The sequence below is a fragment of the Ranitomeya imitator genome, chromosome 4, assembly GCF_032444005.1.
Source record: "Ranitomeya imitator isolate aRanImi1 chromosome 4, aRanImi1.pri, whole genome shotgun sequence".
NCBI classification, from domain to species: Eukaryota; Metazoa; Chordata; class Amphibia; order Anura; family Dendrobatidae; genus Ranitomeya; species Ranitomeya imitator.
In genome coordinates this window covers 706,454,183-706,526,271 of record NC_091285.1, presented here as the reverse complement: position 1 = coordinate 706,526,271, position 72,089 = coordinate 706,454,183, and the positions used below count along the sequence as shown (strand labels likewise).

The 72,089-nt window shown below is 45.0% G+C and overlaps 2 protein-coding genes across 2 annotated transcripts in view; one reads left to right on the top strand and one right to left on the bottom strand.

Moving 5' to 3' along the window:
• LOC138674836 (olfactory receptor 5G26-like) overlaps window positions 1-526 on the bottom strand; it is a 918-nt gene extending 392 nt beyond the window's left edge. The window contains exon 1 of the mRNA XM_069762652.1: window positions 1-526. This exon is cut by the window's left edge and continues 392 nt beyond it. Within this exon, the coding sequence (XP_069618753.1) occupies window positions 1-526 (526 nt within the window).
• Window positions 527-31,913: 31,387 nt separating this feature from the next.
• Window positions 31,914-62,191, top strand: LOC138674835 (olfactory receptor 1496-like). Its single transcript, XM_069762651.1, has 3 exons — window positions 31,914-31,963; window positions 60,833-60,872; window positions 61,218-62,191. The coding sequence occupies exons 1-3, from the start codon at window positions 31,914-31,916 to the stop codon at window positions 62,139-62,141; spliced, it is 1,014 nt and encodes a 337-aa protein (XP_069618752.1). The 3' UTR covers window positions 62,142-62,191.
• The last annotated feature ends 9,898 nt before the right edge of the window (window positions 62,192-72,089 follow it).

Sequence of the window (72,089 nt, the reverse complement as noted above, 5' to 3'; positions counted from 1 at the left end):
GGTCACAAAATAAATGGTCAATGATGTTTGGTCCACAAAAATTTAGTTTTGCTGTTGTTATGGTGTAAATCAACATAATAGAAAATCCAAACACCCAGCAGTTGGCGATTAACATCACGCATCGTCCATTTGTCATGATAGAGGTATAGTGAAGAGGATTACAGATGGCCACATATCGGTCATAAGACATCACAGCAAGAAGAAAACATTCAGCTGCTTCTGAGGTGCAAAATAAATAAAACTGTGTGATACAACCAAGAAAAGTAATGTTTCCTCTGTTATAGAGTAGAACATTTAGCATGTTGGGGACAATATCTGTGGTCAACACGATGTCACTGATGGACAATTGTGAGATGAAGAAGTACATTGGAGTGTGGAGCTTCTTGTTGGTGGACACCAGGGTGATGATCAGGAGGTTACCAAATAATATCAGACAATAAACCACGAGGAACAAGCAGAACAGTAAAAGTCTTAAATGTTTGCTGACTTGAAATCCTAAGATGTAAAACTCTGTAACCAGGGTCATGTTGAACTGCAAATAGACAGAGAAAGTTCTCATTATAAGTCACAGGATTCCAAGTGTCCTCAATATATCAAGGCAGAAAACTTTAAAACACAATTTTTGCAGTATACTGTCATTTTGTTTCCTATCAAAATATATACTGTGAAGATACATAAACACAGTATACTGCATGATTTGTTAGGAAGACTTACGAATTTCGACAAATGAGCTCTAAAGATTGTGTGTCTCTACACAAGCTGACTTGTGTTAGGAGTCGAGTTTCCTCTGCTGCACAGGGGGAATCTCGATCCGTGTCTGCTGCAGTCTACCATTCGGTATCGGCCGCAGTGGGCTCTGCTCAGCGGAGACGTCGCTCCCAGCGTCTCGCTGAGGCTGATTCTGTGCATAGGGTCACTACTGCCTTTTCTGGCTTTCCTATGGTACCCTGCACTGATCTGCGGCGAGCGGGCTTCTCTGGGACAAAGTCCTTATTTACACACACTGAGCATGCCCAGGGCAAGATCTCCCGTTGGAGGTCGAGGGTCACATGCTCAGGTACTGCAGCGCATCCCATTGGTCCTCCAGGAAGGTCCTGAAAGGGCAAAACTTCTGTAGCAGCTTCCTGTGCTGCAACTATATAAGCTGCGCATGACCGCACGGCCATGCGCTAGTATTGTCTTGAAATTATGTGTGTGTGTAGATGGATGTATGTCGAAGGATGAAAGCTCCTAAATATCCCTCCCTAGTGTTGTTGACTGTTTGCGGATGATGGTAGCTATCTAGCGCCCGACTAGCCATCAGCACGTAACACACATCACAGCGTCCAGTTGCTGTGTCCGCCAGTACGGCGCCGTGCGCTTTCTCTGCGCTTTCCTTACCCAAGCCTGGGTGGTTGGTGGCGTCCGTCAGTGCGGCACCGCACGCACTCTTGTGCCTTTATATATTATTATTTATGCTTCTCTGACACCCCAGTTGCGGTGTCGAGCGCATGAGATCTTCTGAACTCAAATCCTCAGTCTCGGGTTTGAGATTAGAGACTCCTTGCTTGCGCTCTATGTGCGGTACCGCGGTCCTGTGACGCAACAGGGTCGCTTCCTTCACACAGGGTGGAGTTAACCCATGAGTGTGTATTCTTATAGTACCGCCATATAGTCCGTCTTACTAGCTGCAGGGTTTTTACCTGCACGGTGGACCTCGGACTGCGAACGCACCTAGTTCCATATCATCTTATACTTGGTGCGTTCCGCCAGTCCTTAACAACTTGTTCTAGTTAGTGCTAAAAGTGAAGGTCTATTTTGAGACACACCTCTGTGACAACAGTAATGATATCTCACCATTTTAAATTATCCATTTGCTTCTAAGAGAAATCACAGAGGAATGGAACAAGACGGAACTGTAAGAAAAGATGATCTCCAATTGCTATATTATTAAAAATGCAAGGCTTTACTAAAATGAAGACTTAGTAGAGGTGACAAATTCTATTTATCAGCAAATCCACCTTTATAGGAAAGTACTATTTATAATGCTCATGCATACAATGGCATAGATTTACTAAAAGTGGATAATTTTTGGACAGTAGAAACTTAAACTTGTTCTAAAATGTGTCCATTTTATCACAGTGGTTCATGTCGCTTTGTAAACTTGTGACATCTTTAGATTGTCTACTTTACTTGTACACCACCTACTTGAAATGTGTACACACAAAATAACTTAGTGCCTCCTTTACCACAAGACCATTGTTTGGAAGAAACACCACAGAAAGTGTTTCAAAGTCATAAGTGTAGTGCAAGACGTGTATAACATTTCTTATTGCAATTTGAGCTAGAATGTTAATTTAATGAGCTTTGTTAATTTCCCCAAAAGGATGCGTAAACTTGGAAGAACGGTTTACATGTGACTGACTGCTTTCCTTCACATGAAGAAGAATATGAAGATTTGTTAAATGGAGTAATGCATAAAAGTGAAATCAGTGAAATAAATAACATTGCACAACCAGGAGGGAGGGAATAACCCCGAAAATAAATATATCATAAAAATATAGTCATATTAAAAGATAAATATAACAATAGCGGGGGGGGAAGGGGGGCAATACACAAAAGGAAGTTCAAGGCAAATGCATCACAAAAAGGGTTACAAACAAGTAATGATATTTGATTCTCTACAAAATTAGTCTATAAATATATGAGACATAGCCGACAAATGTAAGGTAATTTTAAATAATTAGTAAGGATGAATATTATAATAAATAAATACTAAATGTACTTAATATATCAGTTGGAAGACATGCCGTAACAACGGGATCAGGACTCCAGGACTCCGACATGTTTGGTCCCTGGCCTTCTCAAGGAGGGAAGTAGCAATTTGACAGTTATTGTCTTAGAAGTTTCACCATAATGCCCTGTAGCCATCACATCCCATCCAGTACAATTAGAGATGATTATTCTAACCAACATAAAGTCTCATAAAGTCTGGGGGGCAGCCAAGGAGAGATGTTTTATGCTCGCACGATGTAGGGATAGGAGTTCCGAGAACACAGCTTAATCACATGGTAAAAAAAAAGGCACAATCTGATTGTGGGGAATTAGCAGTGTTCAAGCACATTGAAAATGGGAGGGACAGGTTCAGTCTGTGAATAATAACCCAAAACGTTCATGTGATAGATAGGGAGGTGCAGTAGCTGTATAGTCACTCAGTGTGAATATAAATTGCAGCATAGCATGTTATGGTTACAAAACGTAGGAGGGAATAGATGAAATAGAATTAAAAAACATTATAAAAGAAAAAAAAGGAAAATAAAATTGAAAAAATAAAAAAAAGCAAAAAAGATTTGCAACTGATTTACCAGTCGCATTTAATGATTGTAGTAACTACAACAATACTTCTGGCTGTTGCCCTAAAATCATTTTAATAGTTTTTTTTTAGAGTTAAGCAATATTTCTTAAATGGCGGAGAATTAAAAAAAATCTATTAAAAAAATAATAATTAAAAAAAAAAAATGATACAGTCACACGAGTTTTATTTTTTATAACGACTCCAGAGCACATATTTAAACAAAGAAAAAAAGGGGCAATTTTACACTAAATAGTAGAAAAAAGCCACAACGCCTACACAAGAGGCAACCCACTCCATATTAACACTATAAACAGGAGAACCAGGAGTATAATAGGTATATAAGTTTATTACAAATACAGGGTATAAATATACATACAGTAAGTCACGTAAGATGATAGTATATAAGCAGAGAACACAATATAAAGTGCAAGAAAGGATGAAAACACGGGAAACCAGTATCCACCCAGTGTGCGGGAGCACAAAAAAAAACAAAAAAACTCCAAAACAGTCTGATACAACAGACTGAAAATACACAGCGCTGCAGGAAGCCAGTAGTACATATAATAAAGTGACAAATCGTCACTAATAGTGAAATATTGGGGCTTACCGCAGACAAGAAGGGCTACACCGCACACCAGACCGGAACCAGGATAAAAGGACCTTCGATGATGTCGCGGCTTGTGATTGGTCGCGTGACCGCTCACGCGACCAATCACAAGCCGCGACGTCATCGCAGGTCCTTCACTCGCTCATTCTTAGGAACGGAGGCTGCCGGTTGCAGCGGTTACAACCAGGGCGCGTCCGAGGGTGAGTATATCCATATTTTTTATTTTTATTCTTTATTTTTTAAATTAATATGGATCCCAGGGCCTGAAGGAGTCTCCTCTCCTCCAGACCCATGGAACCATACACTGGGAACTTCCGTTTCCGATTTCCGATATCACAAAAATATCGGAACTCGGTATCGGAATTCCGATACCGCAAATATCGGCCGATACCCAATACTTGCGGTATCGGAATGCTCAACACTACTCACAATCTACTGTGCAAAGATGCCAAAAGTATGTCTCTCATATTTATGGAACCTACACCTGTCACTGAAAATCCAATATTCATATGTTGTAAAGTGGTTCCAAAGTGTCTTGACACATTGGATTGTGTTGCTTTGAAGTCAATGATTACATTGATTATATTGAAAGAAAAGAATTACCACCCCTATTGGTTGCTGTTCGTACTGACCACTTCAAATGAGGTTGCTGCATCTCATTGGGTTTGTGTAGCAAATGAGAGGGACTGAGTGTCAGCTGTTCTTTTCAATGGCCCTGATTTACAATTCATAGCAAAGCTATACTCCTATACTTGATATTAAGGTGACATTACCCCATTCTAATTCTCTTTTGCCACTGCAGAGCTATGCCAGTGAGGTATCTCCTGACTATCCTCTGTGTTTTATAGTGCTAACCTGTACTGTGTTTTTCATAGTTCCCGTTGCTGGCCCTAAATTAATAAAACAGCTCACTATTTGCCCCTTCCTTATTATCTACTATGCCGCTTCTGCCACTGCCACAGCTAAATTACACCAGTCATACATCTCCGGGCTGCCTTTTATGTTTTATAGTGTCAGACAGTGCTATTGCTGAAAAATATACTCTCTTAGGGTATACAAACTTGAAATAGCTATCAAAATAGGGCTAATATTTTTAAAAGGCTTGATAGCAAGCCATTGCTTCCTCACTTTGAAAATATTTAGCTCATTCATGTTTTCCAAAAAAAAGGATCAACTTTGGATGGCTTAATAAAAAAAACTTTTGCATTTGCATCATTATTTTATCAATAGCATAACTGTGGAGGAACTTAAAATGAATAATTATTTCATTCCTTGTTGAGAAGCCATTGCTTCTCAATGGTCAAAACAGTACCTACCTACACGCAACCTCCGATCCTCTCAAGACCTCCTTCTCTACTCCCCTCTCATTTCTTCTTCCCACAACCGCATCCAAGACTTCTCCCGTGCTTCCCTCATATTCTGGAACTCTCTACCCCAACACATCAGATTCTCGCCTACCATGGAAACCTTCAAAAAGAACCTCTTCCGACAACCTACAACCTGCAATGATCCTCAACCTACTGAACCGCCACAAAACCTGCTCTACCCTCTCCTAGTGAATCCTCACCCATCCTCTGCAGACTGTGAGCCCTCGTGGGCAGGGTCCTCCCTCCTTATGTACTCGTGTGCCTTGTTTTTTGCTCATGTTAAATGTATTTGTCTATATTTGCCCCGTATTCACATGTAAAGCGCCTTGGAATAAATGGCGCTATAAAAATATCTAATAATAATAATAATACCTCTGTTTTATCTCTCTTAATAAAGGGATATTTTTTGGACGGTTTATGAAAAAAATACATTTTGCTTCTTCATTTACTAAACAATAAAGCTCTTGATACACATTGAAAACAAGGAACAATTTTGCACTTTCCATGTAAAAATGCAGTTGCTTCTTCAATTTGGAACACCAGTGTATAAACACCAACATGGCAGGTATCTACACCTAAAAAAGATAAATTATATAAAATGCTGAAAAAATTGAGTAGTCTAAAAAAATATGCAACTGCAGTGTGTGCTTAGGTAGGTTTATGATTATCATCGATTTCCATCTGTTTACACTAACCCAGATCAGTTGAGGTTACTTGAACATTAAAAAGTATGCTTTGCATCAAAACGCTTAAAATAAGTTTAATACACACCTAGGAGATCTCAGAATGTTGCGCATTATGTTTGGGAGACTTTGCAGCATGGAGATTCATATCAAGTTTATACGCCATAAATAACATTTATTTGGGGAATTCCGCTAAGTTGGCAGAATCAAATTTCAAACAATCTGATTATCTCTATTTTATAGTTTTTTTTAAGAAGATTGGCCTGTGCGTTGTTATACTATTGATACTCACATTAGATATTTCTTTGTTCCTGAAATTCATTTTCACATCATTCTTTTTTCCTCTTCAGTTTTTTGGGATAATTGATGATAATGCCAGAAAGGAGCATGGTTTTCTTCCATAGCCTTTTAATCTGAGGTATAACCTGTGTATATTTATGTATAAAATAAAGACGTGGTGCCGGGTAGATTAACTCCTGGGAGATATCTGATTTTGTTTTATGAGTCTCCAGTGTCTCAGCCAATAGAGGAATATAAATGTAAAATCTCCAGAAATTTTTGAAAATAAATGAGAAATTTCTTTTATTTACAAGAATGTTTATTAATATAGTTAATGCAGTAAAGATATACAATGTAACATTTTTAACCAAGTAATAAAGCAAGTTTAACCCCTTTCCAACATCAGACAACCTCCGTCTTTTCTGGCATATGTCAGCTGTTTTGAACAGCTGACATGTGCCTCTAAAAGCTGCGGGTGGAATTGCAATCCACCTGCAGCTGTTAACATGATAAATGCTGTTGTCAAACTCTGATAGTGGAATTTAGCACTCGCTTTTGGCAAGCGCGCCAGAAATCCCGCCATCAGCACCCATGTCACATGACTGTGGGTCGCCGGTGAGTTGGCATGACAACCAGAGATCCCCAGAAGACCTCTACGGTTGTCAATGCCGGATTGCTGTGCACACTGCCTGGTGGTCAGCGTTCATAGCAAGTCAGCAATTCTGCAATATACAGGCGATCTGATCATCGCCTGTATGCAGAAGAGCTGATTGGGTTATGGCTGCTTCTAGTCACCGATTGAGACTGTTGAAGCATGCCAAAAGTAAAAAAAAAGTTTTAAAAAACAATTAAAACAATAAACAAATATAAAAGTTTGCCCCATTTGAAGTAAAACAATAAAAAAATCACAAATTTGATATCACCACATCAGAATCGCCCAATCTATTAATATAAAAAAAATAATTAAACAGATCGGTAAATGGCGTAACGAGAAAAAAAGTAAAAACACCAGAATTGTCTTTTTGGTCGCTGCAACATTGCATTAAAATGCAATAATGGGAAATCAAAAGAATGTATCTACACCAAAATGGTATCCTTAAAAACGGCAGCTCGTCACGCAAAAAATAAGCCCTAACCCGACCCGATATCAGGAAAAATGGAGACGCTAAGGGTATTTTTTTAACAAACTTTGGAATTTTTTTCACCACTTAGATGAAAATGAGCCTAGACCTGTTTGGTGCCTGTGAAGTAATGACCTGGAGAATCATAATGGCAGGTCAGTTTAAGCATTTAGTGAGCTTAGTAAAAAGCAAAACAAAAAAAAGGTTTTCAGCGCAAGATATGGTAAAACCAATGGTGTCATTCAAAGTAGAACTCATCCCGCAAATAACAAGCCCTCACATGGCCATTTTGATCAAAAAGTCAAAAGTTATGACTCTGGTAAGAAGGGAAGCAAAAAATTAAAATGTAAAACTAAAAACACCTCTGGTCATTAAGGCGATAAAGGACATTTCTAATTAATGCAATCCCTTTTTGATTTTACATTTTCCTATTGATCACAATGAGCCCTGCTGCAGAAGTCCATGTAAAAATCTTTTGCTGGTGCACGAGAAATTTGCATAAAGTGTAAATTAAGGAAATGTATTGTAAGACCCTGTTAACTGAGCAGATTTTACTTCCTTTCTTCACTTTAAAACATAGTGGACAGACAGGAGATGTGTTGTGGTTTAGTGGCAGAGATACCAGCAAAAGTCACATAGTAAAGAATTGTTATGGAGCAGGGAAAGAGATGTGTGGCAGTTAGTGTTGAGCAATACCGGGAAATATCGGATCGGACAGATACCCCAAAAATATCACATATCGCCGATACTGATACCCGATACCAATGCAAGTCAATGGGACACAAATATCGGAATGAAAATAAACCCTTTATTTCCATGTAGGTTAATTCTACATGTAGTAAAACAACTAGGAATAATATTGGATGTATTGGGGGAGGTGGAGAAGACATTAAAGGCATAGAGGTTTAGCCCAATCAAATGGAATAGCAGGAATTATTTTTTTTAAGACGTTCGGAGTTACAAAGATATTGACTATGTTAAGATTTTTTATATTTTGTCAGATATTTATATTTCACTACTTCCATGCTCTTCACCTTCTTTTTCACTTCTCCCACACTTTCTCCTTCATCATCCTCAGCAGCAGCATCTTTTTCATCAACTTCTTCTTCACCTTATTCATCTTCTTCTTCTTTACCTTCTTCCTATTATTCATTTTTTTTACATTCTTCATATTCTTCTTATTCAACTATTATTCTTCTTCATATTCTACTTCTTCATCTTCTTCATATTCTTCTTCTTCATCATATTCTCATTTGTGACAGGCATTCCTGTAGTTGTTATCTATAAAAGTTTGAAGATTACACCTTCCGTTCTGCCTGTCACAAAAGATTTACATCAGGATTTGTCCGCGTTCAGTTTTGCCTGCAGCAGCAGGTATTTTCCAGGGGCACCACGAGGAGGAACGGACTCACCCCCATACACTGTTTAGTCTTCTTCTGCTTATAATTTAGATAATATCTTTTGCTCTGATTTTTAGTTTTATGCTTAATGTTCTGTTTTTTGTTCTGCAGCTTCTTGTTCTTCTGCATCTTGATCTTCTGTTTCTTGTTCTTCTGTATCTTGGTGGTTGTCTTCTTGTTCTTTGTCCTTTTGGTCATCTTCTTCATGGTCATCTTCTTGGTTTTCTTCGGGGTGGTCTTCAGGGTTGTCGTCTTCGGGGTCATCGTCTGCTTTGGGGTGGTCTATGGGATCGTCATCACCAGGGTCGTCGTTTTCGGGGTCGTTGTCTTCTTCGGTGTGGTCTTCAGGGTCGTCGTCTTTAGGGTCATTGTCAGGGAGATCCAGAGTGATTACCAAAAATCATTTCAAAAAGCTTGAACTTGGAAATGTAACAGAAGGTATAAGAAGGCTGAGGAACTGCCGAGAACCAGCTGATGGTACTGGGACCCGGATGGGTAGCCGAAGGTACAAGAGCCAATGGAACTATCGAGGACCAGCTGATGGTACTTGAACACAGTTACTAAGCAGGAGATACCCATGCCAGAAAGCACTACCAAGGACTACCAGATGTTGGTGGAACTCGGATATCGAGAAGGAGACACCTAAGCCAAAAGCTCTGCCTGGAACCAGCTGACGTTACTGGAACCAAGGGGGACATATTCAAGATTGACTTCCAAAGAACCAGCTATTGGCAGTGGAACTCAGATAGGCAGCCGAAGGTACACATGAAAAAAAAAGTTGCAAGGCCATGAGCCGGCTGGAGTTACCAAAACCCACAGTCCTACAGGGGGTGCTTGACCTATTGGCACTACGGAGCCAGCCTTCATTGCCAGATCCCACAGCCCAGATAGGAAGCACCTAAACTGCAGGCACCATAGAGTCGGCTAACCCGACCGCAACCCAACAGGACAACGTATTGGAGGCAAAGTGACATTGACACTGTCAGGAAACAGCTGGCATGCTGGAACCAGGCTGGCCAGGAGGGAATCCCCGTGCCAAAGACACTTCTGAGCAGCAACTGGTGGTGTTGGAGCCCAGGGTAAATACTAGAAACAGAGTGGAAGCAGAGGCATAATTGGAGCAAATTTAAAATCTATAGTATTGTGAATGTGGACAGAGCAGGAGAAATTGCTGGACACACAGCAGGGGATCACCTGACGTTACTGAACCCCAATAACACAGGAGCAAGTGTTGACAGTGCAGACGGCACTTCTGAGCAGCAACTGGCGGTGTTGGAGCCCAGGGTAAATACTAGAATCAGAGTGGAGGCAGAGGCTTAGTTAGAGCAAGTTTAAAATCTGTAGTAGTGTGAATGTGGATGGAGCAGGCGAAATTGCTGGATACACAGCAGGGGATCAACTGATGTTACTGAACCCCAATAACACTGTAGCATGTGTTGACTGTGCAGATGGCACTTCTGAGCAGCAACAGGCGGTGTTGGAGCCCAGGGATTACAGTAGAAACAGAGTGTAGCTAGAGGCCTAATTCGAGCAGGTTTAATACCTGTAGCAGTGTGAATGTGGACGGAGCAGGAGAAATTGCTGGACACACAGCAGGGGATCATCTGACGTTACTGAAACCCAATAACACGGGAGCATGTGTTGACTGTGCAGACGGCACTTCTGAGCAGCAACTGGTGGTGATGGAGCCCAGGGATTACAGTTCAGGTGGTAGAAACATGAGTACAAAAGGAGACCTGGATACTGTTGCCAAACAATTATTTAATCTGGAAGAGGACTGACAAATTCCTGCAAGATCTAGGCCTTGCTCATTTTCAGAAAAGTAAGCCATTCAATGTCATCGGAGGATAGTCACATGCGACGGTCTGTTAGTACACCACCTACTGCACTAAAGATGCGTTCCGATAATATACTAGCAGCAGGGCAAGCCAGCACCTCCAATGCATACTGGCTAAGCTCTGGCCATGTATCCAGCTTAGAGACCCAAAACTTGAAGTGGAAGAGCCGTGTGGGAGAACACTGAGAGGGCAAGACATGTAGTCTGTCACCATCTGACGGAAACGTTGCCTCATGCTGACTGGAGCCGTCTGTGATAGTGTAATAGACATTTGTGGCAGGGACAAAAATCTTTGCCACATTTGGGCCATACTGATCTTGCCTTGTGCTGAGGTGCTGCTTCTGCTCCCTCTTTGTGCAGAGCCTCCTCCACTGCCTTGAGGCACTGAGCTGCTTTGTAAAGCACTAGCAGCACTGCTCTCAGTTGGAATGATGGAATGCACCAGTGTGTCTTGCTATGCTCACGGTTCAATGGTGTTATGAGGCTTTGTAAGTTGTCTCAGTAGCGAGGATCTAGGAGGGTGTACACCCAATAATCAGCCGTGTTGAGAATGTGGGTGATGCAGTGGTTTTTTCTCAGGCACTGCAGCATGAAATCAACCATGTGCTGCAGAATGCCAACTGGCCAAGAAACACTGTCCCCTGCTTTAGGCGTCATCTCTGCCTGCTCTGCATCACCCCACCCTCGCTCTACATACTGACTACTAGAGCATTGTGTACCTCCCTCATCTGGGCAGATGTCTTCCTCCTCCATTGACTCCTCCTCATTCTCCTCACAAAGTGTCCCCTGCCTGGGCCCTTGTGAGGAACCACGTTGGGCAGACTGTCCAGAAGCAGATAGCATTTGTGACTCCTCATCCTCCACCTCTTCCACAACCTCCTCCCTTAGTGCTTGCAGTGTTTTTTCAAGCAGGCAGATAAAGGGGATAGTCATGCTGACTAGTGCATCATTTGCACTCGCCATCCACGTGGAATCATCGAAGGCACGCAAAATGTGGCAGATGTCCCTCATAGAGGCCCACTCAGTGGTGGTGAAGTGTGAATGGCGCGCAGTGCGACTTGTTTGCGCCTGATGCAGCTGGTACTCCATTACTGCTGCCTGCTGCTCACACAACCTCTCCAACATATGTAACGTTGAATTCCACCTGGTGGGTAGGTCACATATGATGGGATGTTCCGGAAGGCGGAATCGGCGCTGCAGAGCTGCAATGCGTGACCTTGCCATGCTGGAATGCCGCAAGTGAGCGCATTCTATGCGGACCTTGTGCAGCAGTGCATCAAGTTCCGGATAGTCCCTCAAAAAACTCTGCACAACCAAGTTGAGCACATGTGCCAGACATGGGATGTGAGTGAGGTTGCCTAGGCTCAGAGTTGCCATCAGATTTTGGCCATTGTCGCACACTACCGTGCCTGGCTGGAGATTCGCTGGTACAAACCACACGTCGCTGTGCTGCTTGATGGCATTCCAGAGCTCCTGCACTGTGTGGCTTCGATTCCCCAAAGAAATTAATTTCAATGCGGCCTGTTGATGTTTGGCCACGGCTGTGCTCATATCGGTTGTAACAGTTAAGTGTTCATGGGTCCATGTGGAGGTAGACTGTGACGGCTACTGCAGCACTGATTCAGAGGAACTGGAGTATGAGGAGGAGTCAATGTGTACAGACGGGATTCCTGCAATCCTTGGAGTTGTCAGAACACGTACAGCGTCACTCTCAAGATCTGTACCCAGCTCCACAACATTTACCCAATGGGCAGTGAGGGAAAGATATCGTCCCTGTCCATAATTACTGGTCCACGCATCGGTGGTCAGGTGGACCTTGCTACTGACGGCGTGTAGTAGTGCATGTTTAATTTTTCCTTGCACATGCTTTTGCAGGGCAGGGACGGCTTGCCTGCTGACATAAAAGCGGCTGGGTACGTTGTATTGTGGGACTCCCAATGCCATGAAATTAAGGAAGGTGTCAGTCTCCACCAGCCTGAATGAGAGCATTTCAAGGGACAGTAGTTTTGCAATGCCAGCATTCAGAGTCTGTGCTCGGAGGTGGTTTGCCGAGTATGGGCACCTTTTCTCCCATGGCTGTGCTACCGATGGCTGTAGACTGGCCTGGGATTATGAGGATGACTGGGAACGTGGTGCTGTGGGTGGAATTACACTCTGTGTCTGTAACACAGTGCCAGAGGTTCTTCCATGGCGATCATGTGATGAAGCCGAACCAGCTGTGTGTGAGCTGGAGGAAGAGGCTGAAGAGTTGGTAGGTGGTAGCTGTAGGTTGGCCTAAGTCTTCAGTGTGTCTTTGTAACTCCATCACGTGCTTGGTCCGCACATGTTTCCACATATTTGTGGTATTGAGGTTGCTGACACTTTTCCCTCTTTTCACTTTCTGATTACACAGCTTGCATTTGACAAAGCAAATGTCATCTGCAATTGTGTCAAAAAAGGACCAGGCACTGCAAGTCTTGGGAGCACCCGTTTTGGGTTTTGGAAGAGGCATGCTCCTAATGGGTCCAAAAATGAAGGCTACAGGCAACAGATTCTGCCCCCTCCCTCTCCCTCCTTTTTTAGCCATTCGGGGAATCTCTTCCTCAGAGCTGCTTCCACTACCTTCCTGTACCTCACGCCATGATGGGTCAAGGACCTCATCATCTACACTACCCTGTTCAAACGACTGCTTCTCCTGGGTAGCACAGCACAGTACACACCAGAAAGTGCCACCTGAGTCTCATCATCAGATACGTACTGAGGTGTGCTGACCAAAGGCACTGGCCCACCTGCCTCTTCAGATTCAGAGAGACAAAGCTGTTGCGCATCACTGCATACTACCTGTTCTTCAAATTCTCGAATGCTGCTTGGCTGGGCCCCCCTCTTTCCAAGCCAACAGATTCAGAGAACAGAAGTAGAGATGACTCCTGTCCAGGGCTCTCTAACTGCCTGGGCAATTTGGCAGGTGGTGAAGAGACAGATGGGTGCTCTTCAGTGTTCTAGACCGGAGAGGCATTAGCTGCCATCCATCCGACAATGGCTTCAATTTTTTCATCCCGCAGCAGTGGGGTACGGCAAGCTCCTACAAAACTGCACATAAAGGACTGTTCCCTGGTAAAACTGGGGAATGCTGAGTCACTGGTGCCCGCAGCAGGCACAGAATCCCCACGTTCTCTCCCTGCAGAAACTTCACACTCACGACCACGTGCCTTACTCCCTGCCTTCTTCATCTTGGTAGACTGATAAAGATAGGCAGAAAAGTACTAAGGGCTTAGTGTGCTTATTCGTGAACAGCTGCTAACAGGTATAAGAAACACTAATTTTATAAAGTGTGGACTAGACTTTAATATGAGTTAATGTGGTCTACACAACTTCAACTATTATGGCCAGTTCATTCCTCATTTCTCAACTCTGGTACCTCCCTTGGTAGTCCTCACCAAGAAGGGAGCAAATCCCAAATTGTGGTCTGAGGAGGTCTCCAAGGCCTTAATTTCTATTAAGTCCCATTTTGCTAGCGCTCCCAACCTACATTGCCCCAATGTAGATAAGCCGTTTATAATGGAGGTGGATGCCTGCTCCGTTGGTGCTGGAGCAGTCCTCTTTCAAAAGGATGCTCTAGGTTTGAAGCATCCTTGTTTCTTCTTTTCCAAGACCTTCACACCAGCGGAGAGGAATTATTCCATCGGGGACAGGGAGTTGCTAGCAATGAAGTTGGCCTTCCCTGAGTGGAGACATCTTTTGGAGGGGGCTCGCTATCCTTTCCAAGTATTCACAGACCACAAGAATTTGGTTTACCTACAAACAGCCCAGCAGTTAAATTCTCACCAGGCCAGAGGGTCCTTGTTCTTCTCCCGGTTCCATTTCACCCTCCATTTCCTTTCCGGGTAGAAGAACATTTGTGCCGATGCTCTGTCTTGCTCCGTTGTATCATCATCTGAGGAGGAAGAGGAGCCTTGGCTTATTGTCCCTTCCCGGAGTCTAAGAACAGTGGTCCCGGTTTCGCTAGAGTCTGTGTTTCCAGGCAAGACTTTTGTACCATCCAGTCTGCATCTGGAGGTTCTCTCTTGGGCTCACTCGTCCAGGGTGGGTGGACATTTTGGGTCCAAAAGGACATTTGAGCTACTGGCAAGGACATACTAGTGGCCGCATATGGACCATGACATCGCAGACTATGTTGGGGTGTGTGTCTCCTGCGCCAAGAACAAGTATCCTCGTCAACGGCCAGCTGGGTTGCTTTATCCACTGCCGGTGGCGGACAGGCCCTGGGAGATGGTCGGGATGGATTTTGTGGTGGGCTTACCTAAGTCTCGTAGCTGCACCAATATATTGGGGCTATCCAGGTCAGCGTGCCACTGGGCAGAGAACTTTCCAGGAAGCGGTGGTGACACAGGTATTATATACAAGGCGCAGGGCACTTGCGAGTTTACTTTGTCACATCCAATATTGATGCACTCTTAGTAAGTCATAGCTCGTGGACTCAGCAATGTGGGTGGCATGTTGGACTCATTAGAGTTTATAGGGATTACATGGAATCAGGGCCGTATATACCACTTGGCACTTGAGGGCACGTGCCTATTGCAGGAGGATGTGGGGGGGCAGCACCTAAGCAAGTTTTTTTTTATAAAGTCCGGTCGGGGTCACAAGTCAGAAGGTGCTGCTTCGGGAGTCGGAACAGAGGTGGAGCTGGAGGATTCTGTTCTGTGCGGTGTGGAAAGAAAAGGTGAGTATGACAGCCAGTCAAGGAGGACAGGGGAGAAATGAGGATGAAGGAGGACGGGGAGCCTCAGTCGAGCCATACAAGATGGGAGAGGCGGGGTCCAGGAGCCGAGCCGATGAGCCATGCATGCAGGGCCATATTTAGAGTTTCTGCTGCCCTAGGCACTTTTAGCGCTGCCTCCTTTTTGGTGAGTATGACACTATCAGCAGTGACTTTGGCAAGAATCGCTGATGTGAAAGTAGCCTTTTGCAGCCGATCCTGCAGTTTTTCTGCATCTGCCACATAGTGGATCACTTACGGCAACACTGCGTTTGGCTTCATTCATTCCCTATGGGATTTGCAGCACTTGCCGTGATCTTGCAAATGCGGTACCATACCTCCCAACTTTTGAAGAAGGGAAAGAGGCATAAAGTTTGTATGCGCAGCGGCAAATTTTAGGCCACACCTCTGACCACACCCATTTCACAACTAGTCACACTCATATCCACGTCCCAACCACACTCATTTAGCACTGCTGATCACACTGTTTCATATAAAATAATTATAACCAAAAACAAATATGGCCACACAGTGCTCCATACTGTATAATGGCCACACATGATGCTCAATACTGTATAATGGCCACACATGATGCTCAATACTGTATAATGACCACATATGATGCTCCATACTGTATAATGACCGCACATGATGCTCCATACTGTATAATGGCCACACATGATGCTCCATACTGTATAATGGCCACACATGATGCTCCATACTGTATAATGGCCATACATGATGCTCCATACTGTATAATGACCGCACATGATGCTCCATACTGTATAATGACCTCACATGATGCTCCATACTGTATAATGACCTCACATGATGCTCAATACTGTATATTGCCCCCTCCCATCTTGTATGCATGGCTCATCTCCCTCCCAACCCATATGCATGGCTCATATTCCCCCCTCCTGTATGCATGGCTCATACCCCCTCCTGTATGCATGGCTCATATCTCCTGTTGTGAATTATGTGGCTGAATTCACTCCTGTGGTCACAAGTGGTACTGCAGCCTCTGGGCTTCCTCCCTCAGGTGTTCTGGTGAGCTCGTTGGCTGCCTTGTTATTTAACTCCACCTGATTCTGTCTTCCTTGCTCCCTTTCAATGTTCCAGTGTTGGATCTGAGCTCCTGGATCTTTCCTGTGGCCTGCTGCTCTGCTTAGATAAGTGCTTCTTTGCTTTTGTTGCTGTTTTTTCTGTCCAGCTTGTCTATTCATTTTTGCTGGAAGCTCTGGGACGCAAAGGGTGTACCGCCGTGCCGTTAGTTCGGCACGGTGGGTCTTTTTGCCCCCTTTGCGTGGTTTTTGCTTTAGGGTTTTTTGTAGACTGCATAGTTCTCTTTGCTATCCTCGCTCTGTCTAGAATATCGGGTCTCACTTTGCTGAATCTATTTCATCCCTATGTTTTGTCTTTTCATCTTGCTAACAGTCATTATATGTGGGGGGCTGCCTTTTCCTTTGGGGTATTTCTCTGAGGCAAGTCAGGCTTGTATTTCTATCTTCAGGCTAGTCAGCTCCTCAGGCTGTGCCGAGTTGCATAGGTAGTGACAGGCGCAATCCACAGCCGCCATTAGTTGTGTTAGGATAGGTTCAGGTATTGCGGTCTACAGAGATTCCACGTCTCAGAGCTCGTTCTATTGTTTTTGGGTTATTGTCAGATCACTGTATGTGCCCTGATTACTGCACACTGTGTTACTGGATTGCCTACACAACAGTGATCTGACAATAACCCAAAAACAATAGAACGAGCTCTGAGACGTGGAATCTCTGTAGACCGCAATACCTGAACCTATCCTAACACAACTAAAGGCGGCTGTGGATTGCGCCTGTCACTACCTATGCAACTCGGCACAGCCTGAGGAGCTGACTAGCCTGAAGATAGAAATACAAGCCTGACTTGCCTCAGAGAAATACCCCAAAGGAAAAGGCAGCCCCCCACATATAATGACTGTTAGCAAGATGAAAAGACAAAACATAGGGATGAAATAGATTCAGCAAAGTGAGGCCCGATATTCTAGACAGAGCGAGGATAGCAAAGAGAACTATGCAGTCTACAAAAAACCCTAAAGCAAAAACCACGCAAAGGGGGCAAAAAGACCCACCGTGCCGAACTAACGGCACGGCGGTACACCCTTTGCGTCCCAGAGCTTCCAGCAAAAATGAATAGACAAGCTGGACAGAAAAAACAGCAACAAAAGCAAAGAAGCACTTATCTAAGCAGAGCAGCAGGCCACAGGAAAGATCCAGGAGCTCAGATCCAACACTGGAACATTGACAAGGAGCAAGGAAGACAGAATCAGGTGGAGTTAAATAACAAGGCAGCCAACGAGCTCACCAGAACACCTGAGGGAGGAAGCCCAGAGGCTGCAGTACCACTTGTGACCACAGGAGTGAATTCAGCCACAGAATTCACAACAGTAAGATTCGCCCATCGTCATCACCACTGGGAGCAGGGTTCTTTTTTGTAGCCAAGAAGGATGGTTCGCTGAGACCGTGTATTGATTACCGCCTTCTTAATAAGATCACTGTTAAGTTTCAGTATCCCTTGCCATTGTTATCTGACTTGTTTGCTCGGATTAAGGGGGCTAGTTGGTTCACTAAGATAGATCTTCGTGGTGCGTATAATCTGGTGAGAATCAGGCAAGGAGATGAATGGAAAACGGCATTTAATACGCCCGAGGGTCATTTTGAGTATCTAGTGATGCCGTTCGGACTTGCCAATGCTCCATCTGTTTTTCAGTCTTTTATGCATGACATCTTCCGTGAGTATCTGAATAAATTCCTGATTGTTTACTTGGATGACATTTTGATCTTCTCAGATGATTGGGAGTCTCATGTGAAGCAGGTCAGAATGGTTTTCACGGTACTGCGTGCTAATTCTTTGTTCGTGAAGGGATCAAAGTGTCTCTTCGGTGTGCAGAAAGTTTCATTTTTGGGGTTCATCTTTTCCCCTTCTACTATCGAGATGGATCCGGTTAAGGTCCAAGCCATCCAGGATTGGACTCAGCCTACATCTCTGAAAAGTCTGCAAAAGTTCCTGGGCTTTGCTAATTTTTATCGTCGCTTCATCTGTAATTTTTCTAGCATTGCCAGACCATTGACCGATTTGACCAAGAAGGGTGCTGATTTGGTTAATTGGTCTTCTGCTGCCGTGGAAGCTTTTCAGGAGTTGAAGCGTCGTTTTTGTTCTGCCCCTGTGTTGTGTCAACCAGATGTTTCTCTTCCGTTCCAGGTCGAGGTTGATGCTTCTGAGATTGGAGCAGGGGCGGTTTTGTCACAGAGAGGTTCTGGTTGCTCAGTGTTGAAACCATGTGCTTTCTTTTCCAGGAAGTTTTCTGCTGCTGAGCGTAATTATGATGTGGGCAACCGAGAGTTGCTGGCCATGAAGTGGGCATTCGAGGAGTGGCGTCATTGGCTTGAAGGAGCTAAGCATCGCATGGTGGTATTGACTGATCATAAGAACCTTACTTATCTCGAGTCTGCCAAGCGCTTGAATCCTAGACAGGCCCGTTGGTCGTTATTTTTTGCTCGCTTCGATTTTGTGATTTCGTACCTTCCGGGCTCTAAAAATGTGAAGGCGGATGCTCTGTCTAGGAGTTTTGTGCCCGACTCTCCGGGTTTATCTGAGCCGTCGAGTATCCTCAAGGAAGGAGTCATTGTGTCTGCCATCTCCCCTGATTTGCGGCGAGTGTTGCAAAAATTTCAGGCTAATAAACCTGATCGTTGTCCGGCCGAGAAACTGTTCGTCCCTGATAGGTGGACTAGTAAAGTTATCTCTGAACTTCATTGTTCGGTGTTGGCTGGTCATCCAGGAATCTTTGGTACTAGAGAGTTAGTGGCTAGATCCTTCTGGTAGCCATCTCTGTCACGGGATGTACGTACTTTTGTGCAGTCCTGTGGGATTTGTGCTAGGGCTAAGCCCTGCTTTTCACGTGCCAGTGGGTTGCTTTTGCCCTTGCCGGTCCCGAAGAGGCCTTGGACACATATTTCGATGGATTTCATTTCTGACCTTCCCGTTTCTCAAAAATGTCAGTCATTTGGGTGGTCTGTGATCGCTTTTCTAAAATGGTCCATCTGGTGCCCTTGGCTAAATTGCCTTCCTCCTCTGATTTGGTACCTTTGTTCTTTCAGCATGTGGTTCGGTTGCATGGCATTCCTGAGAATATTGTTTCTGACAGAGGTTCCCAGTTTGTTTCAAGGTTCTGGCGAGCCTTTTGTGGTAGGATGGGCATTGACCTATCTTTTTTCTCGGCTTTCCATCCTCAGACTAATGGCCAGACCGAACGAACCAATCAGACCTTGGAAACATATCTGAGATGTTTTGTTTCTGCAGACCAGGATGATTGGGTGTCCTTTTTGCCGTTGGCTGAGTTCGCCCTTAATAATCGGGCCAGCTCGGCTACCTTGGTCTCTCCATTTTTCTGCAATTCTGGGTTCCATCCTCGTTTCTCTTCAGGACAGGTTGAGTCTTCGGACTGTCCTGGTGTGGATTCTGTGGTGGACAGGTTGCAGCAGATCTGGACTCAGGTAGTGGACAATTTGACCTTGTCCCAGGAGAAGGCTCAACTTTTCGCTAATTGCAGACGCTGTGTGGGTCCCCGACTTCGTGTTGGGGATCTGGTTTGGTTATCTTCTCGTCATATTCCTATGAAGGTTTCCTCTCCTAAATTTAAACCTCGTTTTATTGGTCCGTATAGGATTTCTGAGATTCTCAATCCTGTGTCCTTCCGTCTGACCCTCCCGGACTCCTTTTCCATACATAATGTATTCCATAGGTCGTTGTTGCGGAGATACGTTGCACCTATGGTTCCATCTGTTGAGCCTCCTGCCCCTGTTTTGGTGGAGGGGGAATTGGAGTATATTGTGGAGAAAATTTTGGATTCTCGTGTCTCTAGACGGAAACTCCAGTATCTGGTTAAATGGAAGGGTTATGCTCAGGAGGATAATTCCTGGGTTTTTGCCTCTGATGTCCATGCTCCAGATCTTGTTCGTGCCTTTCATGTGGCTCATCCTGGTCGGCCTGGGGGCTCTGGTGAGGGTTCGGTGACCCCTCCTCAAGGGGGGGGTACTGTTGTGAATTCTGTTACTGAATTCACTCCTGTGGTCACAAGTGGTACTGCAGCCTCTGGGCTTTCTCCCTCAGGTGTTCTGGTGAGCTCGTTGGCTGCCTTGTTATTTAACTCCACCTGATTCTGTCTTCCTTGCTCCTTGTCAATGTTCCAGTGTTGGATCTGAGCTCCTGGATCTTTCCTGTGGCCTGCTGCTCTGCTTAGATAAGTGCTTCTTTGCTTTTGTTGCTGTTTTTTCTGTCCAGCTTGTCTATTCATTTTTGCTGGAAGCTCTGGGACGCAAAGGGTGTACCGCCGTGCCGTTAGTTCGGCACGGTGGGTCTTTTTGCCCCCTTTGCGTGGTATTTGCTTTAGGGTTTTTTGTAGACTGCATAGTTCTCTTTGCTATCCTCGCTCTGTCTAGAATATCGGGCCTCACTTTGCTGAATCTATTTCATGAAGACACAAAAGAGAATAGTACAACCAAAAACACTCAGTTTGAAAAAATGTTGCAGTAATCCGCAAGTGCTAGTAAAAGATGTAAAAAACAGGGTATTTGGTTGATACGTTTTTTGCAAAAAATGTATACTAAGCTGCTCTACCAATCTTCACGGTATACCCTTATCAGAGCAGTCCTAACTAATGTATGCAATCCCTATCTGATGTATTTAAAAACCTGATCATCTGTATATAACCTGTGTGAACAGGGTTCAGAGAGGAAAAATCCATGTGTGCATACAGGGTAGGACAGCTTTTGTGCAGATAGCCCAAGAGGAGTGGTGGAACTCCCCAGTCTTGTAGACACAAGAGAACAATTATGGAAACAGGAACACATGGGCTACTTGCACAGTGAACAAGTCTGTATGATCATGTTCACACACCACCAAGAAACCTGAAGACACAAAAGAGAATAGTAAAACCAAAAACACTCAGTTTGAAAAAATGTTGCAGTAATCCGCAAGTGCTAGTAAATGATGTAAAAAACAGGGTATTTGGTTGATACGTTTTTTGCAAAAAATGTATACTAAGCTGCTCTACCAATCTTCACGGTATACCCTTATCAGAGCAGTCCTAACTAATGTATGCAATCCCTATCTGATGTATTTAAAAACCTGATCATCTGTATATAACCTGTGTGAACAGGGTTCAGAGAGGAAAAATCCATGTGTGCATACAGGGTAGAACAGCTTTTGTGCAGATAGCCCAAGAGGAGTGGTGGAACTCCCCAGTCTTGTAGACACAAGAGAACAATTATGGAAACAGGAACACATGGGCTACTTGCACAGTGAACAAGTCTGTATGATCATGTTCACACACCACCAAGAATCCTGAAGACACAAAAGAGAATAGTAAAACTAAAAACACTCAGTTTGAAAAAATGTTGCAGTAATCCGCAAGTGATAGTAAAAGATGTAAAAAACAGGGTATTTGGTTGATACGTTGTTCACTGTGCAAGTAGCCCATGTGTTCCTGTTTCCATAATTGTTCTCTTGTGTCTACAAGACTGGGGAGTTCCACCACTCCTCTTGGGCTATCTGCACAAAAGCTGTTCTACCCTGTATGCACACATGGATTTTTCCTCTCTGAACCCGGTTCACACAGGTTATATACAGATGATCAGGTTTTTAAATACATCAGATAGGGATTGCATACATTAGTTAGGACTGCTCTGATAAGGGTATACCGTGAAGATTGGTAGAGCAGCTTAGTATACATTTTTTGCAAAAAACGTATCAACCAAATACCCTGTTTTTTACATCTTTTACTAGCACTTGCGGATTACTGCAACATTTTTTCAAACTGAGTGTTTTTGGTTTTACTATTCTCTTTTGTGTCTTCAGGTTTCTTGGTGGTGTGTGAACATGATCATACAGACTTGTTCACTGTGCAAGTAGCCCATGTGTTCCTGTTTCCATAATTGTTCTCTTGTGTCTACAAGACTGGGGAGTTCCACCACTCCTCTTGGGCTATCTGCACAAAAGCTGTTCTACCCTGTATGCACACATGGATTTTTCCTCTCTGAACCCTGTTCACACAGGTTATATACAGATGATCAGGTTTTTAAATACATCAGATAGGGATTGCATACATTAGTTAGGACTGCTCTGATAAGGGTATACCGTGAAGATTGGTAGAGCAGCTTAGTATACATTTTTTGCAAAAAACGTATCAACCAAATACCCTGTTTTTTACATCTTTTACTAGCACTTGCGGATTACTGCCACATTTTTTCAAACTGAGTGTTTTTGGTTTTACTATTTTCTTTTGTGTCTTCAGGTTTCTTGGTGGTGTGTGAACATGATCATACAGACTTGTTAACTGTGCAAGTAGCCCATGTGTTCCTGTTTCCATAATTGTTCTCTTGTGTCTACAAGACTGGGGAGTTCCACCACTCCTCTTGGGCTATCTGCTGTTAGGAGTCGAGTTTCCTCTGCTGCACAGGGGGAATCTCGATCCGTCTCCGCTGCGGTCTCCCATTCCCCTCCAGCCGCAGTGGAGTCTGCTCAGCAGGGACGTCGATCCCAGCGTCTCGCTCAGTCTGACTCTGTGAGAAGAGTTATTGCTGCTTCTCCAGCTTCTGCCTTTGAAGCCTATTCTGGTCAGCAGCGAGCGGACTTCTCTGGGACTAAGTCCTTATCTGCACACACTGAGCATGCCCAGGGCAAGATCTCCCGTTGGAGATCGAGGGTCATGTGCTCAGGCTCTGCGGCACATTCCATTGGTCCTCTTGGCAGGTCCTAGAAGGGCAAAAGTTCTGTAGCCATTTCCTGTGCTGCAGCTATATAAACTGCGCATGACCGCACGGCCATGCGCTAGTATTGTCTTACAATTGATATGTGTGTATGTGTGAGTGCAAGTCGTTCTTGGTTACCCCTTCCCTATTGAATGTCTGTTCGCGGAAGGTGTACGGTTGCTATCTAGCGCCCGACTTAGCCTACTACACGAAACACACATCACAGCGTCCTGTAGCTGTGCCTGCCAGTACGGCGCCGTGCGCCTGCCTTGCGCTTTCCATACCCAAGTCTGGGTGGTTAGTGGCGTCCGTTAGTGCGGCATCGCTCGCGCACTTGTGCGCTTATATTTCTGAAGGTTCTCTACACACCCAGTTGCGGTGTTGTGCCAGCAAGGGCCTAATCGGGCTTCAATCCCTTCTGGGGTTAAGTCCGCTGGCCACTTGCTCGCTCTCTAGTGCGGTATTGCGGTCCTGTGAATTAACAGGATCGCTTTCCTCACGCTGGGTGAGGTTTAACCCACGCGTGTTTACTTTAGTGTACCGCTATAGAGTCTGCAAATTGCTAGCAGCAGGTTCTCACCTGCACGGTGGACCCCGGACTGCGAACGCATCTTCGTCACCTGTCTTGGTGCGTTCCGCCAGTCCTAACATAATACTAGCGCCAGGGTCTGGCTAGTAAATGGCAGACGGTCAGCGTCTACAGCAGTACATCCAGCAGCTGGAGGGTAGGTTGGCGGCTCTCGAGCGCACAACCTCAGCTGTGGACGTTACTGCTGTCGCTGTTCAGGCTGCAAGTGCCGCTGCAGCCAGTTTGTCCGCTGCCACCCCTGCTCCGACCTTATCCCGTCTCCCGCTTCCAGACAAGTTTGCTGGTGACAGTAAGCCATGTCGGGGATTCGTGAGCCAGTGCTCCTTACATCTCGAGCTGCTGGCTGCACGTTTTCCTACGGAACGGGCGAAAGTGGGATTCATTATATCTCTCTTGTCGGGCAGGGCGTTGGAGTGGGCAACGCCGCTTTGGGAACGTGGTGATCGTGTGGTGCAGAGTGCTCCTATCTTCCTGGACGCTCTGAGGCAGGTCTTTCTGGGACCTCGTGTCACCCACGATACCGCGCTCCAATTGTTGGCAATTACTCAGGCTTCGTCCATGGTCAGCCAGTTTGCCATCCTATTCCGGACTCTAGCTTCTGAGCTGGAATGGCCGGATAAAGTCCTTATTCCGGTGTTCTGGAAAGGACTGGCAGATCATGTGAAGGACGCCTTGGCCACCAGGGAGATTCCCGCCACACTGGAGGAGCTTATTACTATAGCTACCCGCATCGATCTCCGTTTTAACGAGCGGAGGTTGGAGCGGACCCAGTGTAGGCAGAGGTTTCGGCTGGCTCCCATCTTTGCCAAACTTCTAGAATCTCCTGTTATGGCGTCCGACTCCCATGAGGCCATGGAGGTTTCTCGAGCGGGATCTAGGTCTCAGACCGCTCGAGTACCTGTGCTATGTAAAAATTGCCAGCAACCGGGACATTTCGCTAATAAATGTCCACGGCGGTCGGGAAAACGATCGCGTCTAGTGTCCATTGGAGGAGGTTCACTGGACACCGCGGCATTTTCCTCAAAATTGTCCTTTAAAGGGACAATCCTGTTAGGCACATCCACTCTTACAGTAGAGCTTTGTGTGGATTCAGGAGCAGAGGGAAATTTTATGTCTTCTGCTTTTGCTCAGCGCCACGCAATACCTCTGGCTATGCTAGCCAAACCAGTAACCGTGAGAGTGGTGAATGGGTCGACACTTCCATTACAGATCACACATCAGACTGTCCCTTTCACGTTATCCATGTCCCCATCCCACCAGGAGACCATTTCCCTTCTTGTCCTTCCCGAGGGAATGGATGAGATTCTGCTGGGAATGCCCTGGCTTCGTTTCCACTCCCCACATATTGAGTGGACCTCTGGGAGGATATTGGGTTGGAGTGAATCCTGTAAGGGCAGATGTGTGAAAGAGTGCGTTCAGGTTTCCACCACTGAGATACCCGCAGATCTCTCTACTCTCCCCAAACACTATTGGTCTTATGCAGACGTCTTTTCCAAAAAAGCCGCGGAGACCCTTCCGCCTCACCGTCCCTATGACTGTCCTATAGATCTCTTGCCTGGAGCAGAACCTCCTCGGGGACGTGTCTATCCCCTCTCTCTCCCGGAAACGGAGGCTATGTCCCAATACATCCAGGAGAATTTGGCAAGAGGATTTATTAGGAAGTCAGTGTCACCAGCTGGGGCAGGGTTCTTCTTCGTACAGAAGAAGAATGGAGAGTTGCGTCCTTGCATAGACTACAGGGGTCTTAACGCCATCACCGTTAAAAATAAGTACCCGCTGCCCCTGATTTCTGAGCTTTTTGATAGGCTACGGGGAGCTAAGGTATTTACCAAATTAGACCTGCGGGGAGCTTATAACCTGATTCGCATTCGTGAGGGGGACGAATGGAAGACGGCGTTTAACACCAGAGATGGGCATTATGAGTATCTGGTGATGCCCTTCGGGCTCTGTAATGCCCCAGCCGTTTACCAAGACTTTGTCAACGACATCTTCCGGGATATGCTTTCCACCTCGGTCGTAGTATATCTGGATGATATTCTCATCTTCTCTCCAGATATTGACTCCCACCGGAGAGATGTTGGCAGAGTCTTCGACCTCTTACGGGCAAACTCTCTTTACGCAAAGTTGGAGAAGTGTGTGTTTGAGCAGGAGTCTTTACCTTTCTTGGGCTATATCATCTCTGCCCAAGGATTGGCTATGGATCCTGCCAAACTACAGGCTGTGATGGACTGGCAAGAACCCCATTCACTTAAAGCGGTGCAGCGCTTTATGGGGTTCATTAATTATTACCGCCAGTTCATCCCCCATTTCTCAACTTTGGTAGCTCCCTTGGTAGCCCTCACCAAGAAGGGAGCAAATCCCAAAGTGTGGTCTGAAGAGGTCTCCAGGGCCTTTTCTTCTACTAAGTCTCATTTTGCTAGCGCTCCCATCCTACATCGTCCCGATGTCGATAAGCCGTTTATAATGGAGGTGGATGCCTCTTCCGTTGGTGCTGGAGCAGTCCTCTTCCAGAAGGATGCTCAAGGTCGGAAGCATCCGTGCTTTTTCTTCTCCAAGACCTTCACACCAGCGGAGAGGAATTATTCCATCGGGGACAGGGAGTTGCTAGCGATGAAATTGGCTTTCTCTGAGTGGAGACATCTCTTGGAGGGGGCTCGTTTTCCCTTTCAAGTATTTACAGACCATAAAAATTTGCTATATTTGCAAACAGCCCAGAGGCTAAATTCTCGCCAGGCCAGATGGTCCTTATTTTTCTCCCGATTCCACTTCACCCTCCATTATGTCGCTGGGGAGAAGAACATTCGAGCTGATGCTCTTTCTCGCTCTGTTGTGTCATCTGAGGAGGAGGAAGGAGAGCCTCGGCTTATTGTTCCTTCTGAGAGCTTGAGAACCGTGGCTCCGGTGTCGCTTGAGTCTGTGCCTCCAGGCAAGACTTTTGTGCCCATAAATTTGCGACCGGAGGTTCTCTCTTGGGCTCATTCCTCCAGGGTGGGTGGACACTTTGGGACTAAAAGGACATCTGAGCTGCTGGCGAGGACGTACTGGTGGCCGCATATGCTGCGAGATGTCAGGGATTACGTTCTGGCGTGTGTCTCATGCGCCAAAAATAAGTCTCCTCGACAACGGCCGTCTGGGTTACTCTATCCCTTGCCGGTGGCAGACAGGCCCTGGGAGATGGTCGGGATGGACTTTGTAGTGGGTTTACCCAAGTCTCGCGGCTGTACCGTCATTTGGGTAATTACCGATCATTTCTCGAAAATGGTGCACTTGGTGCCGCTCCCACGGTTACCTTCTGCACGGGCCTTGGCAGCGTTGTTCATAAGACACATCTTCCGCCTACACGGCATGCCAGACAAAATTGTCAGTGACCGGGGTCCCCAGTTTGCGTCTCGGTTCTGGAGAGAGCTTTGTCGTCTTCTCAGCATTGAGTTAAATCTCTCTTCCGCATATCATCCCGAGACGAATGGGTTGGTAGAGAGGGCCAATCAGACTCTGGTCACATATCTGCGACATTTTGTTTCTGCCAGGCAGGATGACTGGGCATCTTTATTACCATGGGCAGAGTTCGCCCTTAATAACGCTGTAGCCGATTCCACCGGTCAGACTCCTTTCCTCCTTAATTACGGCCAGCATCCGCGGGTTCCTGTGCCTATGCCCATGTCCTCTGCTGACTCCAGGGTGGCAGACTGGGCAGTGGAGGCACGGGACATTTGGGACCGCACTCAGGATGCCATTCGGGCCTCGAAGGAGAGAATGAGGTCCTCCGCCGATGCACATCGGCGCCCTGCCCCGGCCTTTGCTCCTGGCGACTTGGTGTGGCTCTCCGCCCGTAACATCAGGCTGCGAGTTGAGTCCACTAAGTTTGCTCCTCGCTACTTGGGCCCATTCAAGGTCCTCGAGCAGGTTAATCCCGTGGTCTACCGCCTGGCTCTTCCTCCACGCTTGGGTATCACCGACACCTTTCATGTGTCCCTCTTGAAACCCGTATACATGTCCCGGTTTTCCGAGTCATCTGCCGGGACATCGGGTTCGTCTACGGACGATTACGAGGTGAACGCTATTTTGGGGTGCAAGGTGGTACGCGGCAAAAAGTTTTATTTGGTGGATTGGAAGGGTTATGGTCCAGAGGACAGGTCTTGGGAGCCTGCTGAAAACATTCGGGCCCCACAGCTCATTGCTGCCTTCGAGCGTAGCGAGGCCCAAGGAGGGGGGGGCCCTAGGAGGGGGGGTAATGTTAGGAGTCGAGTTTCCTCTGCTGCACAGGGGGAATCTCGATCCGTCTCCGCTGCGGTCTCCCATTCCCCTCCAGCCGCAGTGGAGTCTGCTCAGCAGGGACGTCGATCCCAGCGTCTCGCTCAGTCTGACTCTGTGAGAAGAGTTATTGCTGCTTCTCCAGCTTCTGCCTTTGAAGCCTATTCTGGTCAGCAGCGAGCGGACTTCTCTGGGACTAAGTCCTTATCTGCACACACTGAGCATGCCCAGGGCAAGATCTCCCGTTGGAGATCGAGGGTCATGTGCTCAGGCTCTGCGGCACATTCCATTGGTCCTCTTGGCAGGTCCTAGAAGGGCAAAAGTTCTGTAGCCATTTCCTGTGCTGCAGCTATATAAACTGCGCATGACCGCACGGCCATGCGCTAGTATTGTCTTACAATTGATATGTGTGTATGTGTGAGTGCAAGTCGTTCTTGGTTACCCCTTCCCTATTGAATGTCTGTTCGCGGAAGGTGTACGGTTGCTATCTAGCGCCCGACTTAGCCTACTACACGAAACACACATCACAGCGTCCTGTAGCTGTGCCTGCCAGTACGGCGCCGTGCGCCTGCCTTGCGCTTTCCATACCCAAGTCTGGGTGGTTAGTGGCGTCCGTTAGTGCGGCATCGCTCGCGCACTTGTGCGCTTATATTTCTGAAGGTTCTCTACACACCCAGTTGCGGTGTTGTGCCAGCAAGGGCCTAATCGGGCTTCAATCCCTTCTGGGGTTAAGTCCGCTGGCCACTTGCTCGCTCTCTAGTGCGGTATTGCGGTCCTGTGAATTAACAGGATCGCTTTCCTCACGCTGGGTGAGGTTTAACCCACGCGTGTTTACTTTAGTGTACCGCTATAGAGTCTGCAAATTGCTAGCAGCAGGTTCTCACCTGCACGGTGGACCCCGGACTGCGAACGCATCTTCGTCACCTGTCTTGGTGCGTTCCGCCAGTCCTAACATCTGCACAAAAGCTGTTCTATCCTGTATGCACACATGGATTTTTCCTCTCTGAACCCTGTTCACACAGGTTATATACAGATGATCAGGTTTTTAAATACATCAGATAGGGATTGCATACATTAGTTAGGACTGCTCTGATAAGGGTATACTGTGAAGATTGGTAGAGCAGCTTAGTATACATTTTTTGCAAAAAACGTATCAACCAAATACCCTGTTTTTTACATCTTTTACTAGCACTTGCGGATTACTGCAACATTTTTTCAAACTGAGTGTTTTTGGTTTTACTATTCTCTTTTGTGTCTTCAGGTTTCTTGGTGGTGTGTGAACATGATCATACAGACTTGTTCACTGTGCAAGTAGCCCATGTGTTCCTGTTTCCATAATTGTTCTCTTGTGTCTACAAGACTGGGGAGTTCCACCACTCCTCTTGGGCTATCTGCACAAAAGCTGTTCTACCCTGTATGCACACATGAATTTTTCCTCTCTGAACCCTGTTCACACAGGTTATATACAGATGATCAGGTTTTTAAATACATCAGATAGGGATTGCATACATTAGTTAGGACTGCTCTGATAAGGGTATACCGTGAAGATTGGTAGAGCAGCTTAGTATACATTTTTTGCAAAAAACGTATCAACCAAATACCCTGTTTTTTACATCTTTTACTAGCACTTGCGGATTACTGCAACATTTTTTCAAACTGAGTGTTTTTGGTTTTACTATTCTCTATTGTGTCTTCAGGTTTCTTGGTGGTGTGTGAACATGATCATACAGACTTGTTCACTGTGCAAGTAGCCCATGTGTTCCTGTTTCCATGAATCTATTTCATCCCTATGTTTTGTCTTTTCATCTTGCTAACAGTCATTATATGTGGGGGGCTGCCTTTTCCTTTGGGGTATTTCTCTGAGGCAAGTCAGGCTTGTATTTCTATCTTCAGGCTAGTCAGCTCCTCAGGCTGTGCCGAGTTGCATAGGTAGTGACAGGCGCAATCCACAGCCGCCTTTAGTTGTGTTAGGATAGGTTCAGGTATTGCGGTCTACAGAGATTCCACGTCTCAGAGCTCGTTCTATTGTTTTTGGGTTATTGTCAGATCACTGTATGTGCCCTGATTACTGCACACTGTGTTACTGGATTGCCTACACAACAATCCCCCCCTGTATACATGGCTCATCGGCTCAGCGCTCCCATCATGCATGGCTTATCTCTCCCGACTCCGCCCTCCTGTATGCATGGCTCATCTCCCCCTCCCTGTATGCATGGATGACTCATCTTCCCCTCCCTGTATGCATGGGTGGCTCATCTCCCCCCTCCCTGTATGCGTGGCTCATCTCCCTCCCTGTATGCATGGGTGGCTCTTCTCCCCCCTCCCTGTATGCATGGGTGTCTCTGGCTCATCTCCCCCCTTGTATGCATGGCTCATCGGCTCCCTGCTCCCATCATGCATGGCTCATCTCCCCCTCCCTGTATGCATGGGTGGCTCATCTTCCCCTCCCTGTATGCATGGATGGCTCATCTCCCCCCTCCCTGTATGCGTGGCTCATCTCCCTCCCTGTATGCATGGGTGGCTCATTTCCCCCCCTCCCTGTATGCATGGCTCATCAGCTCCCATTTTGCATGGCTCATCTCTCCCCCCTGGCCCCCTCCATGCATGGCTCATCGGTTCCCCCCCTGCTCCCATCTTGCATGGCTCATCTCTCCTCTCCCCCCTGGCCCCCTCCATGCATTTCTCATCGGTGCGGCTCCCCGCCGCTCCTATCTTGCATCATGGCTCATCTCTCCCCCTGGGCCCCTCCATGCATGGCTCATCAGCTCAGCTCCCAGGCTTTGCCTCTCCCATCTTGTATGGCTCGGCTGAGGCTCCCCATCCTCCTTCATCCTCATTCCTCCCCCGTCCTCCCTGGCTGGCTGTCATACTCACCTTTTCTTTCCACACCGCACAAAACGGAATCCTCCAGCTCCACCTCTGTCCCGACTCCCGGCGCAGCACCTTTTGCCTGCATGAGCGGTCACGTGGTACCGCTCATTAAGGTCATGAATATGCATCCATATTCATCACGCTAATGAGCGGTACCATGTGACTGCTCACACAGGACGAGCTGCAGTCGCTGAGACCAGACCAGGCGTTGCAGGAGTAGCGTAGGTGAGTATGAATCATACTGTATGATGTCTTCAAGGAGGCAAGCGGGGCGGATGGACGGGCAGGCGGGGGGGGGGTTGGGCAGGTGGGGTTTAAGGTGACACTGGCCGGGGTCACCTTAAACCATCACCTGCCAAACCCCCTCGCCCGCCCGCTTGCCTCCTTAACTGTAAATGAGTAAACTTGTAACATACTCTTACATTCACATTACAGCGATTTCACTTGCTATGATAGTGGATCTATTGGGATCCGGTGGCTAAAATGAACAGTGGATCTCACAAAACTTAGGTTTCATGTCGCCCGCTGGCTCTCCGAAAATGTGAAGTGAGGGCCGCATACTGACATTGAGGTTGAGGTTGAGGTGGTGGTGGCGGGCGAAGCCCAAAATTCAAATGGGCATATTTTAGCTGGGATTGTAAGGTGCTAGTGAATATGAATTCTATTATCTAGGTAACAATTTTGAATGCGGAAGGGCTCTCCCAAATGTTTAATACAGGGCCAACTGAGGGACTCAGGTTTAACGCACCTGTTGGCCCTCTGAAAATATAAAGTGAGGGCTGCAGAATGACAAGGCATTGGATGTGATGGTGGTTGCGTGCAAAGCCCAAAATTCAAATGGGCATGTTTTAGCTGGCATTGTAAGGCGCTGGGGAATATGTATTCCACTTTCTAGCAAACAATTTTGAATGAAGTAGGGAATTCTTAGATTTAGGAGTGAGAGCTCTCCCAAATGTATGATACAGGGCCACCTAAGGGCACTTACTAAACTCATATTTCATGGCACCTGCTGATTTTCAGAAAATGTTAAGCGAGGGCCACATCATAACATGGCGGTGGACATGCTGGTGGTGATGGGCAAAGCTCAAATTTCAAATGGGTATGTTTTAGCTGGCATTGTAAAGTTCTGAGGAATATGTATTCCACTATCTAGCTAACAATTCTGAATGAGGAAGGGACCTCCCAAAAGTAGGAGTGAGAGCCTTCACAAATGTAAAAGGAAAAACTGAAGCCAAAACGCTACATATACTAAAGGGGAGTTATAATTTTTTTATTATTTTTTTGTTTTATTTTGCGCTATATACAAGTAATTATGAAGGAAAGAATAGGTTTGGTTGGTAGTTCATATAAATCTGTACCACGCAATAGTCTGACATTATTCTCAGATACCACATGTGAGTCAGAAAGGCATGCAGGCATTTTCTCCATGATGTTCTTATTTAGCTTTAAGCACTTTCCCATACATTTCAGCTTTTTCTCAGGCCCTCAGAACTGTTTCCTGGGTCCAAAAGAAAAATATTTGATTTTCCCATTGACTTGCATTGGATTTGTTATTCTGTACGTTATTTCTAATATATGGATATTAGAAGGTTTTCATACTTATTTTCCCTAATCAGAATGATTCACTATTCATTTGTCATTAATCATATTCTCTAATCAAATTCCCTTTTATATAAAGCCTATGTTAATAATAATAATCTTTATATTAATATAGCGCTAACATATTCCGCAGCGCTTTACAGTTTACACACACATTATCATAGCTGTCCCCAATGGGTCTCACAATCTAAATTCCCTATCAGTATGTCTTTCAAATGTGGGAGGGAACTGGAGAACCCAGAGGAAACCCACACAATCATGGGAAAAACTCCTTGCAGATATTGTCCTTGGGATTTGAACCCAGGACTCCTGCGCTGCCAGGCTGTAGTGCTAACCACCATGATGCCCTATGTTCTACTTCTCTGAACATATTTCGCCATCATACTTAACTGTACCAAAAAGCCTCATGCAGCCTTTATCTACTCCCCATTTCCTCAAGATGGTTGGACCATCATTGTAAATAAGCCCCTGTACTTTGTGTCACTGCCACCTCACTTTAGATTGCAAGCTCGGAAGAGCAGGGTAATCATTATTTTTGCTTTAATTGTTTGATTATTGTTAACTTTGTAACTTATGACTGTTTTATATGAACTGATGACCTGTAAAGCTCTGCGGAATATGTTTGCACTTCATATATAAAGGTTATTATTTTTAGTAAATTGAAATGGTGAATTTCAAGCTTTTAGCTTTGCTATGTGTAGGAGAAAATAATCTTTTAGGTGAGCACAACTGCACAAATGCGGGCTGGCTGCTGTGCTAACACAGGGTGGAGTAGGGTGCACAGGACAAGCAGATGGACCATGAGAGAGGTGCAGGCACAGATGTTATGGTTGAGAAAGATGGGTGTGTTTGATATCTAAGATCAGTCAAAAACAGCAGGCATGTCTATTTCCATTATATCTGAGGAACTCTCACTCACCCTGACTGTAGCAGGTAAATAAGTGAAGGTACTGCAGCCGGAGACCTGTGTGACAACTAGAGTTGAGCGACCTTGACCTTCGCGAAACCCGACTATCTCAAAAGTCGGGTCGAGTGAAATCGCCCGATTATGACGTAAAGTCGGGATCGACCGAAACACGAAACCCAATGCAAGTCAATGGGGCAGCATAGTCGGCAGTGAGTGGGGGCCAGGAAAACACCTAGAGTGCCCATTTTAATGTCAAAACCATCCATTCTTCTTAATGAAGCTTGTCAAGCGTAATTTACCTTATAATAATTGGAAGGCATTTGAAATTGGGGGTCATTTGGCTAAAGTTGTGGTGGGTAGGGCTGGTTCAAGTAATTAGTGGGCCCAGGAAATCTGGACCACGTCACGGCAGTGGAGCAGGGAGAGGTAAGTATTTCAACTTTGCAAGTGCTGTGTTCCTGAGCAAGCAGGGGGGGCCCACTCGTTGGCATTGGCACTGGCACAGGGCCCCTCAAAGTACAGCGGTGTGTTTGCACGGCGGGGGCGCCTCCCACCGGCAGCAACACTTTTGCGTACCATGAGAGGCCCTGTGCCAGTGACGTCGCCAACTAGTATTCCTCCCCCCACCTGATGAAGGAACCTGCACTTTCATCTGCACCTTCCTGATTGTCCCCGTGTAAGGTGGTATGGTATGCGGGAAGGGGGACCTGACTTTCAGCAGGGTCACAATCTTGCAGTGTAGCGTGCACGGGAAATGTTGCGTTATGGGTCAATGTACCAGCAGACTCATCTATCACTGGCTGGGCAATGGGCAGGATGAGGAGGAAACACAGATATAGGCCCAAAGAATAAAGTGGGCTAAATGCAGTTCAAAATTGGTAACACAGGACTAATCAGGGGGCATTGCAGTGGAGGACAACTGGAATGAGAGGCTGACACAGAGAGTAGGCCCAAATCAGTAAGTAGTCGAAATGCAGTTCAAAATTGGCAACAGTAGTAAACAGGCGGCACAGCTTTGTTCAGTGGAGGAGAACAGCAAGGAGTGGCAGACACCGATAGTAGGCCCCAACCCAACTAGTAGGCCAAATGCAGTCTAACATTAACAACTACTTAACGAGCGCCTGAAAACGGAATTTCAGGACAGGAAACCAGGAGAACAGCAAGGAGCGGCAGACACCGATAGTAGGCCCCAAACCAACTAGTACGCCAAATGCAGTTGTTCCGTTTAACCACAATTTAATGAGAGCCTGAAGATAGAAGTTCAGGAAAGGCAACCTGGAGAACACCTTGGAGTGGAACACACCATCTCTCTACACCCCATACCCAATTTGTAGGCCTAATGCAGCGTAGTTTCCAACAACTACTAAACGAGAGCATGATGATCGAAGCATTGGCGAGGAAACCTGGGGAACACCTTGGAGTGGAACACACCATCTCTCTACAGTGGAACACACCATCTCTCTACACCCCATACCCAATTTGTAGGCCTAATGCAGCGTAGTTTCCAACAACTACTAAACGAGAGCCGGAAGATCGAAGCAATGGAGAGGAAACCTGGGGAACACCTTGGAGTGGAACACACCATCTCTCTACACCCCATACCCATTTTGTAGGCCTAATGCAGCGTAGTTTCCAACAACTACTAAACGAGAGCCGGAAGATCGAAGCAATGGAGAGGAAACCTGGGGAACACCTTGGAGTGGAACACACCATCTCTCTACAGTGGAACACACCATCTCTCTACACCCCATACCCAATTTGTAGGCCTAATGCAGCGTAGTTTCCAACAACTACTAAATGAGAGCCGGAAGATCGAAGCTCAGGAAAGGCAACCTGGGGAACACCTTGGAGTGGAACACACCATCTCTCTACACCCCATACCCAATTTGTAGGCCCAATGCAGCGTAGTTTCCAACAACTACTAAACGAGAGCCGGAAGATCGAAGCTCAGGAAAGGCAACCTGGGGAACACCTTGGAGTGTAACAAACCCTCTCTCTACACCACGGAAGGGCTGATTCTTAGGAAGGAAGGCTGTCGGAAAGAAGCAGGGCACGTCCGAGGGTGATTATATTCTTATTAGGTATATACTCACCCTCGGACACGCCCTGCTTCTTTATTTGTAATGAATGTTTATTTGCAATGTGGTTTTGACTTACTCTATTTTTTTGGTAAATAATGATTTTATTATTTTCATTGTTTTGCATCTTCTTGGCAATAATATAAAGAAGACGCGACAGGACAACACTCGGTGGATGCCATATCTGTGTTTAAAATTGAAAAAACCTTTCAGTTAACTACTTGCAGGAGAAAGTTATTGTAGCTGGTGGCCATTTTTAGTACTGTACCAGATTTTTGTTGTATGTGTTTGTTTTTAATGTTAAAATGTCTGCATTTGATATCTCTCCAGTATTTTCTTTTTTATAAGCAAAATACTTATTTTTATATTTTCTGATGTTGGTTCCAGGGGTACACGGGCAGCAGTGGTGTGGTCAGTGGAGGCCTAGTGGAAGGAGTGACCGCAGACAGGCATCGAAGGCCTAAAATAATAACACATGGCTGTAGGCAATTTTAAATTGGTTACAGGGGTACACGGGCAGCAGTGGTGTGGTCAGTGGAGGCCTAGTGGAAGGAGTGACCGCAGACAGGCATCGAAGGCCTAAAATAATAACACATGGCTGTAGGCAATTTTAAATTGGTTCCAGGGGTACACGGGCAGCAGTGGTGTGGTCAGTGGAGGCCTAGTGGAAGGAGTGACCACAGACAGGCATCGAAGGCCTAAAATAATAACACATGGCTGTAGGCAATTTTAAATTGGTTCCAGGGGTACACGGGCAGCAGTGGTGTGGTCAGTGGAGGCCTAGTGGAAGGAGTGACCGCAGACAGGCATCGAAGGCCTAAAATAATAACACATGGCTGTAGGCAATTTTAAATTGGTTCCAGGGGTACACGGGCAGCAGTGGTGTGGTCAGTGGAGGCCTAGTGGAAGGAGTGACCGCAGACAGGCATCGAAGGCCTAAAATAATAACACATGGCTGTAGGCAATTTTAAATTGGTTCCAGGGGTACACGGGCAGCAGTGGTGTGGTCAGTGGAGGCCTAGTAGAAGGAGTCACCGCAGACAGGCATCGAAGGCCTAAAATAATAACACATGGCTGTAGGCAATTTTAAATTGGTTACAGGGGTACACGGGCAGCAGTGGTGTGGTCAGTGGAGGCCTAGTGGAAGGAGTAACCGCAGACAGGCATCGAAGGCCTAAAATAATAACACATGGCTGTAGGCAATTTTACATTGGTTCCAGGGGTACACGGGCAGCAGTGGTGTGGTCAGTGGAGGCCTAGTGGAAGGAGTCACCGCAGACAGGCATCGAAGGCCTAAAATAATAACACATGGCTGTAGGCAATTTTAAATTGGTTCCAGGGGTACACGGGCAGCAGTGGTGTGGTCAGTGGAGGCCTAGTGGAAGGAGTGACCGCAGACAGGCATCGAAGGCCTAAAATAATAACACATGGCTGTAGGCAATTTTAAATTGGTTCCAGGGGTACACGGGCAGCAGTGGTGTGGTCAGTGGAGGCCTAGTGGAAGGAGTCACCGCAGACAGGCATCGAAGGCCTAAAATAATAACACATGGCTGTAGGCAATTTTAAATTGGTTACAGGGGTACACGGGAAGCAGTGGTGTGGTCAGTGGAGGCCTAGTGGAAGGAGTAACCGCAGACAGGCATCGAAGACCTAAAATAATAACACATGGCTGTAGGCAATTTTAAATTGGTTCCAGGGGTACACGGGCAGCAGTGGTGTGGTCAGTGGAGGCCTAGTGGAAGGAGTCACCGCAGACAGGCATCGAAGGCCTAAAATAATAACACATGGCTGTAGGCAATTTTAAATTGGTTACAGGGGTACACGGGCAGCAGTGGTGTGGTCAGTGGAGGCCTAGTGGAAGGAGTAACCGCAGACAGGCATCGAAGGCCTAAAATAATAACACATGGCTGTAGGCAATTTTAAATTGGTTCCAGGGGTACACGGGCAGCAGTGGTGTGGTCAGTGGAGGCCTAGTGGAAGGAGTGACCGCAGACAGGCATCGAAGGCCTAAAATAATAACACATGGCTGTAGGCAATTTTAAATTGGTTCCAGGGGTACACGGGCAGCAGTGGTGTGGTCAGTGGAGGCCTAGTGGAAGGAGTGACCGCAGACAGGCATCGAAGGCCTAAAATAATAACACATGGCTGTAGGCAATTTTAAATTGGTTACAGGGGTACACGGGCAGCAGTGGTATGGTCAGTGGAGGCCTAGTGGAAGGAGTGACCGCAGACAGGCATCGAAGGCCTAAAATAATAACACATGGCTGTAGGCAATTTTAAATTGGTTCCAGGGGTACACGGGCAGCAGTGGTGTGGTCAGTGGAGGCCTAGTGGAAGGAGTGACCACAGACAGGCATCGAAGGCCTAAAATAATAACACATGGCTGTAGGCAATTTTAAATTGGTTCCAGGGGTACACGGGCAGCAGTGGTGTGGTCAGTGGAGGCCTAGTGGAAGGAGTAACCGCAGACAGGCATCGAAGGCCTAAAATAATAACACATGGCTGTAGGCAATTTTAAATTGGTTCCAGGGGTACACGGGCAGCAGTGGTGTGGTCAGTGGAGGCCTAGTGGAAGGAGTGACCGCAGACAGGCATCGAAGGCTTAAAATAATAACACATGGCTGTAGGCAATTTTAAATTGGTTCCAAGGGTACACGGGCAGCAGTGGTGTGGTCAGTGGAGGCCTAGTGGAAGGAGTGACCGCAGACAGGCATCGAAGGCCTAAAATAATAACACATGGCTGTAGGCAATTTTAAATTGATTCCAGGGGTACACGGGCAGCAGTGGTGTGGTCAGTGGAGGCCTAGTGGAAGGAGTCACCGCAGACAGGCATCGAAGGCCTAAAATAATAACACATGGCTGTAGGCAATTTTAAATTGGTTACAGGGGTACACGGGCAGCAGTGGTGTGGTCAGTGGAGGCCTAGTGGAAGGAGTGACCGCAGACAGGCATCGAAGGCTTAAAATAATAACACATGGCTGTAGGCAATTTTAAATTGGTTCCAGGGGTACACGGGCAGCAGTGGTGTGGTCAGTGGAGGCCTAGTGGAAGGAGTGACCGCAGACAGGCATCGAAGGCCTAAAATAATAACACATGGCTGTAGGCAATTTTAAATTGGTTACAGGGGTACACGGGAAGCAGTGGTGTGGTCAGTGGAGGCCTAGTGGAAGGAGTAACCGCAGACAGGCATCGAAGGCCTAAAATAATAACACATGGCTGTAGGCAATTTTAAATTGGTTCCAGGGGTACACGGGCAGTAGTGGTGTGGTCAGTGGAGGCCTAGTGGAAGGAGTCACCGCAGACAGGCATCGAAGGCCTAAAATAATAACACATGGCTGTAGGCAATTTTAAATTGGTTACAGGGGTACACGGGCAGCAGTGGTGTGGTCAGTGGAGGCCTAGTGGAAGGAGTAACCGCAGACAGGCATCGAAGGCCTAAAATAATAACACATGGCTGTAGGCAATTTTAACTTGGTTCCAGGGGTACACGGGCAGCAGTGGTGTGGTCAGTGGAGGCCTAGTGGAAGGAGTGACCGCAGACAGGCATCGAAGGCCTAAAATAATAACACATGGCTGTAGGCAATTTTAAATTGGTTCCAGGGGTACATGGGCAGCAGTGGTGTGGTCAGTGGAGGCCTAGTGGAAGGAGTGACCGCAGACAGGCATCGAAGGCCTAAAATAATAACACATGGCTGTAGGCAATTTTAAATTGGTTCCAGGGGTACACGGGCAGCAGTGGTGTGGTCAGTGGAGGCCTAGTGGAAGGAGTGACCGCAGACAGGCATCGAAGGCCTAAAATAATAACACATGGCTGTAGGCAATTTTAAATTGGTTCCAGGGGTACACGGGCAGCAGTGGTGTGGTCAGTGGAGGCCTAGTGGAAGGAGTCACCGCAGACAGGCATCGAAGGCCTAAAATAATAACACATGGCTGTAGGCAATTTTAAATTGGTTACAGGGGTACACGGGCAGCAGTGGTGTGGTCAGTGGAGGCCTAGTGGAAGGAGTCACCGCAGACAGGCATCGAAGGCCTAAAATAATAACACATGGCTGTAGGCAAATTTAAATTGGTTACAGGGGTACACGGGCAGCAGTGGTGTGGTCAGTGGAGGCCTAGTGGAAGGAGTGACCGCAGACAGGCATCGAAGGCTTAAAATAATAACACATGGCTGTAGGCAATTTTAAATTGGTTCCAGGGGTACACGGGCAGCAGTGGTGTGGTCAGTGGAGGCCTAGTGGAAGGAGTCACCGCAGACAGGCATCGAAGGCCTAAAATAATAACACATGGCTGTAGGCAATTTTAAATTGGTTACAGGGGTACACGGGAAGCAGTGGTGTGGTCAGTGGAGGCCTAGTGGAAGGAGTAACCGCAGACAGGCATCGAAGGCCTAAAATAATAACACATGGCTGTAGGCAATTTTAAATTGGTTCCAGGGGTACACGGGCAGTAGTGGTGTGGTCAGTGGAGGCCTAGTGGAAGGAGTCACCGCAGACAGGCATCGAAGGCCTAAAATAATAACACATGGCTGTAGGCAATTTTAAATTGGTTACAGGGGTACACGGGCAGCAGTGGTGTGGTCAGTGGAGGCCTAGTGGAAGGAGTAACCGCAGACAGGCATCGAAGGCCTAAAATAATAACACATGGCTGTAGGCAATTTTAACTTGGTTCCAGGGGTACACGGGCAGCAGTGGTGTGGTCAGTGGAGGCCTAGTGGAAGGAGTGACCGCAGACAGGCATCGAAGGCCTAAAATAATAACACATGGCTGTAGGCAATTTTAAATTGGTTCCAGGGGTACATGGGCAGCAGTGGTGTGGTCAGTGGAGGCCTAGTGGAAGGAGTGACCGCAGACAGGCATCGAAGGCCTAAAATAATAACACATGGCTGTAGGCAATTTTAAATTGGTTCCAGGGGTACACGGGCAGCAGTGGTGTGGTCAGTGGAGGCCTAGTGGAAGGAGTGACCGCAGACAGGCATCGAAGGCCTAAAATAATAACACATGGCTGTAGGCAATTTTAAATTGGTTCCAGGGGTACACGGGCAGCAGTGGTGTGGTCAGTGGAGGCCTAGTGGAAGGAGTCACCGCAGACAGGCATCGAAGGCCTAAAATAATAACACATGGCTGTAGGCAATTTTAAATTGGTTACAGGGGTACACGGGCAGCAGTGGTGTGGTCAGTGGAGGCCTAGTGGAAGGAGTGACCGCAGACAGGCATCGAAGGCCTAAAATAATAACACATGGCTGTAGGCAATTTTAAATTGGTTCCAGGGGTACACGGGCAGCAGTGGTGTGGTCAGTGGAGGCCTAGTGGAAGGAGTCACCGCAGACAGGCATCAAAGGCCTAAAATAATAACACATGGCTGTAGGCAATTTTAAATTGGTTACAGGGGTACACGGGCAGCAGTGGTGTGGTCAGTGGAGGCCTAGTGGAAGGAGTGACCACAGACAGGCATCGAAGGCCTAACATAACAAAAATGTCAATACAATGGTATTGTCAGTGGCAGGCATTGAAGGATGTCAGCGCATAGACTAAACATTGGTGGAGCTGTGAGATAATTTTGCAAGTGGTAGAGCACTGTTTGAGCTGGGGTGGGGGGAAACTGTCTTGTGGCCGGCGGTACAGGCCCAGGGCCCCTCATATTACAACGGTGTGTCTGACGTTGGGTGCGCACCACCACCGCCAGAGACACTTTATTGTACTAGGAGGGACCCAGTGGCAGTGCCGTCGACCAAAAGCGGGCTCACCCACCTCTTCAGACAAAATGCACTCTCACGGGTGCTTTCGCCAAGTGTCGATACCACGGCCCCGTGTGGGGAGTTTGGCCATTTAGTGAGGTGTAAACATGTCGTATGCTGGACAATCAGGTGCAGAAAATTACGAGATTGGAAAAGGCATTCAGAATAGTCCACAGGCAAGACCTTTTCATAGGAAAGCTAGGTGTCAGCCGGGCAAGGTGGGGCAAAAGATTTCGAAATCCAGTTGTGGTTCATTTTAATGAAGGTTAGATCATCTACATTTTGGGTAGCCAGACGAGTCCTTTTTTCTGTTAGTATTGAACCTGCAGCACTGAATACTCTTTCGGATAGGACACTAGCTGCCGGGCAAGCAAGCTCCTGCAATGCATATTCTGCCAATTCTGGCCAGGTGTCTAATTTTGATGCCCAGTAATCAAATGGGAATGACGGTTGAGGGAGAACATCGATAAGGGATGAAAAATAGTTTGTAACCATACTGGACAAATGTTGTCTCCTGTCACTTTGAATTGATGCTGCAGTACCTGTCCTGTCTGCGGTCATAGCAAAATCACTCCACAACCTGGTCAGAAAACCCCTCTGGCCAACGCCACTTCTGATTTCTGCCCCTCTAACACCTCTGGTCTGCTGGCCCCTGCAGCTCGTGTGAGAACGATCACGGGCGCTGTGTGCAGGGAATGCCAGAAGCAAACGGTCAACAAGAGTTGATTGTTTGGTTGCTAATATTAGTTCCAAGTTCTCATGTGGCATTATATTTTGCAATTTGCCTTTATAGCGAGGATCAAGGAGGCAGGCCAACCAGTAATCGTCATCGTTCATCATTTTTGTTATGCGTGTGTCCCTTTTGAGGATACGTAAGGCATAATCCGCCATGTGGGCCAAAGTTCCAGTTCTCAAATCTGCGGTTGTGCTTGGTTGAGGGGCAGTTTCAGGCAAATCCACGTCACTTTATGACGTGGATTTATGACTTTATGACGTCAGTTTTTATGAAGAGGTAAGCTATAGACTGGACCACGGTGAGTCATTGGACGTGGTATATCTCGATTTTTCCAAAGCGTTTGATACCGTGCCGCACAAGAGGTTGCTACACAAAATGAGAATGCTTGGTCTGGGGGAAAATGTGTGTAAATGGGTTAGTAACTGGCTTAGTGATAGAAAGCAGAGGGTGGTTATAAATGGTATAGTCTCTAACTGGGTCGCTGTGACCAGTGGGGTACCGCAGGGGTCAGTATTGGGACCTGTTCTCTTCAACATATTCATTAATGATCTGGTAGAAGGTTTACACAGTAAAATATCGATATTTGCAGATGATACAAAACTATGTAAAGCAGTTAATACAAGAGAAGATAGTATTCTGCTACAGATGGATCTGGATAAGTTGGAAACTTGGGCTGAAAGGTGGCAGATGAGGTTTAACAATGATAAATGTAAGGTTATACACATGGGAAGAGGGAATCAATATCACCATTACACACTGAACGGGAAACCACTGGGTAAATCTGACAGGGAGAAGGACTTGGGGATCCTAGTTAATGATAAACTTACCTGGAGCAGCCAGTGCCAGGCAGCAGCTGCCAAGGCAAACAGGATCATGGGGTGCATTAAAAGAGGTCTGGATACACATGATGAGAGCATTATACTGCCTCTGTACAAATCCCTAGTTAGACCGCACATGGAGTACTGTGTCCAGTTTTGGGCACCGGTGCTCAGGAAGGATATAATGGAACTAGAGAGAGTACAAAGGAGGGCAACAAAATTAATAAAGGGGATGGGAGAACTACAATACCCAGATAGATTAGCGAAATTAGGATTATTTAGTCTAGAAAAAAGACGACTGAGGGGCGATCTAATAACCATGTATAAGTATATAAGGGGACAATACAAATATCTCGCTGAGGATCTGTTTATACCAAGGAAGGTGACGGGCACAAGGGGGCATTCTTTGCGTCTGGAGGAGAGAAGGTTTTTCTACCAACATAGAAGAGGATTCTTTACTGTTAGGGCAGTGAGAATCTGGAATTGCTTGCCTGAGGAGGTGGTGATGGCGAACTCAGTCAAGGGGTTCAAGAGAGGCCTGGATGACTTCCTGGAGCAGAACAATATTGTATCATACAATTATTAGGTTCTGTAGAAGGACGTAGATCTGGGTATTTATTATGATGGAATATAGGCTGAACTGGATGGACAAATGTCTTTTTTCGGCCTTACTAACTATGTTACTATGTTACTATGTTACTTGTGTCCCTCAAAAAACCAGAACCCGGCCTTGCCGCGCCACCAATTTCCAGTGGCCCCGGAAAAGCTTCCTCATTAAAAATATAATCATCCCCATCATCCTCCTCGTCCTCCTCCTCCTCTTCGCCCGCTACCTCGTCCTGTACACTGCCCTGGCCAGACAATGGCTGACTGTCATCAAGGCTTTCCTCTTCCTCAGCTGCAGACGCCTGATCCTTTATGTGCGTCAAACTTTGCATCAGCAGACGCATTAGGGGGATGCTCATGCTTATTATGGCGTTGTCTGCACTAACCAGCCGTGTGCATTCCTCAAAACACTGAAGGACTTGACACATGTCTTGAATCTTCGACCACTGCACACCTGACAACTCCATGTCTGCCATCCTACTGCCTGCCCGTGTATGTGTATCCTCCCACAAAAACATAACAGCCCGCCTCTGTTCACACAGTCTCTGAAGCATGTGCAGTGTTGAGTTCCACCTTGTTGCAACGTCTATGATTAGGCGATGCTGGGGAAGGTTCAAAGAACGCTGATAGGTCTGCATACGGCTGGAGTGTACGGGCGAACGGCGGATATGTGAGCAAAGTCCACGCACTTTGAGGAGCAGGTCGGATAACCCCGGATAACTTTTCAGGAAGCACTGCACCACCAGGTTTAAGGTGTGAGCCAGGCAAGGAATGTGTTTCAGTTGGGAAAGGGAGATGGCAGCCATGAAATTCCTTCCGTTATCACTCACTACCTTGCCTGCCTCAAGATCTACAGTGCCCAGCCACGACTGCGTTTCTTTCTGCAAGAACTCGGACAGAACTTCCGCGGTGTGACTGTTGTCGCCCAAACACTTCATAGCCAATACAGCCTGCTGACGTTTGCCAGTAGCTGCCCCATAATGGGAGACCTGGTGTGCAACAGTGGCAGCTGCGGATGGAGTGGTTGTGCGACTGCGGTCTGTGGACGAGCTCTCGCTTCTGCAGGAGGACGAGGAGGAGGAGGAGGAGGAGGGGGTGCGAACGGCTACAGCCAATTGTTTCCTAGACCGTGGGCTAGGCAGAACTGTCCCAAACTTGCTGTCCCCTGTGGACCCTGCATCCACCACATTTACCCAGTGTGCCGTGATGGACACGTAACGTCCCTGGCCATGCCTACTGGTCCATGCATCTGTTGTCAGGTGCACCTTTGTGCTCACAGATTGCCTGAGTGCATGGACGATGCGCTCTTTAACATGCTGGTGGAGGGCTGGGATGGCTTTTCTGGAAAAAAAGTGTCGACTGGGTAGCTCGTAGCGTGGTACAGCGTAGTCCATCAGGGCTTTGAAAGCTTCGCTTTCAACTAACCGGTAGGGCATCATCTCTAACGAGATTAGTCTAGCTATGTGTGCGTTCAAACCCTGTGTACGCGGATGCTAGGCTAAGTACTTCCTTTTTCTAACCATAGTCTCATGTAGGGTGAGCTGGACTGGAGAGCTGGAGATCGTGGAACTAGCGGGGGTGCCGGTGGACATGGCAGACTGAGAGACGGTGGGAGATGGTATTGTTGCCACCGGTGCCCTAGATGCAGTGTTTCCTACTACGAAACTGGTGATTCCCTGACCCTGACGGCTTTGGCCTGGCAAAGAAACCTGCACAGATACTGCAGGTGGTGCGGAAAATGGTGGCCCTACACTGCCGGAAGGGATGTTGCGTTGCTGACTAGCTTCATTGGCCGAGGGTGCTACAACCTTAAGGGACGTTTGGTAGTTAGTCCAGGCTTGCAAATGCATGGTGGTTAAATGTCTATGCATGCAACTTGTATTGAGACTTTTCAGATTCTGTCCTCTGCTTAAGGTAGTTGAACATTTTTGACAGATGACTTTGCGCTGATCAATTGGATGTTGTTTAAAAAAATGCCAGACTGCACTCTTTCTAGCATCGGATACCTTTTCAGGCATTGCAGACTGAGCTTTAACCGGATGGCCACGCTGTCCTCCAACAGGTTTTAGCTTTGCCACGCGTTTTGGGCAAGATACGGGCCCGGCAGATGGAACCTGTTGCGATGTTGATGCCTGCTGCGGCCCCTCCTCCTCCGCTTAAGAACTGCTGCCGCCTGCACCCTGTTCCCCCAATGGCTGCCAATCGGGGTCAAGAACTGGGTCATCTATTACCTCTTCTTGTAGCTCGTGTGCAACTTCGTCTGTGTCACCGTGTCGGTCGGTGGTATAGCGTTCGTGATGGGGCAACATAGTCTCATCAGGGTCTGATTCTTGATCAGCACCCTGCGAGGGCAATGTTCGGTCTGAGTCAAAGGACCAGCATAGTAGTCTGGCTGTGGCTGTGCATCAGTGCACTCCATGTCAGATTCAACTTGTAATGGGCATGGACTGTTAACTGCTTCACTTTCTAAGCCAGGGACGGTATGTGTAAAGAGCTCCATGGAGTAACCCGTTGTGTCGCCTGCTGCATTCTTCTCTGTTGTTGTTTTTGCTGAAGAGGACAAGGAAGCGACTTGTCCCTGACCGTGAACATCCACTAACGACGCGCTGCTTTGACATTTACCAGTTTCACGAGAGGAGGCAAAAGAGCTAGAGGCTGAGTCAGCAAGATAAGCCAAAACTTGCTCTTGCTGCTCCGGCTTTAAAAGCGGTTTTCCTACTCCCAGAAAAGGGAGCGTTCGAGGCCTTGTGTAGCCAGACGACGAACCTGGCTCCACAGCTCCAGACTTAGGTGCAATATTTTTTTTCCCACGACCAGCTGATGCTCCACCACTACCACTACCCTCATTACCAGCTGACAATGAACGCCCCCGGCCACGACCTCTTCCACCATACTTCCTCATTGTTTTAAAAACGTAAACAAACTAACGGTATTTGTTGCTGTCACACAAATTACACGGTGAGCTATAATTTCAGTATGATTTAGCTACCCCTTTACAGGTGAGTGAGACCACAACGAAAATCAGGCACAATGTTACACACTCTGTTGTTGGTGGCAACAAATGAGAGAGATGCCACACACGCAGGACTGTCACTGAAGCACAAATGTAAATATTAATCTCCCACTGATTTGATTTTTTTTTTTTTTCAGGGAGACTTTAGGAAAAAAAAAATAGAATAAAATGATTTTTTCAGGAAGAATTTAGAAACCAAATAAAATAAAATGATTTTTTCAGGGAGAATTTAGAAAACAAATAAAACAAAAAAAGGCTTTCTATGGCCCACTGAGTGAGAGATGACGCACACAGGAGTCAGGAGTGGCACACAAGCCCAGAGGCCAATATTTATCTCCCACTGATTGATGTAGTGATTTTTTCAGGTAGATTTTGGAACCCAAATCAAGCTAAAAAAATAATAGGCTTTCTATGGCCCACAATTGGAGAGAGAGAGAGAGATGGCACACCCAGGAGTCAAGACTGGCACACAAGCAGAAAGGGCAATATTAATCTCCCACTGATTTGTTTTTTTTTTTTTTTTTTCAGGGAGACTTTAGGAAAAAAAAAATAGAATAAAATGATTTTTTCAGGAAGAATTTAGAAACCAAATAAAATAAAATGATTTTTTCAGGGAGAATTTAGAAAACAAATAAAACAAAAAAAGGCTTTCTATGGCCCACTGAGTGAGAGATGACGCACACAGGAGTCAGGAGTGGCACACAAGCCCAGAGGCCAATATTTATCTCCCACTGATTGATGTAGTGATTTTTTCAGGTAGATTTTGGAACCCAAATCAAGCTAAAAAAAATAATAGGCTTTCTATGGCCCACAATTGGAGAGAGAGAGATGGCACACCCAGGAGTCAAGACTGGCACACAAACAGAAAGGGCAATATTAATCTCCCACTGATTTGTTTTTTTTGTTTTTTTTTCAGGGAGACTTTAGGAAAAAAAATAGAATAAAATGATTTTTTCAGGAAGAATTTAGAAACCAAATAAAATAAAATGATTTTTTCAGGGAGAATTTAGAAAACAAATAAAACAAAAAAAGGCTTTCTATGGCCCACTGAGTGAGAGATGACGCACACAGGAGTCAGGAGTGGCACACAAGCCCAGAGGCCAATATTTATCTCCCACTGATTGATGTAGTGATTTTTTCAGGTAGATTTTGGAACCCAAATCAAGCTAAAAAAATAATAGGCTTTCTATGGCCCACAATTGGAGAGAGAGAGAGAGAGATGGCACACCCAGGAGTCAAGACTGGCACACAAGCAGAAAGGGCAATATTAATCTCCCACTGATTTGTTTTTTTGTTTTTTTTTTCAGGGAGACTTTAGGAAAAAAAAATAGAATAAAATGATTTTTTCAGGAAGAATTTAGAAACCAAATAAAATAAAATGATTTTTTCAGGGAGAATTTAGAAAACAAATAAAACAAAAAAAGGCTTTGTATGGCCCACTGAGTGAGAGATGACGCACACAGGAGTCAGGAGTGGCACACAAGCCCAGAGGCCAATATTTATCTCCCACTGATTGATGTAGTGATTTTTTCAGGTAGATTTTGGAACCCAAATCAAGCTAAAAAAAATAATAGGCTTTCTATGGCCCACAATTGGAGAGAGAGAGAGAGATGGCACACCCAGGAGTCAAGACTGGCACACAAGCAGAAAGGGCAATATTAATCTCCCACTGATTTGTTTTTTTTTTTTTTTTTCAGGGAGACTTTAGGAAAAAAAAATAGAATAAAATGATTTTTTCAGGAAGAATTTAGAAACCAAATAAAATAAAATGATTTTTTCAGGGAGAATTTAGAAAACAAATAAAACAAAAAAAGGCTTTCTATGGCCCACTGAGTGAGAGATGACGCACACAGGAGTCAGGAGTGGCACACAAGCCCAGAGGCCAATATTTATCTCCCACTGATTGATGTAGTGATTTTTTCAGGTAGATTTTGGAACCCAAATCAAGCTAAAAATAATAGGCTTTCTATGGCCCACAATTGGAGAGAGAGAGAGAGAGATGGCACACCCAGGAGTCAAGACTGGCACACAAGCAGAAAGGGCAATATTAATCTCCCACTGATTTGTTTTTTTTTTTTTTTTTTCAGGGAGACTTTAGGAAAAAAAAAATAGAATAAAATGATTTTTTCAGGAAGAATTTAGAAACCAAATAAAATAAAATGATTTTTTCAGGGAGAATTTAGAAAACAAATAAAACAAAAAAAAGGCTTTCTATGGCCCACTGAGTGAGAGATGACGCACACAGGAGTCAGGAGTGGCACACAAGCCCAGAGGCCAATATTTATCTCCCACTTTTTTTTTTTGTTCCAGGGAAAATTTATAAACCCAATAAAAAAAATAATAAATAGGCTTTCTATGGCCCACTATCTGAGAGACAGAGAGAGATGGCACGCTTAGGACTGGCACACAAGCCCAAAGGCCAATATTAATCTCCCTTTTTTTTTAAGGGAGAATTTATAAAACCAAAAAAAAAAAAAATAAATAGGCTTTCTATGGCCCACTATTTGTGAGAGAGATGGCACGCTCAGGACTGGCACACAAGCCCAAAGGCCAATATTAATCTCCCACTTTTTTTTTTTTTTCCAGGGAAAATTTATAAACCCAATAAAAAAAAAAAAAAATAAATAGGCTTTCTATGGCCCACTATCTGAGAGAGAGAGATGGCACGCTTAGGACTGGCACACAAGCCCAAAGGCCAATATTAATCTCCCACTGATTGATTTATTGATTTTTTCAGGTAGAATTTAGAACCCAAATAAAGCAAAAAAAAAAAAAATGGCCTTTCTATGGCCCACTGAGTGAGTGATGATGCACACAGGAGTCAGGAGTGGCACACAAGCCCTGAGGCCAATATTTTTCTCCCACTGATTGATGTAGTGATTTTTTCAGGTAGATTTTAGAACCAAAATCAAGCAAAAAAATAAATAGGCTTTCTATGGCCCACTGAGTGAGAGATGACACAGACAGGGATGGCACTCTAGCAGAAATGTCAATCTTAATCTCCCACAAAAAAAAAAAAAACAGGGAGTGTCCTTCAATTACTATCTCCCTGCAGTAATCTCAGCCAGGTATGGCAGGCAGCAATAAGGAGTGGACTGATGCACAAATTAAATAAAAAGTGTGTACAAACCAAAAAGATAGCTGTGCAGAAAGGAAGGAACAAGAGGATTTGTGCTTTGAAAAAAGCAGTTGGTTTGCACAGCGGCGTACACACAGCAATGCAGCTATCAGGGAGCCTTCTAGGGCAGCCCAATGAGCTACAGCGCTGAGGGGGAAAAAAAAATGTAGCTTCCACTGTCCCTGCACACCGAAGGTGGTGTTGGGCAGTGGAAATCGCTACAGCACAAGCGGTTTGGTGGTTAATGGACTCTGCCTAACGCTATCCCTGCTTCTGACGAAGCGGCAGCAACCTCTCCCTAACCTCAGATCAGCAGCAGTAACATGGCGGTCGGCGGGAACTCCCCTTTATAGCCCCTGTGACGCCGCAGACAGCAAGCCAATCACTGCAATGCCCTTCTCTAAGATGGTGGGGACCAGGACCTATGTCATCACACTGCCCACACTCTGCGTTTACCTTCATTGGCTGAGAAATGGCGCTTTTCGCGTCATTGAAACGCGACTTTGGCGCGAAAGTCGCGTACCGCATGGCCGACCCCGCACAGGGGTCGGATCGGGTTTCATGAAACCCGACTTTGCCAAAAGTCGGCGACTTTTGAAAATGAACGACCCGTTTCGCTCAACCCTAGTGACAACATTTGCCATAGTGAGGGATTAGTTAGAATAAGAAGGTGCAGTTGATGTGGTGGACGGTGGTTAGCAAGACATGCTAGTCTGCATTTTAGCACAGTGAGATTCCCAGATTAATGCATGTTGATCTCGCATGTGCCAGTTCTTGCATGTAGTTGTCAAATTAATGCATTTTTTAACTATACTCTTTTGTTTTTAACAGATTTGACAGATAATGTGATTTGTGTCATTTTTGGTGGTCTGAAAAAAAAAACCAGGCCAGACAACTGCAAAATCTGCCAATGCTGCTTGCCATTGACATATTTGGAGCTGATGATGTAGTGCTTGTCGGGGTTACACAAACTCTGTGTTTGTGCCAAAAACTGCAATGTAACCTTCTTGCCTTCCTCCTCCACCTCCTCTGCTGAGCTACTCAGCTGCATACCACTGGGTTCGCACCAAGTGGGATCTATTTTCTCATTTTCATCCCCCTCTGTTCTCCCACTTCTCACCTTGAGAGTCACCCTCCTCCTCTTTCTGCCCTCACAGCACAGTACAGTCTGCAGGCACCTCAAGTATCTGTCTTATCAGCATCACCTCCATTCAATGGCATTAACTTCTGTTGATGAGGGTTTGGACATTGGAAGAACCCTACTTCAACTGGCCCTGGATCAAACTGAAAAAAAAATTGGGCATCACCCCAGATGATTTCCTCCTCCTGACTCTGTGAATCTTTGGAGTATACTTCCGATGCCCATGGCATAGAATGTGTGAACAGATCTGCAGACTCAACCACCTGTGGCTCCCTATAGTCAGTTTGGCAGTTGGAGAGTTGTGACACGGGGAAAAACAAGGGTAATTGATGTGCCACCTCTGAGGAATATTCTGTGTGTGATGTTAAGGTGGAGAAAAAGGAGGAGATGTCATTTAGTGCAGTGCTTGCCATCTACTAGAGCAGACGTTCTTTCTGGCCCACATTAACAAAGTCTACCGTTCTGCGGCTGACAAAGAAAGGGAGTGGAGTAGCCAGTCCAGGAAAAGAAGTTGTAAAAATGCTACACAATTGCTCACTGCAGCAAAAAAAAAACAATTCTCATCTCTTATTATACCTGTCTCACACCCTAAACAGATATTCAGTACTTTCAATTCTCTCCTCCATCCACCAGCTCCCCCTCTCTCTCCTCTCATCGCAGGTGAAGAATTTGGATCATTCTTCAAGCAGAAGATTGACAGTGCAAGGCAAAGCTTTTGCTTAAAGTCCCCTCCTCATAAGTACTCAACTCTCCTTCAAAAATATTTTCACCATCATGGAAGATCAACTTTGCTCTTGACTTTCCAAATCACATCTCAACACGTGGGAACTTGACCAAATAACATCCTACCTCATTCCAAACCTTACCGTAGCCTTTATCCCACACCTAACCCACTTTTTCAGCATGTCCCTAAAATCTGGTGTGTTCCCCTCATTATTCAAACATACCTCCATCACACCCATCCTCAAAAAGCCCTTCCTTGACCCCTCCTCTGTGTCTAGATATTGCCCCATCTCATTTCTCCAAAGTACTGGAAAAACACGTCCATTTTAAAATGTCCTCCCACTTTTCCTTTTGCTCCCGCTTTGACCGCTAACAATCTGGCTTCCCACCGCACTATTCCACTGAAATTGCCCTGACTAAAGTCTCCAACATTCTACTCACCATCAAATTAATGTGACGCTAGTTTGTCCTCCTCCTTCTCCTGGACCTGGAATCTGCCTTTGACACAGTGGACCATTCCCTCTTAATGCAGACTTTCTGATGTCTTGCAATTTCAGACTCATCCTTTGTTGGCTTTTCTCGTACCTAACTGACAGGACATTCAGTGTCTCCCACTCACACACCACCTCCTCATCTCGCCCCCTATGTTTTTGTGTCCCCCAATGTTCACTTGGAGGCCTGGGCACTATGGATAGGGCACACACTTGCGCACCTTCTCCCTCTTTAAGTGACCGTGTGCATCGCCCAACAGCTAGACAACACCTTCCATTTAAGGCTCCTCCTCCAATATGGAGCTGATGTTGATAGTTTGCCTTGAATGATTGTTAGTTGTCAGGTTCCACAGGTACGCCCATCTGCTTGTCTATCCTGTATCTGTTTGCTGGTACCTGTATTTTGTTTTCTGTCCATCAGCCGGTCCAGCCTGCACATGCTAATACTCATCTGTTTAACTGCCGATCCAGATCGCACCTGTCAGCACTAGTGTTGAGCATTCCGATACCGCAAGTATCGGGTATCGGCCGATACTTGCGGTATCGGAATTCCGATACCGAGATCCGATACTTTTGTGGTATCGGGTATCGGTATCGGATCCATAGTGAGGTGTAAAATAAAGAATTAAAATAAAAAATATTGATATATTCACCTCTACGGCGGCCCCTGGACATCACGCGGGTAACCGGCAGGCTTCTTTGTTTAAAATGCGCGCGTCTAGGACCTGAGGAATGACGTCGCGGCTTCTGATTGGTCGCGTGCCGCCCATGTGACCGCGACGCGACCAATCAGAAGCCGCGACGTCATTCCTCAGGCCCTAAATTCCTAGAATGAGCGCGTTTAGGACCTGAGGAATGACGTCGCGGCTTCTGATTGGTCGCGTGCCGCCCATGTGACCGCGACGCGACCAATCAGAAGCCGCGACGTCATTCTCAGGCACTAAACTCCTCATTCTAGGAATTTAGGGCCTGAGGAATGACGTCGCGGCTTCTGATTGGTCGCGTCGCGGTCACATGGGCGGCACGCGACCAATCAGAAGCCGCGACGTCATTCCTCAGGTCCTAGACGCGCGCATTTTAAACAAAGAAGCCTGCCGGTTACCCGCGTGATGTCCAGGGGCCGCCGGAGAGGTGAATATATCAATATTTTTTATTTTAATTCTTTATTTTACACATTAATATGGATCCCAGGGCCTGAAGGAGAGTTTCCTCTCCTTCAGACCCTGGGAACCATAGAGGATACTTTCCGATACTTGGTGTCCCATTGACTTGTATTGGTATCGGATATCGGTATCGGCGATATCCGATACTTTTCGGGTATCGGCCGATACTATCCGATACCGATACTTTCAAGTATCGGACGGTATCACTCAACACTAGTCAGCACCCATCTGTTTAGCACCTGGTCCAGCCTGCATCTGCTAGTGGCCATCTGTGTAACACCTGGTCACGCCCACACCTGCAGTACTCATCTGTCTAACACCAGGTCCAACTTCCAGCTGCCATTGCCAATCTGTGTATCACCCAGTCCAGTCCACACCTGCCAAAGCCCATCTGTCTAACAACCGGTCCAGTCGACACCTGCCAGTGATATCCTGTTCCTCAGCCGGTCTGGCCCACACTGGCCGGGGCTTATTGGCTTAACTGCAGATCCAGATCGTGCCTGACAGCGCCCATCTGTCTAACACTTGGTCCAGTCCGTTCCTAACATAGAAAATCTGTGTAACACCGGGTCCAGTCTGCATCTGCTAGAGCCCATTTGTTCAACACCCGGTCAATTTCTCATTTGCCAGTACTCTCCTGTTCATCATTCGGTCCAGCTCACACCTGCCAGGGCTTATTTTTAAATGCCCATCCAGATTGCATCTGCCAGCACTCATCTGTCTAACACCCCATATAGCCTGCATCTGCCAGTGCATATCTGTGTAACACTGGGTCCAGGCCACACTGCCAGCGCCCCTTTGTCTAATACTCGGTACATCTTGCCCTTGCCAGTGCACATCTGTGTAACATCTGGTCTAGTACACACCTGCCAATGCCCATCTGTGTAACACCCTGTCCAGCCTGCACCTGCTAGTGCTTTTCTGTTCTACAGCTGGTCCTATCTGCACTCCTGGTTCCTTCTGCACTGGTGGTTTCAGTGTTCCATCAGTAACTGTCTGCACTGTTCATCCCTCTTTTGAGCCCTCTTCATCCCTCTATTGAGCCGTATCAGCCTACCAGCTCTAGAGGGTCAGCTGCCAAATTCTGTAGGTCAGCCCTGGAGTAGCACCTGGTGCCAACTCCTTTTTCCTCTATGAGTCATGGTTTTTGCCTGTTGCAGCTTATCCACGTTTGGATTTGGCAGACCACCTAGTTATGCCCCTCCAGGCTTTCTGAGGGCTATGGTACAGAGGTTCCACAACTTTGCCTGTTACAGTCTCCATCTGCTGGGTTGGCTGTAGTGGAAGAGGAGTCGGTCACCATTATACTAGTTCTACTCTGGTGAAATTGATGCCACTTTGTTGGTGTCTGCCACTAATTTTTGGAAGTGTGCAGACTCCGGGTTGGGTCTCCTTCATGTGTGTTGCCTGTAGCAGATGGCCTCCCAGTCCGGTGGGCCTCCGCTTCCTTTAAGTCAACTACCCGTGTTACTATCCTTACATTTTCACAGCCTGATATCTCGTATATGGCTGATTGTTGCCATGCCTTTCTAAAATTTGTACTGTGTGTAAATTGTGGCCACTTTCCTGGTATCTGCCCCTAATTTGATGTGTTTTGGCAGCTTTTGCGCCATTTTGAAGGTGTTGTGTCTGCTTTTCTTTTTGCCCCAATTGACTTCAATAAAGTTCGGCTTTGTTTGGTGAATATTCAATGACTATATCGGCGAATATTGCAAATTTTGCGATCATAATCTGAATTGAATATTGAAATATTTGCTCATCTCTAATCCCTATGCTATGCAACCTGTCTGCACTGCATTGAAATATAAAGTTGCTGATCCTGCACTGTGCACGATCAGCAACTTTCCTAGCTCTGGTGACTCGGATGTCGTCTTGACGACATCAGATCGTCCTGTCAACGATCGCTATCCCATGTGACGTCCTGGCATCTCTGATCCAAGGGCAGAGGGGCTGTTATTCCTCTGCCTGATCCCGGAATTCTAGGCTCAAGTTCAATTATAGCATTTAGGGGGTGCAAGTGCCAGGAGCTGTATTGGAATTCTCCTGGCACTTAGTGCCGGATGTCAGCTGTCAGAATCAGCTGACACCCAGCGGCTGTGCTAGCGTCATCCCCGAGACGTATCCATACAGCATAGGTCATTAAAAAAACCTATACATGTTTCATATCTACGAACTTTTAATGACCTGGAGAAACATAATGGCAGGTCAGTTTTAACACGTAGTGAACATGGTAAAAAAAAAAAATGGGAAATTGCACTTTTTTAAAAATTTCACATCACTTTAATTTTTGTTCCCACTTTCCAGTATACTATATGGTAAAATTAATGATGCAGTTCAAAAGTACAACTTGTCACACCAAAAATCCTGCCCTCACATCGCCACATTGACTAAAAAATTAAAAATTTATGGCTCTAGGAAGAAGGGGAGAAAAAAAATGGAGACTCAAAAATGGAACACTCCAAGGTGGTAAAGGGGTTTGGGAGTGGGACTTCTAGACTGGTGAAGCCTTTACACTAAGTGTAAGGCTGGAAAACTTTTTTTTTTCTTATGAAATGGTTAATGATTGAGTCTGATATTTTATCATGAAACAATTATTGTAAACTGTTTATATTTCTATTCCATAATGCCCAAGAGCAAATGAGACACAGGAAAAAAAAAATAATGAATCCCCATAGATTTGATACAGATTATATCACACCACTGAGTATATATACATGTGCTGTATCCGTAATATATCCTGTGTGTAATGGCTGCTTCTATGTCGCCCGCACCCTACATACAGTTACGTTCAAGAGCCTGAAAACGCAGTGAAGACTTTTTTTCTAACTAAGAGACTGAAATGAAAGATTTAGCAATTTTATTTAAGAAATATGAAAATCTCTAAGGTAATTACTGGGAAACAAGTCAAAAGCGTAAAGCACATTCCTCATCTTGTAATATTACGATCTGAAAGACGGCTTCTTTTTTTCAGGACACACTAGACATCCCGATATTGCCTGGTGTCTTCTAATATAATCAAACTGGGAAGAAACAGGAATAACTATATGTTTCTATAATTTGTTTATTTTTATTATTGAGATATTTTGTCTCGAAGGAAGAAAAGCAGCCATGCTCACCAATATCGTGTAACAAACCCAGATATTGCTGAATTCCAAAAGACTTCATGATAAACGCCATATAATAGAGGTACAAAATACAGCCATTGACCCACCGATCCTCCATGGTTGGAGATTAGCTTGGCATTATTGTTGCACATAGATAAAACTTGTTCAAAGTGCCAGTGACACAGATATGTACAATATGATGCATTGTGTCGGCTTATAGCACGTTGGACGTGACCATATTATTAGATAGGACAAGCTGTCCAGTACTAAGGAAGGACATCCCACAATGGCAGACATTGTGCTGACCGACACCAATATAAAAGGTCCTGGCCACATCCCACGAAGCTGAAAAATACATGTTCTAATTGCTGAATACTGATATTAACCCCTAAAGCTACGTCGACATTTGCGTTGTTGGGCGCAGCGTCGTCGATGTATACCGACGCATGCGTCATGCGCCCCTATCTTTAACACGGGGGGGCGCATTGACATGCGCCGGTATGCGTTGTATTGCATTTTACGACGCATGCGTTAATTTGACGCACCAGACAGGGCGCGGAGGACGCAACTTGTAGCGTTTTCCCTGCACCAAAATTCATGAACATTACAATTTTATGTCAACGCATGCGTCAAAAAACGCAGCGTTGTGTATATGCGTTGTGGGTTGCGTCGACGACGCTGCGCCCAACAACACAAATGTGAACGTAGCCTTAGTGATGACCAATGCGTCTTTTTACTGATCCGCGATATTAGAGACTAGCATCCACTGACGGGTCCTGTAGCTGTCAGCTGTACACTATATCAAGTTGATGCATCAGCCACAAACAGTGTGGGTACCGACTATAGTAGTTTAACCCCTTGCTTCTGTCAATAATGACTACAGCATCTAGATGGTTAACAGAGTGTGAGGCTCCCTCTTTATCCCCATCGGCCCCCTGAGATCATGATTGTGTGGTCCAGACGTTTGCCATGGCAATACACAGACAAATAATAGCCAGCGTTTGCCGGCTATAATGGCCTGTTCGGAAGTTATCAACAATTAGGTGGTAAAAATAAATCTCTTCATTCCTGTTATACTATTTTGAATTAATTCCCGAAAAGCATCGGAAGGGTTAATAAGCTACCGGAAAGCAATTTTGAACACATTGAGGGGTGCCCATTTTTAAAATGGCTTCACTTTTAAGGGTTTCCAATTCATAGGACCCACAACGTCACTTCAAAATTTAATAGGTCCCTAAAAATAAGTTTTGTAAATTTCCTGAAAATGAAAAACTTACGCTACAATTTTAAACCTTCTAAAAAGCCGACAAAAGAAAACAACAAGCCGACATGAGGGAAATGTTATTTATTAGTGTTTTGAGTGGTATGACGATCTGGATTAAAGGGATAATGAATGAAAGTTCAAAAATTGCGAATTTTCTGAATTTTTTGTTAAATTCATGATATTTTTATCAATAAATGCAGAAAATGTTGACATAAATTCACCATTATCCTAAAGTACAATGTGTCTCGAGAGGAATCATTCACAAAATCAACCAGATCCATGAAAGCATTCTGGAGTTATTACCACACAACAGGACACTGACCAGATTTTAAAAATTTGGTCTGGTCACTAAGGGGTTAAACAAAAAAATAATGGGCTTGATGAGCGCTACTGATATAGCAAATGGCTGCAAGCATCAAGGTGCCAACCCAGTATCTTCCATACACTGACACCCCCTGATGAATATTGAGGCAAAACAGAAATCGGGTGGATTTTCTAAGGTAGTGTGTGGTTGGATTAACATCTCCTTGGCAGCTCTTGTAAAGCCCATGACTTTTTGTTATATATCGATAATCATGAGTTCTGGCACTTGGACTGACCTGAAGGAGGAACCATCTGTATGATTCATCAGTGTTGTGCCTGTCTTTGCACAATAGAATAAGGTGAGTGTAAAAACTCGCTGTGGCTATATGGTTACCGGGCTGATCTGCACTAGGAGCAACTTTACACTTTTTCTTTGCATGTGGATATTATTGACACTTTGGCGAAAATACACATGTTTGTGTTAGGGGACGAGTTCCCACCTCTGCACAGGGGCAATCTCAGGCCATCTCCGCTGTGTTCTCCCATTCTTCTCCTGCCGCAGTGGAGTCTGCTCAGCGGAGACTGCTCGCTCAGTCTGACTCTGTGCAAAGCCTTTCCAGCTTCTGCCATTGTAGCCAGTACTGGGCAGTGGCAAGCAAACGTTTTTGTTACTAAGTCCTGCTTTTCCCCTTCTGAGCATGCCCAGGGCAAGATCTCTCGTTGGAGATCAAGGGCCACATGCTTAGATACTGCAGCAAATCCCATTGGTCCTCTAGGAAGGTCCTGGAGGTGCTCAACTTTTGTGGCAGACTCCATTGGTCCTTCTGGGAAGGTTCTGTACTTACTGCAGCTATAAAAGGTTCGCATGGCCGCACGGCCCTAGTGTACATTTAAAAACGTGTGTGTTGATGAGTGCAAGTCGTTCTTTAAACATCTCCTCCCTTGTGTATGACTGTTCACATAAGGTTGATGTATGCTATCTAGCGCCCGGCTGAGCTATCAGCATTAAACATACAATACAGCGTCTATTGCTGTGACCACCAGTGCGGCGCCGTGCGCTATTAGACCGCTTCCCTAACCCAAGTCTGGGTGGTTAGTGGCATCTGCCAGTGCGGCACTGCTCGGACTCTTGTGCTTAAAATTACTTTTAGTTATACTCTGACACGCAGTACCGGTGTCGAGCGCAAGTGGTCTATACAAACTCAATCTCGAGTCTTGGAATTGAGTTCTGTGACTTCTAGCTTGTGCTCTTTGTGCGGTACCGCGGCCCTGTGACGTAACAGAGTTCGCTTCCACCGCCATATAGTACCTCCATTTGCCAGCAGTGGGTTCTCTCCTGCACGGTGGACCCCGGGCTGCGAATGCACCAAATATCATCTCACTATTTACTCGGTGTGTTCCGCCAGTCCTAACAGTTTGAAACCTTTGTCAGACATGCTCATTTTTTGGTGAATCCCTACTGAAAATTCAAAGAGATTCACAGAAATTGACAGAAAATCAAGAAAAAGAAACATCTCAAGTATTTTCTTTTGCAAACTCAATATTTACCCAATTATGAATCCTCCACTTCTGCAATGAATAAGGCTTCTTTCACACTTGCCGTGTTTTTGCGTCCCATTTTTGCGGCCCCAATAGATATTTATCTAATCTAAATCGGGCCGCAATAATTCTACAAAGCTCCATATGCCATATGGTCGTTAGGGCCATATTTACGGCCGTGAAAAAATATTGAGCATGCTCAATATTTTTCACGGCTTACAGACACGGACCCTATTGAAAATCAATGGGGCCGCAATAACAACGGAAGATTGTTTTTGTGGTGCAGCGGGAATACTGTTTTTGCGGAATGCTGTTTTTTTCCCAATACTGTTTCCATAGTATAGGAAACCAGAAAAACGGCGATCTGCAAGTTTTTAGCAGTCTGTTATTGCGGTAGACTGTAAAAATTGCCCGCAAAAATGGCCTGCAAAAACGGGCTGCAAAGAACACGGCAAGTGTAAAATAAGCCTATAGGTGTCAAATATGTGTGTTCAATATATCACTTAGAACAAAGTTATTTCTAAATGCGTCCCTTTATTAGATTTGTAGACACTATTATCCATTCAGGTACATATTTTTTTAAAATATGCAAGAGCTGATACGGGTGGAAGTGAGAAGAGAAACTGGTAGATGGGGAAATTTGTTATGTTTTGGGCAACACACATTGTCTGTGATATTAAAGTCTTTGTATCTGATGCCCAATCCATTTTAATCCGTGCATCTAAATTAGAATACATTTTTTTAAATATATTTAATAAATATTCTGGAAGCCATTCGTAACTTTGTACCTTTGTACCTTTATTTTCCATTTGTACATTATAAAGAATACTTATGGCAACTATAAGTAGAAACTTCTTTGAGCTTTGAGTATTCAAACAATTTTTTAAGTTCCGTCAAAATCTGGGAATGAATTACATGATAGAATATATATCAGCAGTTATGTGAAATTGTAGGAACACCACATCTTTTAAACATTTGTGAACAAGCAATATTTGATCATTTCTAAACTTTAAAAAGTTGCTGAGTTGAAATAAATTGTTTACAGTAGTATTTCCTTTTTTACATTAGTGATTAAAAAACTGAAACCACGAAAAAAAAATAATTAAAACATTTCTGCCAATTTCTCTGTCTTTTAGAGTAATTTGTTTTATTTTTTTTAACAATAAAGCTTTTTATCGTGTTTTTGTCAGGAGGTGCACTGACAAAATAAACTACAATTTGGTATTTCACATTTTTCTTTGTCATTTACTATTTTAATTTTTACATTTTCAGCCTTTTTTTTATCAAACTGCTAAGAACTAGGCAACACTTAATATGTTTTATTTCTCTATTTTTGGATTGAGGAAAGTGAGTAAGCCAAACTTTTTTCAATATTTGTTAACTCATTTCTCTGTTACTTTTCACTTGTTTTAGTCCACATTGAACCTGCAAATTACTTCAGGTACTATTTCTTAAAGTATTGCAATATAAAATAATAGCAATATTGAAAAATTGTCAAACTCCTTTGAAGCCCAGCCACAGGAATGGCTTTATGGGAGTAAATGGGAGATATAAATTGTTTTTTCTCCATTGTCCCCAAATAAACGATAAAAGTTAATCAGTAATTTTAGTAATTTTACTTTTTATTAAAGAAAAATCCTGATAAATCCAGTTCATACAAACTGTAAAAAGGTAAATTAAGGTGGGAATCACAGAGCCATTCCTCTGAAAGATCTACAGGTAATATTACCAAGCCCAAAGAAACATAACCGCGATCTTCTATCCCATCTTAAAATTACATAGTGTGCATCAATGAAGTTAGTATACCAAGCTAGAAACCACAACAGTGTTTTATAATTTACCAGGAGATTATGACACAGTATTATAATTTTAGATTGAATTATTGTTTTATTTGACTTTTCCTTCCAACCTAAAAAAAAAAACTCTGAGATGCCAAATTAGCCATTGTTGGTAAATAAGGAAAACCGACTGTTAATAGGGATGTTCATTTTGGACTTTGTTTTGCTTTGACTACAGGAGAACAATGTCACTCTCGTCAATGATTTTTTTCTGTTAGGATTTCAAGTCAGCCAGAACTTGAGAATTTTCCTTTTCTCTCTGCTCCTTATCTTTTATTGTGGGACAATATGTGGGAATCTCCTGATCATCACCCTGGTGTCCACCAGCAAGAACCTCCACACTCCAATGTACTTCTTCATCTCACAACTGTCCATCAGTGACATCTTGTTACCCTCAGATATTGTCCCTAACTTACTTTATATTCAGCTGAGTAATGGAGGGAGAGTTTCCTTTTTTGGCTGCATGACTCAAACTTATTTATTTTGCTTAGCAGAAGGATCCGAATGTCTTCTTCTCACAGTGATGTCTTACGACAGATATGTGGCCATCTGTAACCCTCTGCATTACACCTCCATCATGACAAGTGCATTTTGCCTAATATTGGTAGTCATCATCTGGTTCCTTAGCTTTTTCACTTCATTAATTTACATTATGATAATATCCCGACTAAAGTTCTGTGGACCAAACATCATTGATCATCTGTTTTGTGATCTGGTTCCCTTGCAGAACATTGCCTGTTCTGATACTTTTGCTATGCAATTTCAAATGTATTTACTAAGTATTCCATTTCTATTTATTCCTAACCTAATAATTGTTATTTCTTATGCTAAAATTGTCCGTGCAGTCTTATTAATATCATCTAATATCAGCAGACAGAAAGCCTTCTCCACCTGTAGCTCCCACCTCACCGTGGTCTCCATATTTTACCTAACAATTTTTGGTGTTTATATTCTTCCAAAAAGTGAACAAACATCAGATATTAATAAAGTCCTATCAATGCTTTATACTGTATTTACACCCTTGGTAAATCCCATTATATACAGTTTTAGAAACAAAGACATTAAGAAAGCTGCACAGGAAACTATACTGAAACTCCTCTAATCTGTTTTAGTTGCTTAACCCCTTTATCCCCAAGGGTGGTTTACACGTTAATGACCGGGCCAATTTTTACATTTCTGACCACTGTCCCTTTATGAGGTTATAACTCTGGAACGCTTCGACAGATCCCGGTGTTTCTGAGATTGTTTTCTCATGACATATTGTACTTCATGATAGTGCTAACAATTCTTTGATATGATTTGCATTTATTTGTGAAAATAATGGAAATTTGGCGAAAATTTGGAAAATGTTGCCATTTTCCAACTTTGAATTTTCATGCCCTTAAATCACAGAGATAAGTGTTATGGCCGGCAATCAGGCAACACAGCGTGCAGTAATCAGCGCACATACAGAGATCTGGCAATAACCAAAAACAATAGGACGAGCTCTGAGACGTGGAATCTCTGTAGACTGCAGTACCTGATCTATCCTCACACAACTATAAGCAGCAGTGGATTGCGCCTATCACTACCTATGCAACTCGGCACTGCCTGAGGAGCTGACTAGCCTGAAGATAGAAATACAAGCCTGACTTACCTCAGAGAAATACCCCAAAGGAATAGGCAGCCCCCCACATATAATGACTGTTAGCAAGATGAAAAGACAAACGTAGGAATGAAATAGATTCAGCAAAGTGAGGCCCGATATTCTAGACAGAGCGAGGATAGCAAAGAGAACTATGCAGTCTACAAAAAACCCTAAAACGAAAACCACGCAAAGGGGCAAAAAGACCCACCGTGCCGAACTAACAGCACGGCGGTGCACCCCTTTGCTTCTCAGAGCTTCCAGCAAAAGTTAATAGCAAGCTGGACAGAAAAAACAGAAAACAAACTAGAAGCACTTATCTAGCAGAGCAGCAGGCCCAAGGAAAGATGCAGTAGCTCAGATCCAACACTGGAACATTGACAAGGAGCAAGGAAGACAGACTCAGGTGGAGCTAAATAGCAAGGCAGCCAACGAGCTCACCAAAACACCTGAGGGAGGAAGCCCAGAGACTGCAATACCACTTGTGACCACAGAAGTGAACTCAGCCACAGAATTCACAACAGATAAGGCAAACAAAATGCTTAATAAGTGGCATTTTCATATGTCTACTTTACATCAGCACTATTTTGGAAACAATTTTTTGCGTTGTTAGGAAGTTATAAGGGTTAAAATTTAAACAGCAATTTCTGATTTTTACAACACCATTTTTTTTAGGGACCACATCACATTTGAAGTCATTTTGAGGGGTCTATATGATAGAAAATGCCCAAAGTGACACCATCTAAAAACTGCACCCCTCAAGGTGCTCAAAACCACATTCAAGAAGTTTATTAACATTTCAGGTGCTTCACAGGAATTTTTGGAATGTTTAAAATAAAATGTTTAGAATTGAGAGTCCTCAGTAAAATAAAATGAACATTTAGCTTTTTTTCACAAAGAATTTACTTCAGATCCAATTTGTTTTATTTTACCAAGGGTAACAAAAGAATTTGGACCCCAAAAGTTGTTGTACAATTTGTCCTGAGTACGTATATGTACCCCATATGTGGGGGGGAACCAGTGTTTTGGTGCAAGGCAGAGCTCGGAAGGGAAGGAGCGCCGTTTGACTTTTCCATGCAAAATTGGCTAGAATTGAGATAGTACACCATTTCACATTTGGAGAGCCCTAATGTGCCTCAACACTGGAAACTAGGGTTGAGCGAAACGGGTCGGCCACTTCCAGAAGTCGCCGACTTTTGGCAAAGTCGGGTTTCGTGAAACCCGACCCGACCCCTGTGTGGGGTCGGCCATGAGGTCGGCGATCTTCTGAATGTGGTATCGGAATTCCGATCCCGATTTCCGATATGTTTGCAATATCGGAAATCGGTATCGGAATCCATATTTAATGTAAAATAAAGAATTAAAATAAAAAATATCGCTATACTTACCCTCTGACGCGCCCTGGTACTAACCGGGAACCTTCCTTCCTTCGAATCAGCGCTTCCAGGACCTTGCGGTGACGTCGCGATGATGTCGCGGCTTGTGATTGGTCGCGCGGCTGCCCATGTGACCGCTTGCACGACCAATCACAAACCGCGACGTCACCGCAAGGTCCTGCAAGCGCTGATTCTTAGGAAGGAAGGCTGCCGGAAAGAAGCAGGGCGCGTCCGAGGGTGAGTATATACCTAATAGGCGGAAACTCTCCTTCAGACCCTGTGATCCATATTTAAGTGTAAAATAAAGAATTAAAATAAAAAATATCACTATACTTACCCTCTGACGCGCCCTGGTACTAACCGGGAACCTTCCTTCCTTCGAATCAGCACTTCCAGGACCTTGCGGTGACGTCGCGATGACGTCGCGGCTTGTGATTGGTCACACGGCCGCCCATGTGACCGCTGGCGCAACCAATCACAAGCCGCGACGTCACCGCGACGTCACCGCAAGGTCCTGCAAGCGCTGATTCTTAGGAAGGAAGGCTGCCGGAAAGAAGCAGGGCGCGTCCGAGGGTGAGTATATACCTAAAAGAAATATACTCACCCTCGGACGCGCCCTGCTTCTTTCCGGCAGCCTTCCTTCCTAAGAATCAGCGCTTGCAGGACCTTGCGTGACGTCGCGGCTTGTGATTGGTCGCGCGAGCGGTCACATGGGCGGCCGTGCGACCAATCACAAGCCGCGACGTCACCGCAAGGTCCTGGAAGTGCTGATTCGAAGGAAGGAAGGTTCCCGGTTAGTACCAGGGCGCGTCAGAGGGTAAGTATAGCGATATTTTTTATTTTAATTCTTTATTTTACACTTAAATATGGATCCCAGGGTCTGAAGGAGAGTTTCCGCTCCTTCAGACCCTGGGAACCATTGGAAACCCAATTCACTGCATTGGGTTTCGAGTTTTGGCCGACCCCGACCCCGACTTTTTTATAGGATCAGCCGATTTCACTCGACCCGACTTTTGAAAAAGTCGGGTTTCGTGAGACCCGACCCGATCCTATAAAAGTAAAGGTCGCTCAACCCTAGTGGAAACCCCTCACAAGTGACCATTTGGGAAAATAGACACCCTAAGGAATTTATGCAGATGTGTGGTGAGCACTTTCACCCCCAAAGTGCTTCACAGAAGTTTACAATGTAGAGCCGTAAAAATAAAAAATTATAATTTTTTCACAAAAATTATCTTTTGCCCCCAATTTTTTTATTTTTCCAAGGGTAACAGAAGAAATTATACCCCAAAAGTTGTTGTTCAATTTGTCCTGAGTATGCTGATACCCCATATATGGGGGGAAACTGCTGGTTTGGCGCATGGCAGATCTCAGAAGGGAAGGAGCGCCGTTTGACTTTCAATGCAAAATTGGTTATAATTGAGATAGGTTACCTTGTCATGATTGGAGAGCCCCTGATGTGCCTAACAGTGGAAACCCCCCACAAGTGACACCATTTTGGAAAGTAGACTCCCTACGGAACTCATTTAGATGTATGGTGAGCACTTTGAACCCCCAAGTGCTACACAGAAGTTTATAATGTAGAGCCATCAAAACAAAAAATCATATTTTATCACAATGATTTTTTTGCCCCTAATTTTTTATTTTCCCCAAGGGTAACAGGACAAATTGGACCCCAAAAGTTGTTTTGCAATTTGTCCTGAGTACGCTGATACCCCATATGTGGGGGTAAACCACTGTTTGGGTGCATGGCAGAGCTCAGAAAGGAAGGAGCGTCGTTTCACTTTTCAATGCAAAACTGACTGGAATTGAAATAGGATGCCATGTTGCGTTTGGAGAGCCCCTGATGTGCCTAAACAGTGGAAACTTTCATAAGTGACCCCATATTGGAAAGTAGACCCCCTAAGGAACTCATCTAGCTGTGTTGTGAGAGCTTTGAACTTCCAAGTGTTTCACTGCAGTTTATAACGCAGAACCATGAAAATAAAAAATCATTTTTTTCACACAAAAATGATTTTTTAGCCCCCAAATTTTTATTTTCCCAAGTGTAAAAGGAGAAATTGGACCCCAAAACTTGTTGTCCAATTTGTCCTGAGTACGCCGATACCCCTTATGTGGGGAAACATCGTTTGAGTGCATGGCAGCGCTCGGAAGGGAAGGAGCACCGTTTGGATTGCAGACTTAGATGGAATGGTCTGCGGGCGTCACATTTTGTTAGCAGAACCCCTGAATACCCCATATGTTAAACTAGATCCCCCAAGGAACTTATCTAGATATTTTGCAAGAACATTGAACCCCATGTGTTTCATTACAGTTTATAACGCAGAGGCGTGAAAATAAAAAATCTCTTTTTTTCCACAAAAATGAATTTTAGCCCCCAGATTTGTATTTTCCCAAAATTAAAAGGAGAAATTGGACCACAAAAGTTTTTGCACAATTTTTCCTGAGTACGTTGATACCTCATATATGGGGGTAAACCACTGTTTGGGTGCACGGCCAAGCTCGCAAGAAAAAGAGCACTGTTTTAGATTGAGATTGGATGCCATGTCACATTTGGAGAGCCCCTGGTGTAACTAAACAGTGGAAATCCCCCAATTCCAACCCTAACCCGAACACACCCCTAACCCTAATCCCAAGCCTAACCATAACCCTAGCTACACCCCTAACCCGAACACGTCCCTTAACCGAACACACCCCTAGCCTTAATCCCAACCCTAACCATAACCCTAACCACACCCTAACCCCAACACACTCCTAACCCCAACACACCCCTAACTCTAATCCCAACCATAACCCTAACCACACCCCTAACCCTGACACATCCCTAAACCTAATCCTAACTCTGAGCCCTACCGTAAATGTAGTCCAAACCCTAACCCCATCTCTAGCCCCAATACTAACCTTAGCCCCAACCCTAACTTTAGCCCCAACCCTAACCCTATCCTTAGCTCCAGCCATAACTTTAGCCCCAACCCTAATCCTAGCCCTAAACCTAATGGAAAAATAGAAATAAATACAGTTTTTTATATTATTATTTTCCCTAACTAAGGGGATGATGAAGGGGGGTTTGATTTACTATTTATAGCAGGTTTTTGTAGCAGGTTTTTGTTTCACTGCTGTCACACGCTAAAAGACGCTTTTTATTGCAAAAAATAGTTTTTGAATCCCCATATTTAGACAGCTATAATTTTTCCATAATTTGGCCCACAGAGTCATGTAAGGTCTTGTTTTTTTGCGGGACGAGTTGACATTTTTACTGGTACCATTTTCAGGCACATGACTTTTTTTTATCGCTTTTTATTCCGATTTTTAGGAGGCAGAATGAACAAAAAACAGCAATAAATTATTTTTTTTTGGGTGGGGCATTTATACCGTTCCGTGTGTGGTAAAATTGATAAAGCAGTTTTATTCTTCAGGTCAGTACAATTACAGCGATACCTCATTTATATCATTTTTTATGTTTTGGCGCTTTTATACATTAAAAACTATTTTATATAAAAAATAATTATTTTTGCATCGCTTTATTCTGAGGGCTATAACTTTTTTTTTTTTTTGCTGATGATGCTGTATGGCGGCTTGCTTTTTGTGAGACAAGATGACATTTTCAGTGGTACCGTGTATATTTACATCCATCTTTTTGATCGCGTGTTATTCCACTTTTTGATAGGTGGTATGATGATAAAGCATTGTTTTTTGTCTTGTTTTTTATTTTTTTTATGATGTTCACTGAAGGGGTTAACAAGTGTGACAGTTTTATATGTCGGGTCGTTATGGATGCAGCGATACCACATATGTGTACTTTTATTGTTTTTTTTTGTTTTTTTCTCAAAGAAATAAATTTATTGGAACAATATTTATTTAATTATTTTTCTTTATTTAGGAATTTTTACAAAATATTTTTACACATGATGATTTAAAAAAAAAAAAAATAATTTGTCCCAGGGTGGGTCATCACTGTATAGTGTCAGATCGCTGATCTGACACTTTGCAGAGCACTGTGTCAGATCAAAGATATGACAGGCAGTGCTGCTGGCTTGTTGGTGCCTGTTATCAGCAGGCGCCAGCAAGCCCCCTCCCTGCAGGACCTGGAAGGACCCCACGGCCATCTAGGATCCAGGGCCTGCAGAGAGGAGAACGGAGGAGACCCTCGGAGCACGCAATCACATTGCGTTGTTCTGAGGGTCTCAGGGAAGAACGCAGGGAGCCCTCTCTCCGCGCGATGATTCCCTATGCTGCCAGAACACTGCGATCTTGTTTGATCACAGTGCTTTGGGGGTTAATATGCTGGGAGAGGTCCGACACTGCTCCTGGCACATAGTGTCGGATGTCAGCTGTGATAATCAGCTTACACCTGGCCAGATGATTGGCGGCTGATCGCTTTGGACGTACTATTCCATCCATGAGAATTAGGGCCAGGGTCACATGGACGGAATAGTACATCTGATGCCAGAAAGGGGTTAAATCCTTGTCTCAAAGTCAAAATTTTTTTGTAACTTACTTTACTGCCTCTGCTCCACTGAGTCTTCCATTTTATTCCAGACATATGCTCTTTTTTATTCAGTACTAATTTTCATGGACTTTATGAAGGGGTCGGAGCTCACAGAATAGTAATTCAGAGCAGTCCATAAACACCTCCCAAAAGGATCCCATCATCTATGCCCCTTAGGTAAAGGCTATAAAATTAGCAAAAAGACTTAACTCTCTTAAACAGTATGTTGGTTTTAAAATATGCATCATCTATCTATCTATTATCTATTAATCATTTATCTATTTATCTATTGTGGTAGAGCAGCTCACTAAGCTACACATCAAGGTAGACACGGGTACACTGCGACTTTAAGAAATTCCTTTGGTTTAATGTAGGCAGCATAAACCAAGGAGTAGTAATATACAGTAATACAGCCCTCTGGGCAAAACAGGAAAACAAAACAAAATGGTGGCTGAACAAACACAGTCCTTCTGTGAGCCGGGTTCCTCCGGCTCACGGCCGACAGTGAACACACTGTTCAGGTTCACAAGTCAATGCTACACTTTATTGAGTGCTCTATCAGGTACACACACTAAACACTGAAAGCTCTTACCTTCCGCCATATAAGTCCAGACCATGTGACTCTTCTTCCACATGACTGATCACATGACTGTTACATCACCAAGGTCCTGTCAGCACAAATTGTGTCGGCTCTGTAGGTGGAGATATTGGTGGACACTCTCCCGCCCACTCTATGAATATCCCTCTAAAAAACAATCCATAACATAAGCAAACTTAACCCTCGCAACACTTACTGTGCTGGAGATAATAACACTCTGGATGATATCACTGACGCCACTGACACCAACATACAGTTAGGGCCAGAAATATTTGGACAGTGACACAATTTTCGCGAGTTGGGCTCTGCATGCCACCACATTGGATTTGAAATGAAACCTCTACAACAGAATTCAAGTGCAGATTGTAATGTTTAATTTGAAGGGTTGAACAAAAATATCTGATAGAAAATGTAGGAATTGTACACATTTCTTTACAAACACTCCACATTTTAGGAGGTCAAAAGTAATTGGACAAATAAACATAACCCAAACAAAATATTTTTATTTTCAATATTTTGTAGCAAATCCTTTGGAGGCAATCACTGCCTTAAGTCTGGAACCCATGGACATCACCAAACGCTGGGTTTCCTCCTTCTTAATGCTTTGCCAGGCCTTTACAGCCGCAGCCTTCAGGTCTTGCTTGTTTGTGGGTCTTTCCGTCTTAAGTCTGGATTTCAGCAAGTGAAATGCATGCTCAATTGGGTTTAGATCTGGAGATTGACTTGGCTATTGCAGAATGTTCCACTTTTTGGCACTCAGGAACTCCTGGGTAGCTTTGGCTGTATGCTTGGGGTCATTGTCCATCTGTACTATGAAGCGCCGTCCAATCAACTTTGCATCATTTGGCTGAATCTGGGCTGAAAGTATATCCCGGTACACTTCAGAATTCATCCGGCTACTCTTGTCTGCTCTTATGTCATCAATAAACACAAGTGACCCAGTGCCATTGAAAGCCATGCATGCCCATGCCATCACGTTGCCTCCACCATGTTTTACAGAGGATGTGGTGTGCCTTGGATCATGTGCCGTTCCCTTTCTTCTCCAAACTTTTTTCTTCCCATCATTCTGGTACAGGTTGATCTTTGTCTCATCTGTCCATAGAATACTTTTCCAGAACTGAGCTGGCTTCTTGAGGTGTTTTTCTGCAAATTTAACTCTGGCCTGTCTATTTTTGGTATTGATGAATGGTTTGCATCTAGATGTGAACCCTTTGTATTTACTGTCATGGAGTCTTCTCTTTACTGTTGACTTAGAGACAGATACACCTACTTCACTGAGAGTGTTCTGGACTTCAGTTGATGTTGTGAACGGGTTCTTCTTCACCAAATTAAGTATGCGGCGATCATCCACCACTGTTGTCATCCGTGGACGCCCAGGCCTTTTTGAGTTCCCAAGCTCACCAGTCAATTCCTTTTTCCTCAGAATGTACCCAACTGTTGATTTTGCTACTCCAAGCATGTCTGCTATCTCTCTGATGGATTTTTTCTTTTTTTTCAGCCTCAGGATGTTCTGCTTCACCTCAATTGAGAGTTCCTTTGACCGCATGTTGTCTGCTCACAGCAACAGCTTCCAAATGCAAAACCACACCTGGAATCCACCCCTGACCTTTTAACTACTTCATTGATTACAGGTTAACGAGGGAGACGCCTTCAGAGTTAATTGCAGCCCTTAGAGTCCATTGTCCAATTACTTTTGGTCCCTTGAAAAAAGAGGACGCCATGCATTACAGAGCTATGATTCCTAAACCCTTTCTCCGATTTGGATGTGGAAACTATCATATTGCAGCTGGGAGTGTGCACTTTCAGCCCATATTATATATATAATTGTATTTCTGAACATGTTTTTGTAAACAGCTAAAATAACAAAACTTGTGTCACTGTCCAAATATTTCTGGCCCTAACTGTATCTCCCCTCTATTACATTACCAGTGCCTCTGTCACACATTCCCTCCCTCTGCCCAAAGCTAGTAGTTTTGGCACCTTGATTGGCTAAGCCGGTGAGTCTGGACAGGGCATCTTCATCCCCATGCACCTTCCATGGCCTGTGCTCGACATGAAAATTTAAATCCTATAGTGCTCAAAACCATCTAAACACCAGGCCAGTCTTCCCCTTCCTTTCCCTCATCCATCTCAGGGGCGCATGATCCGATATTAGCCTGAACTTACGGCCTAGCAGGTAGTACCTCATTCTGTCATTCGCCCATTTGATGGCCAAGCACTCTTTTTCAACTATGGCATAGTTCTTCTATTGTCTATTATCTATCATCTATCTATCTAAAGGAAGGCCAAGCAGCACTGTACATAAGGTTAGGCTATGTGAAAACATTGAAAAACACTAAAAACATTGAATCTAGATTTATCTACTCAAAAGATGAACTTGCAAAAATGAATGTAAATGAAGGTTCTTAGTGCATAAATTGGCCAATTCATGTATGTCCATCAACCACGGCAAGGTGACCTCCCTCTGATGTTCTACTGTATATTCCACTCTCAGGCTACGAGCCTACAGTTAAATGAACACTCATGTCTATCCTGGGTTTAGCCTACAATACATGGGCAGGTAGAACTGATTACGGAAACCGGCAGGTCAATACAGGAATTGGCCAATTTATGCACTATGAACCTTCATTTTTCTTCATTTTTGTAAGTTCATCTTTTTGAGTGGGAAAAAAAAGATTCAATATTTTTAATGTTTTTCAATGTTTTCACATGGCCTAAACTTATGCACAGTGCTGCTGTGCCTTCCTTTTTCAATATAATGCAGTCTGGCATCTTGCACATGTTCACACTTAGGAGGTGCTGGTCAGATTTTTTTTTGTATATTTAACTATTGGTTGTTATCTGCCTCCAGCCTGATACGACACTCCTCCCATTGACCATAAGAGGCCATTTTGTTTCAATCAATTGAATTAATATAATTCCCAGGAATTTATTTTGCATAAAGAATATTTTTGAAGCCTAAATTA

Excerpts from the sequence above, each read along its gene's own strand:
- LOC138674835 (XM_069762651.1), top strand. The coding sequence starts at position 31,914 with ATGGCGGTGGACATGCTGGTGGTGATGGGCAAAGCTCAAATTTCAAAT. Across the intron at positions 31,964-60,832 it reads AAAGCTCAAATTTCAAATGG|AAAAATCCTGATAAATCCAG; the intron begins GTATGTTTTAGC and ends TTTTTATTAAAG. Across the intron at positions 60,873-61,217 it reads TTCATACAAACTGTAAAAAG|GAGAACAATGTCACTCTCGT; the intron begins GTAAATTAAGGT and ends CTTTGACTACAG.